At 44.9% G+C, this 60,948-nt stretch overlaps 4 protein-coding genes and 1 long non-coding RNA gene across 5 annotated transcripts in view; 2 read left to right on the forward strand and 3 right to left on the reverse strand.

The window, feature by feature from the left end:
* LOC116221567 (trichohyalin-like) overlaps positions 1-241 on the forward strand; it is a gene marked incomplete at its 3' end in the record, with an annotated part of 6,770 nt that extends 6,529 nt beyond the window's left edge. Inside the window, exon 3 of the mRNA XM_031572743.1 lies at positions 1-241. This exon is cut by the window's left edge and continues 1,030 nt beyond it. Within this exon, the coding sequence (XP_031428603.1) occupies positions 1-241 (241 nt within the window).
* A 13,784-nt stretch (positions 242-14,025) lies between these two features.
* rps6ka4 (ribosomal protein S6 kinase, polypeptide 4) lies at positions 14,026-48,913 on the reverse strand. Its single transcript, XM_031572480.2, has 19 exons — positions 46,739-48,913; positions 46,368-46,439; positions 45,956-46,023; positions 45,476-45,626; positions 45,166-45,281; positions 42,238-42,345; positions 40,848-40,928; positions 40,043-40,146; positions 39,756-39,906; positions 38,873-39,034; positions 38,508-38,633; positions 37,931-38,064; positions 36,922-37,015; positions 36,506-36,676; positions 33,185-33,376; positions 32,696-32,855; positions 31,390-31,553; positions 29,755-31,082; positions 14,026-14,052 (listed from the first exon to the last, which is right to left on the reverse strand). Exons 1-18 carry the CDS (start codon positions 46,845-46,847, stop codon positions 30,858-30,860), a joined length of 2,388 nt encoding a protein of 795 aa, XP_031428340.1. The 5' UTR covers positions 46,848-48,913; the 3' UTR covers positions 14,026-14,052; positions 29,755-30,857.
* Positions 48,914-49,004: 91 nt separating this feature from the next.
* rom1a (retinal outer segment membrane protein 1a) lies at positions 49,005-53,879 on the reverse strand. The gene is made up of 4 exons (XM_012834775.3): positions 53,293-53,879; positions 51,059-51,489; positions 50,480-50,726; positions 49,005-49,855 (listed from the first exon to the last, which is right to left on the reverse strand). Exons 1-4 carry the CDS (start codon positions 53,440-53,442, stop codon positions 49,655-49,657), a joined length of 1,029 nt encoding a protein of 342 aa, XP_012690229.2. The 5' UTR covers positions 53,443-53,879; the 3' UTR covers positions 49,005-49,654.
* Positions 53,880-54,309: 430 nt separating this feature from the next.
* LOC116221528 lies at positions 54,310-57,084 on the forward strand. The gene is made up of 2 exons (XR_004164171.2): positions 54,310-55,529; positions 56,094-57,084. It is a non-coding gene; the product is annotated as an uncharacterized LOC116221528 (long non-coding RNA).
* Positions 57,073-60,534, reverse strand: si:dkey-273o13.3. Its single transcript, XM_031572481.2, has 6 exons — positions 60,017-60,534; positions 59,619-59,647; positions 59,274-59,435; positions 59,055-59,121; positions 58,670-58,777; positions 57,073-57,914 (listed from the first exon to the last, which is right to left on the reverse strand). Exons 1-6 carry the CDS (start codon positions 60,173-60,175, stop codon positions 57,102-57,104), a joined length of 1,338 nt encoding a protein of 445 aa, XP_031428341.1. The 5' UTR covers positions 60,176-60,534; the 3' UTR covers positions 57,073-57,101.
* Between the last annotated feature and the right edge of the window lie 414 nt (positions 60,535-60,948).

Below are 60,948 nucleotides of genomic sequence, written 5' to 3' on the forward strand. Positions count from 1 at the left end.
AGAGGAGAGGAGAGGAGAGGAGAGGAGAAGAGAAGAGAGAGAAGAGAAGAGAAGAGAAGAGAAGAGAGGAGAGGAGAGGAGAGGAGAGGAGAGGAGAGGAGAAGAGAAGAGAAGAGAAGAGAAAAGAGGAGAAGAGAAGAGAAGAGAAGAGAAAAGAGGAGAAGAGAGGAGAAGAGAAGAGAAGAGAAGAGAAAAGAGGAGAGGAGTGGAGAAGAGAAGAGAAGAGAAGAGAAGAGAAGAGAAGAGAAGAGAGGAGAGGAGAGGAGAGGAGAGGGAGATGGTGAAGCATGCGGAGGAAGAGACAGACAGGGAGAGGTAATGGATAGGGGGAATGGGAATGAGAGGGAGTGGCGGACGAAGGCGGGTCCCCCACTTGCAATCACACCGCACGTTCACTGCAACCGTCCCTCGATGTTACCATGGATGGAAACATGTTGCAGCCCTTGGATGGCACAACCCAGGGGAATCACATGAGAAAGCGTGCAGACAGGAAAGAATCTCAATATTGATTGAGCATGAGCAAAATTGTCTATTGACTAAATTCAGTTTTTTGTAGCTCTTGAAACGAGTATAGTGATCTTCAGCAATAAGGGCCTGTTAACTACTTGCCCTTTTGAACCAAACCAGGGCAGAGGAAACACTTTAAACCAGAAGGGTATGACAAGATGTCCTTTTAGTAAGTCAGCATTCAGGAGACAAATTCAAATGTGATATGAAAATAGGAGCACCAGGATATGATATGATATGATACCCAGGATTCAGGACTCTGTCTCTGCAGATAGCTTTGGGAGCACAGTCGCTGTTGGGCCATGTTGTCATCAAATTTAGGTGGCTAACTTTACCGGAGGAGTCGGCCAGAACGTTTCATCATGCCTGGATCCTTTCCCAATTCTGTAAGCTCAGCATGCAGGACTGTCCCAAGGCTAGGATTCTACTAAGGGGCCATTAGGAATAATCCATCTATGTGATGTGTCGTGCCAAACACGGCCAGTGAGAGCTATATTGTAGTCTTCAAAGCATGAGTCCTTATCTGAAAGGGTACATGTGTGTGTGTGTGTGTGTGTGTGTGTGTGTGTGTGTGTGTGTGTGTGTTTGTGTGTGTGTATGTGTGTGCGTGCGTGCGTGTGTGTGTGTGAGTACAATCACAATGTCTGTGGCATTCAAAGTGTGCTGTGTGAAACACTAAATGGTAGGGCTTTAATAAAAACACAGTTGTTGTTGCTCAAAAGGGCAGACAGCACTGCACACTAGAGGCAGGACCAGGACCATAGAGCCAGCACTCCGAGTCAGAGTCAGCCAGAACATCCTAAGCCCAAGGCCTCAGACCTAGTCACTTCTGCAGTACAAACTCTCTTCATTGATTGATGCTGACACCAATGAAAAGTCTATTCCTCAAGCAACCAACATGATGTGACCCGCCATTGTCAGCCCGTGGGCCATGGTTCTGAGTCTGAAGTGGAAGGCAATGCCAGCAGCATTATCAATACGAACACGACCAGGCTATGCCTTCTATCGCTACCAGATTAGTTCTGCCCTTATATATTGCCGACATGCCGCATTAATGAACCGACTTGCACATCTACCGAGCAGTCTACCAAACGAACGACACGTTGTTACGCGCGAGTAACTTGTAGCCTACAAAACTGCAAGTGGATATCTTAACCTGTTCGAATAAGCGTCAGACCTTTTGTTTGAAATGACAGCCAAACCCTTTTCATCTGAGCCAAAACATTTGCATGTTAAGGTCTACGTATTTCATATATTTCTCTTAACCAACGTTTAACATTGACTGCATAACCTGTGTGAGGCAAGTCCTAGCCTAGTCGTGTGTCAAACTGCCTACAGAATCAGTGCCCAACTGGGATTTCAGGCGACACGCATTTTCACATTTGACTTTCAATTAACATAGCCTATGCTTTTATAGGTTTATCGGTCAACAGGGAAATGCCCACTACAGTGAACTGCCACTGAGCTGTCACTAAAACAGAGGGGGAAACGCTGCAGTAGCTTGTAAAATAACGGCATTATATCTAAAATTGCATGATACCAGAATCTCGTATTTCCAGCAGGGTATGCGAGTCTCCCCGTATACCCTCTGCATCATTTCGTGTGCTCTAAAAAGCACCATGCATGCACTTTCGAACAACCATTCATGGCTGTAACACATTACACATTATTTTAAAATATAGATTAAACAAAAACCGTACTGGCCCAATGACTTAAAATGTTCACCTTACCTTCTTTATACGCTGCGAACCATATCTTCCTTGCTTGCCGTAACCGCTTTCTCCCAGCGTTTTTGTACAATTGACAACTTCCCCGCTATCACATAACCTAAATATCAGGGAATCTGAGACTACTACTCGTTGTTTCACATTAAGCATAGCCAATGTTATTTTGGTCCGATGTGTCCGTCAATCAGTCATCATCACTGTAATCATGAGCCAGTTCGTCTCTCTCTTGCGCTGTCTCTCGCTCCTCTCCGTTCCGCCAACTGTCCAATCCACCTTCTCGTTTTTTTTCCTCAGTTTCTCCTCCACCCCACTACGTAACTATAAAATCTACTAAATGTATCACACATCCGTAGTTGGATAATGGGAAAGCGGGTAAAATAACTTGCTCGCTGCGGTTGGTCCCATTCCCCTTATCGTTTAATTTCCCCCGGTTTTTTTTCTCACTTCGAATACATAATTTACACTGGGTCCGGACGTTCTTTATTGTCTGAAAACGTGTCAGCTCAATTCGTCCGTCATCTCTCTGAGCTGTCGCTTGCCGCTCCAGTGTCCCTGAATGTGTCGGGTGAGGATATGAGAGGAGAGACGAATAAAAGATGGGGAGTGGTAAAGGAAAAGAGGGAGAACGATTTGGCCATTGTTGGGGTAGGATAGGGGAGGGGGGCAATGCAGAGGGGTGACTTTTCCCAGTCAGCGCTGGAAGAAGAGCGTCTTTGTTATAATTCAGTGCTTCAATTAAGATGTGACTTGTTAATAGACAATAGACAAAGTCTCTCTCTCGCCCTCTCTCACTCGCCCAGTGTGTGTGTGTGTGTGTATGACAGTGTTTTAAATTAAATAATTATTCATACTCTGACTTGCAAGTCCAGTATTTAAGAGAGAAACCAAGACCGCGAACTTTGTAACAGACTAAACAGAATCTTCATAAAGTAAGGATTATTTACACTGAAATGTAAAACCTACACTATTTTTTTCCCCTCTGAGATTGTATTCAGTACCATGTACGTGAGTATTTCCAGTATATGATGACATAAATGAGAACTGTGATGACAAAAAAAAAACCATACAATTTCTGTTATATTCAGATATACTTTAAAAGAAAGCTTAATCACATTACTACATGGAATTACTACAGAAGGGGCCTGCAACATGCCAGAGTATAAAAGTTTGTGATAATTATGACATATATTAATAGTATTGGATCTGCATAGAGGACAATATGAGTCAGACAGACAGGGCATGAAAACCCTATTAGTCACTATTACTTTAGTGTCATCTGCATACAGAAGAATCATCTTTGAGCCTGCACTCATACTGTCGCACAAACTCACACATACAAATACAATAATTTGTCTCCAAATAGTGGTAGTCACTATTGTCTTTGGTGCGGTGAAAAGTTACACACTATTTTTCAGCTTTTCATGCCAATCTTGTTATTATGTTGACAGACAATGTACATATTATCAGAATGCAGTCTGTGACCTGTCAATTAATTGCATACACTCATGCACAGCCACCTACTCCGCGCTGTTTCAGTGAGAGTCCAACTCTATAATATGAAACATGTTGAGCAGGTAAGAAACCTCCCAAAGAAAATTAATAATTGAGTGCGTGAATGCATTAGAATCTAAAATATGTCGTGTCCTTGTGTAGCATATGTGCTCATCACTCTACGGGGAGATCAGGTTGTTTAAGATGCAGAGAAGTAATAATTAACCAATAGCACTCAAGCCTCTCTATATGTGCTTTGGGATTGTAATTATAATTTAACACACCCCCTCCTCAGTAATCTCACATTAATGTTGCTCTTAATTCCTGTTACCATAGAAAGTCACTCATGCATAGGTCAAGCATCACAGCACAGAAAGACCAGGAACTATATACTGAATACAGTAAATCAGTAAAACACCACTCCCTCTATTACAACTGCCATCACGGTTCATAAGCATCTAGTCCTGAATTTCCATAGGCTGAAATGGAGGAGAGTAATGGAGGCGGAGGGCAAAGTTTACAGTCAAAACGCTTCAGTTCCTTTCCTGTCAGGGCAACCAATAAATGTAATGACTGGTATGAACAATTAGAGAAGTTTTTAATAGCTGGTAGGGACCACAGAAGACCAGTCGGGAGGCATGAGCTGAGAAAAAATGGCGAGAGAGAGAAAGAGAGAGAGAGAGAGAGAGAGAGAGCAGGATATTTCAAATATTACATAAAGCGTTTGGGGGAATATCTCCCTGGGAATACAAGACAGGAGCATGTTGAGAAAGCACTTGAGAGAGAGAAGATGCATCAGAGGGATTTCAGCGCCACTAAAGAAACCTGTTCCCTTTGATCTGCCTCTCCCTTAGTTCTCCCTTCCTGGTGTGGCGTACCATCTCAAACACCTGGAAAGTCAACGCGTGGGCATACATCCTAATATTCCAAAAGGTCTCTTCAAATTAGATGAGGACTAACCCATTTGTCCATTTCTTTTTTTTTTTACGAGACAATTAATGTGGCAATTACCATCACACACACACATTCCCCTGGCATGGTTTTTATTCATTCTGTTGGCCCAACACACCATAAAACCTCAGCACAAGCAACTCAATGTGTATCGCTGGGCAGCCAAACCCCCCCCAGCACCAAGCCCTACTTGCTCCACATTGGGCAGATTGTATTTCTTTGCCTGCGGTCCCAGCATCCTCACTCACCATCCCCAACCACGTCCACCAATCCCACCCTTGTTTCAGATTTGTCAGTCAATTTCTTTCCCCGGCAACTCTATTGTGCTTTTTTTTTTGCTTGTTTTCTTTACACGTGTCTTGGCATTTAAAGCACTTTTCCCACTTTGCCAATACACATAGTCTGTCAGTGCAGAAGGGCTGGTGAGAGGTGTTAGTGGAGACAGATAAAGCTATCATCCTCCCCTCCATAATTAACTCGGTTTCGGTAACTAGCCTTCGGGCTTTTTTTGTTGCCATGGTTACCCCCCTGTCCACAAGTTTTTTTCATCCGTGTCTCTGACAGTGTATGGGCTTGGACGCTCTCCTTCTGACCCTACCACTCCCTTTTGATTTTTGACATTCTCCCCACTTGTCTCTCGCTCTCCCTCCCTCACTCTCTTTCTCCCTCATTCTCTGTCTATCTCTCTCCCACACACATGCGCGCACACACACACACCCACACACACGTCACGCATACACTCACAAGCCATCTGAGCACTGTAATATCAATTCTGGGCACATCAAAACTTAAAAAGCTGGCTCTGGCTTTCTTGCAGTCTGAAATGGTTCCAAAGCTTTAGCAGGTCATTTTCAAACCCGTGGAATCACATGCTTGGGCCTGTTCCTCTCCACATGAGCTCTCTGAACCGTCGGAAAATAACACGGCGACTGCCATAACTCCTCCACGGCTCTGAGGACCATAAAGTCCGGGACACGCGTTTAATATCATGCACACTCCTTGTGTTGTCTGCATTATCCAATCAACCGGCACCTATCCTTTATTAATGTCATCCTCTCCGTGCACAGCAGGGGACAGGGGGTTTGGGGTGGGGGGTGGGGGGGGGGGGGGGGGGGGGTGCGGGGGAATGCCCTCTTACACGGGGCCTTGCCAGACTGAGCAGCTCTCTCGTGGGAGTGTGGTTGATGGGCTCCAGTTTGTAGCCTGACAAGTAGCCTTGTACCCCGTGCAAAGGGGAATCAACTTAACACAGATCAGTGTCTCCCACTGGGCTATTTGTGTCTTTTTGTGGAGAATAGCAGGTCTAATCAGGGGCTCACATCACATCAGTGGCTTAATACGGCCGTTTATGTCACTCTCGCTAAAGGATCCTGCCAGTGTTTTGGCCACTCTGTGTGTCTCGGAGTATTTGAGTTTTCCTTTTCACTGAGTTTTTATTCAATTTCTATTTAATTCTGCGGGTCCCCTGAGAGAAGGAGAGGGCAGCCATCTCCTGCAGGGTCTCCCTTCTACTCCTCTCCGTCTCCTGCAGGGTCTCCCTTCTCCTCCTCTCCATCTCCTGCAGGGTCTCCCTTCACCTCCCCACTTATGATCTGCTACCCCTACAGTACCCATACCTGGTGCCTCGATGAATCACCTTCACCACACCATAACAAATGAAGGCACAGACACACACACACACACACACACACACACACACAGACACACACACACACGCACACGCACACGCACACGCACACGCACACGCACACGCACACGCACACACACACACACACACAAACACACACACACACACACAGACACACATACACACACGCACACGCACACGCACACACACACACACACGCACACACACGCACACGCACACACACACACACACACACACACACATGCATACTGTTTTTCAGTCGTGAGAACATGAGGGAAATGAGGCTAGAGGGATCAAGGACAGACGTGCTTAAAGACAAGAGTGAAGAGTGAAGAGTGAAGCCCAATGATGTGGAAAGGCTACTTCAGTGTGGCGTGGAATTTAAAACGTATGATCCGTTTATTTCACTCCATATTTTTGGGCTGCGGTAAAACTGCGGGTAACTGAACCTGTGTTTACCGAATCAGCGGACACCGGGGGGTGTGTGCCCATGTTTGGCCATGTGTGGCCCGGCGTGCGCATCAGCATTTCACGCCTTTATCCTGGAACTGTGCATCAGCATCTTCTTTTCTGTGCACGCTTGGTTAATTTATGGCCGCCGGGAGAGCTGTGTAAATATTCATTCATTTCTTGCGAGTTGACTCCGCGCCTCGGTAGGGAGTGTTAAGTGCCGGGCCTGTGCATTGATCAATACGAGTGATAAATCTTCACCACTAATCTCGACTCATCACAACCATCACTCACAGACCTCTCTTCTCTCTCCCCCCCCCCCCCCTTCGCAGGTCTTTTCCTCTCACCGTGCCCCGAGAGGCTCTTCTCATATTTTCTTGACCTGTCAAAACAAGAGATTAGTTTTTCCATGGGCCATTTTGTTTTGCAAACAGTGACCAAATGCTGTACACAGGCCAAGCAGAGGACACGCCGGAGTTCTGGTGGTGGCTCAGTTACATCTCAGGATGGCTCCAATATCAAGAAGCCCACCTCGGATACTCCACAGGCCTGCACTGACACCAGAACTCTCTCCTGCACCATGTACAGTGCATACCCATTTAGCTATTTACTCGCCGTTACAGCACTAACACTCATCATCTCATTCTGTCGGCTTAATATGCCGAGCAGCAGACAGTTATTACAGCCTGGCAGATTCACAAGCGTTTGTTTGATTTCGGCTGCTGGGAATTTTGTTCTTATTTGAGCTGGAAGGCTCAGGGGTGGGAATTGTGCTGGATTGGCAGAGCTTCAGTATTAGCTTGCTGAGAGGGGTCTCCAGGGAGGATCGGATGCTACTCTCTGTAGTGAGAGCAGGCAGGAGTTGTGAGCCGGCTGCTTCAGGAAACATCCAGTAATTGAATGCTGTCTTTCACGGGAGTGAAACAGCGGCTATCTGGCCGTTACAGAGAGGCTGCCGTTATTTTCCCCCATCTGTTTTTTCTTTTTGTTATTATTATTTTTTTATTTCACGCGCAGGATGGATTTACAGAGGAAGCTGAGATGAAGAGGTCTCATAGGCTTTGTGCTAGCACTCTCTCCCAGCATGCTGCTCTATGCTCTTTCCATCTCCGCAACGTTTCACAGCTGCTGCAAATAGGACCTGATGTAATTGTGCCTTAAATCATTAGTTTCCGTTATAGTCATTGAATACTGATAACGAAGATGATTGATATGATAATTTCTGTTTTGTTTATTGTGTACTCCTTTTGTTACTTGACACAATGGATTCATGCAAATGTGTTTTTCCCTTGCCGATGAAATCTTAATGAAACCAAACCTTTAGTGGCTCCTGACAGAGCATCTGAAAGAGTAAATTAATGGCTTGATGGAGGATGACTGACTCAAAGTAACAAATAAGTTTGAGAATGACCTTCGACTTAGACCTCAAAGCTAGGGCTGTATGCAGTGCTGTGATCTGGTTCTGCATGTCTCTGCTGGTGGGGCGCAAATTCATTTCGCTGTCTTTGTGGCAAAACTACACGGTCTTCCAGGGGAGGAAATGAAGTGATCGGGATGAGCACTCCACTAATGGTGAGAGGGGGAGGAAGGCTTCCTGAGGTGTACATGCCGCAGTGTGCGGGGTCCCATCGCAAGGTTACGCAAGACGGATGGCAAGCATCTCGTGTCGGGGCTTGCACTTGGTCTGACTGAAGTGTGTTGGAGTATGTTGTCAGATGAAGCACTTAGCGAGTCAGTGCCGCACACACGTCTGCTGTTTTGCCGTACGCTCTTTCACGAGGGTGTAAATGACGGCGAAAGAAATTGACAAATGGTTCGTGGATTTGTTTTGCAGAGCATCCCAGACACACAGCCCGTAGTGATGAAAATTAGTGAATTATGAATGAATAGGAACTTGAATTATACAGGTTGTCTTTCTTTTCACCTCTCATCCTCATCAATGTCTTTGCCGTCTCTCTCTCTCTCTCTCTCTCTCTTTCACTCTCTCTCTCTCTTTCACTCTGCTCTCCTTTCCTTCACTGTAAGTGTGTATCCATCTCTCTTACCATGGCTCTCCTGGGCTTTGCTGAGACTAGACAAGCAGAGAACCTTGGTGTTAATTATTGAGGGGCCCAGAGAGGAAGAAGATATAGACTGTAACTGATGGAGCAAGAGAAGGAAGGAGGGAGAGAGAGAGAGAAAGAGAGAGAGAGAGAAAGAGAGAGAGAGAGAGAGAGAAGTCAGCAAGAAATGAAGGATGGCCGATTCCAGAGCCAAACGACCTTACAAGTTGAACCTCTGAGGATAAAAGTGGCTTAAATTCAAATTGTATTTGTGTATTTGGTATGTGTGTATGTTAGGTGTGTGTGTCTGTGTGTGTGTGTTAGGTGTATGTGTGTGTGTGTGTGAGAGAGAGAGAGAGAGAGAGATGAAAAGAGAGTCCATACTCGGGTCAGCATGTCTATCCATCGCCTTTATAACCTGCAGTGTACGATAAGAGAGCATTTTGCTTTGGGCTTCTCCTTCACTGAATCTGGCTCATGATGGACTGCACAACTGTGTAATTGCCCAAGTACCCACAGCTGTCTATGGTGTATTGTAATGAGATTGATATTAATGAGCCCCTCTCTTCTGTCCAGGGACTGTCTACCTGGGAAACAGATGTGCAATAATTACTTCAGACCAATGGCTCCAAAAACACATCCTGACCACTGGGAAGTTGGATGACCGATCCGAAGCCCAAGCATTAAGGCTGTCAGAAGGTATCATTCACCAGCTTTTCAAAATGGCTGGCTTGTATTAGCAGCGCCCCCATCGGGTATTTTGTTTTGTTAGTCACGTTGTGACTGAGATTTTGATCTGTTTTGAAGCCAAATAAACATATACATAAACATTAGCACACACCATATGCCTGGTGTGTCAAGTCCCCTGAGGACGCGTGTTGCTGCAAAACAAATGTATGAACTCACTGGACTGTACGTCGCTTTGGGAATGCCCAGAGCCATAAAATTAAGAAAGAAAACATCTGCTGTGTGAATGAATAAGAATGCAACTGTGAAAAATATCACAGAGTCTACAGCATGAACCTTTCAGGCACTGTACCCTGAATATTAATGGTTTTGCTTCATTTGCAATCACCAGTGGAAATGAAGAATGGAGTCTACATGATGGAGTCAGCAGGGACTGTCCATGTTTTCTACCCCGCTGTGTGAACCGCCTCGCGACTCGTGGACGCCACCTGCCTTGGGATGGATATTAGCTCTGGGCCTGTTCACACCTGCTAACAAGCCAGTCGCCGCTTAAAGAGGTGTGGGCACGGGCAGGATGATGGTCCCTGAAGCCAAGCCCTATCTTTCTTTTCTTCTCTCTCTCTCTCTCTCTCTCTCTCTCTCTCTCTCTCTCTCTCACTCCTGTCTGTCTCTGACTCACCGTGTTACCCTGTGCACATCCTCTCCATCAAGTGAGCGCTGATGAGACAAGTAGTATGACAACTCTGTTGCTGTGCTCTCATCCTTCTCTCTCTCTCTCTCTCTCCCTCTCTCTCTCTCTCTCTCTCTCTCTCTTATTGACTCTTATTATTGACCACCTATCTCTGGCCCCAAAACCTCCTTCACTCTCCTTCATTATCACTCACAATCTCTCTCTCATCTTCTCCAGCGGCACATTTTCTCCGTCCCTGTTCTCAAACGTAATCTTCCTAGCCCACCTTCTCTCTCTCTCTCTCTCTCTCTCTCTCCCTCTCTCTCTCTCCCTCCCTCTCTCTCCCTCCCTCTGTGGTGGCGGCTGCCGTTGCTATCGCTCCATCCCCATGCAGGGCCATACTCCACGCTGGCCCTCATTAGCATGTGTCAGCCCCAACCCCTCCACATCATGTCTCTTACCCGGGCTGTCGCCATGGCGCCAATCAGGCCCGCCGTATCACTCCGCACCGTCAGTCAAGGCAGCGGAGCCTTTGATTGGCACGGAGAGGACCGTGGGGGTTTCTTTTGTTCCATCCAGCTTGTGGCGATGACTGATTGAGAGCGATGAAGCCTGTTTAGCTTATCCGTGATTTGAGTCGAAGCCATTGAAGTCTGTTTCTCAGGGAAAGGCAAGAAGAAATACAAATCAGGGACAGAACGTTACATTTCTTTCGTGACCTCTTTGAGTTCATGCGAAATTGAGAAATTTCGTCAGAACTGTGGAACAATATTTTAACATCGCAGTCCGCAGTAGCCCATCAGACGTTGTGGCTCATAGAATTTATTTTCAGTTCAGATTCGCAGAGCTAGTTAATGAGACACTTAAAAATAGTGCAGAGTAATTCTTGTTCTAATGCCACATTCTTCATCATAATGTTTAACCAGCAAACTGTCTTTGAGATCTAAACCACTTTCATTTCGCAAACACAAAGAATCTCTCAGTATTGACACAGCCTTGATTAAATGATGTATCTCAGTGTGTTTCTGGTAAAAACTCTTTTCATTGCAAAAGTTATACTCTTAGTAATACATGAGATTTTCAAAGTCAAACTTCAATGCTCTTATTTACATCAGCTTTACAGATAAACTACATTCCAAGGACTCTTACGCTCTGAAAAGATTAATGGCATTGTAATCCAAACAGTAATGGCATTTTAAAGTGCACATTGGCACCGTGCTCCATAATATGGCAGTTACGGGAATGACAAATTATTCTCACGCCTGATGGGCAATCAGAATGAGATAAAACACGCTCACCCTGGTGTCTGTAGACTTAGACACGTCGAGCAAGCCCCATAACGTCACGTCACACTGGTTTACACACTTCACACAGGTGTGAGGAGCTAATAAACCACACAGGGCTGGTCCGCACTGACAAGAAGACACCGCTAACCCATAGGGGGCCCAGTCTGTCCAAACGCATGTCTTTCATAATTTCTCTCTCCGCCAGCAGTCCTCTCTCTCCCTCTCTCCCTCTCTCCCAGTCATTCACACCTCTCTCTCTCTCTCTCTCTCTCTCTCTCTCTCTCTCTCTCTCAGTCTTTACACACACGCCCTCACTCACTCTCTCTATCTCTCTCACTTTCTCTCTTTCTCTCTCTCGGGAAGAACAGAAGGGATGGTATTGTTTTCTTTGGAGACACCAGAATGGAGGCCTTTTGCAGACTTGAATGAGAGGTCTCTGTACATGGTGTGCATGAAGGTCAATGACCAGTCTGTGCTGAGAAGGGTGAATAAATGAAGGTGGCCAGAAGTGTTTGGGCCAGAATACTTGCCAAGAGGTAGTTGGAGGTTGTTTTATGAACCTCCAACAATTTACAATGGAGGCTCGCTTACAAGGCTGTAGCCAGAAGCAGACACATGGGACACCTGAACCGGTAGGGATGGAATGTCCTTTTTAGGGGTGGATGAGACAGTTGACCATTTGTTTGTGTATTGCGAGATGGTTAAGGGGGCTCTTGGGTGGCTTGAGGGAAATAGTGTGGAAGGTTGAGGGAGGGTTTTTCTCTCATGACTTTTTTCATTAGTGGTCCCAGGGAAAAGGTTAGAGAAAAGCGCGAGGCTTGTCTGTTAAATTTCTCGCTGGGTTCAGCTAAGATGGCCATTATAGTGGGTTCAACTGACTCTGTAGAAGTTTTGGTGGCAGGCGGTATTAAAATCGGATATGGTTTTAATATCCAATCAGGTGTGGGGACTGTTGTGTGAAATCGGTGGTGATGGGCAGATGTTTTTTAAAGTGTGACAGGGAGGGGAGGATGTAGGCTTTGGGTGTGGGGAATTGGGATGTTTTATTGGTGAAGGAATGTGAGACAGTAAGGCAGTGGTTTAATAAAGGAGTGTTAAACCTAAAAAAAACTCTCTCTTTATTGCACACCCTCAGTCTCTCGGTCTTTCCTCATCCCTCTCTATCTCACCCCATCCCTCCCTCTCTCTCTCTCTCTCTCTCTCTAACCCTCTCTCACTCCAGCTCTGTCTCTCAGTGGGAGTGTGCAGTAATTATTCAGTCAGACTGTGTTTACAGATGCAAAAGCTCTTTAATTTATTCCAACGGTTAGCAGTAATTCCCCACTTTAATTTATAGCTCCCCCACCCCATAGGGAGAGTGAAAGGAGGGAGAGATGAGGACGAGAGCATGCATTACCTTATCGACCTACACCCAGAGCTTTGCAATCTGCACTTGCACACCAAACACGTTCACCAGACTCTCACTCTCTCTGCTCTATGTAGGCCAAAGGGTCTGTTTTTGTCTACTGAGTGATTTCTGCACGCTGGAAATCCAAAGGGTTAGAGTGAGATTTTTTTCAATTAAAACTTGGCTGTGGGAGCGAGCTCTGTGAAGAGGAACGTGTGAATTTGCTTTGACTGAAAAGCATTTGACCGGGGACGCGAAATCATGGGCTTTGCTGCAGACGGCACCACCGATCCGCAAGCTGCGATTTCGGGTGCATTACCGTCTCCTAATTATCTACTTTTTCAAAAAAGATAACTCTTCAGTCTACCAAATGGAAGCATTTACGTCTTTCCCAACCGCATAGGAATATGTGCTGGAGAGTGCTAGCTGACATGACGTTAGCAGGCCCCTCGTGCTGTCATTCATTTTGTGCTAATGGCTCATCGATAGGAGGCAGCGTAATTTCCAGTGTGACAGTCGACATAGAAGGCAGATGACATGTCAGGTGACATTATGAACCATATTTAGCAAAAATCTATTCATGCACACGGTGAGGGCTTTTTCACCAGTGGGGGGCAGGGGTGGGGGGGGAGCGTGGAGGGCAAAATCCAGGCTACGGTTAACTCTTAACGGCCTCTGAGTGTGCATCGCAAACCAACATTTTCATCGCAGACAGAATTTGCCTGGGGTGGGGGGGGGTCAAAGACATAGCAATAGTGTAGAGAAGAGAAGAGAGATGGCATACTGACATGCCAAACATGATCGATGTGACCTCCAGACAATCAATGACACTCTCTGGCTGCGCGTCAGTCTGGTCTTGAGCCCCGCCAGTTGAAGTTCTGCCCCGTGTGCACTCGGGCCCTCAGAGGTTCAATGTTTACGGCCGCCCGCACACGGCCGTTCAGCGTGAGGCCCCGACCGTGTCCCGTCTGGCCTCTAAGTGGGCCGGCTCCCTGTGAGGCCACCCTTTTAGCTGGCTTATAGAGTCAACAGAGAGGAGCTTCTCCTCAAGAAGCCCTGTGCATGTTGTGAGCATGATGCATGTTTTCACTGGCTCCCTCTGTGAGTGGTTGCATCCATTAAAGTAAGATCAAGGGTTTTCTCTCTCCCTCACTCTCTCTCTCCCTCTCTCTTCTCTCTCTCTCTCTCTCTCTCTCTCTCTCTCTCCTTCTCTCTTTCTCTCTCTCCCTGCCTTTGTGTTCGTGTGTGGCTATATGCATGTATGCATGCTTGCATTTATGGGTGTGTTTTTGTTTGCCTTTGTGTTTGGTTGCATTTGTATGTGTGTTTTGGTTGTGTTTGTGTGTGTGTGGTGTGTGTGGTGTGTGTGTGTGTGTGTGTGTGTGTGTGTGTGTGTGTGTGTGTGGGTGTGTGTTTCTGGCTATGAGTTATTGTGCACAATCTCCCGCCATGATTGCCTTGAAGCAATTCTCTCGGCTCTTCACAATTTTACCGTCACAATGTCTGTCTTTCATATCCTCGCGCTGGAGATGTCATGCTTACGGATTCGGCTTCGCTGCGATCCTTTTGTGTCTTTTTCTCGCGCCGTGAGACTGTGGTGAGACGCTGCCGTGAGCTGAGCGAGGGAGCAGAGGAGCGGTGGAAGGCCATGGGCGGTCTGAGAGTGGGCCTGGAGTCCTGGTGTGTGTGATGTCCCAGAATTGCTTGTAAACTGCAGGTGGTAGCTGGCTATGTGTGTGAGTGTTTGTGTGTGTGTGTTGTGAGTTTGTATTTGTGTGTGTGTGTGTGTGTGTGTGTGTGTGTGTAGGGGTGTGTGTGTGTGTGTGTGTGTGTGTGTGTGTGTGTGTGTGTCTGTGACTGAGAGAGAGAGTTTGTGTTAGTATTTGTGTGTGTGTGTGTGAGAGACTGAGAAAAAGAGCTTCTGTTAGTATATTTCTGTGTGTGTGTGTGTGTGAGAGAGTGAGAAAAAGAGCTTCTGTTAGTATCTTTCTGTGTGTGTGTGTGTGTGTGTGAGACTGAGAAAAAGAGCTTCTGTTAGTATCTTTCTGTGTGTGTGTGTGTGTGTGTGTGTGTTTGTTTGTGCCTCTGTGGCCACAGCAGAGATACGCAGAGCCACCGCGTGCACCGTGTGATGATAAAGATGCCCTGAACTGTGCGCAGGAGCAGCAAGCGGTGATGAGGGTTCACATGCACCATGGTGTGAGCTCACAGAAACCACTGCGCGATGCTGCCGCTGGAGCTGGAGCTGGAGCTGTCACTGCCGCTGCTACCGCGCCCGCCACTGCCACTGCCGCTGCCGCCCCGCGGAGCCACGTGGCAGAGATGAGACAGCAGCAGGAGCAGCAGCAGCAGCAGCGGCACTGGTCCTCAGAAGCCTTGAGGGGAGATAACGGTCTCAGAGGCGACCTGCTTACCAGCAGAAGAGTCCACCCACGGGTGGAGGCGCGGGTGATGATAAACAAACAGCGGGCAGCGTCAGCGGTGAGAGATAAGTCTGCGCTGCGCCCCCCCTCCACCACCAACCCCCTCGCCAATCCCTCCGTGCCAGTGCCTATCACCAGGCCACACTGCCCGCTGCGTTCTAATTAATATGAACTCAACTCCACACTGCCAAGAAGCCTAAAGCTGAATCTCTCTATTTTCTATTTTTTTATTTTCTCTCTTCTCTTGCTCTCTCTCTCTTGACTGTCCTTTCCCATCATCCTTTGCCTTGCCTTGTGTAAATATGCTGCCCAAATGCAGTATGGGAGAAAACATTTCTAGACATTACTGTATATGCAGTATGACAAACAGCACAATAGGTCAACTACAACAAGAATACCTTGTCTACAACAACAACAACAACTTCTATTGGCCTTTTCAATATTATGTGCATTATGACAGACAGGTTGAATACAACAAATAGAGCTCTTGCCAGTGGGATACATATCCTAACCGGTGTTGTTCTCTGCCATCACCAAGTTGTTCGAGGTTCTTGATTAATGTAAGGCCTGTCTGTGTTTTCTTCCCGGCTGTCTGCGAGGAGGATACGGCCTGCGTCAGCGGTCCGCCCCTGAGAATTCCTTCTGATGCATTTCTGTTTTATTCATATTTCCATTCACCGTTTCCATCTGTATGCATGCCATGAAGTGCTGAGGCATATCTGACTGGTAACTTGCAAAATCTTGCATTATATTCAGTTCATTCGTTTAAAAAAAAAAAATAAAAAAAATGCGCATCCTGAAGTGGGCATTGTTGATATTTTTAGTATTCATTTGGCAGCTTTTGACAAAGAGGAGTTGCATTATGATATTGAATTTTTCCTCATGATTTTGCAGTCTTTGTCAACAGTAATGCCTTTAAGCGAGCGCCCACCCTGCAAACACATTAGGAGTCCTCATCCACAAAAGGCCTGGCCCTGAATTGATTCCGACAGTAGAGGAGGAGAGAGAGAGGAAAAAGGGCAAAGCTCCCAGACGGACTACAAAAAGGCCACACAATCACTCCTTTTATTATTGTAATTATTGTCGTCCTTTTCACTTTCTGGTTCGGGGGCGTTTGTTTCCTCTCCCTCTTTTCCTCTCTCTTCTCCATTGGTCACCTGAGCGAGCGGGGGGGGGGGGGGGGGGGGGGGGGGCGGGGGGGGTGGGGTGGAATGGAGCAGCGGTGACAGCTGAGGCCCCTGGGAAGCATGGCCACAGGCGAGGAGGCTGGGGACTCTTTGGCAGAGTGTCTGCGCGCTCCGCTGAGCACAAATGGGGAGGAAGGCTGGTGGGCTCTCCTCGCCTTTCCAAGGCTCCACTGGAGGGTGAATTGTGGAGAGTAGAAGTGTGTGTGTGTGTGTGTGTGTGTGTGTGTGTGTGTGTGTGTGTGTGTGTCTGTGTCTGTGAGTGTGTGTATACATGTCTGTGAGCGTGACCCTGTGTGTGTGTGTGTGTTTGTGTGTGTGAGGGAGTGAGGTGGGGGTAAGTCTATGACTGCGTCAGCTGATGACCACCATAGTACAAACAAGCAAAGCAGCTTGCTGTTTATAACTGCCCTCTAATGGGGCTCAGGGAAGCTGAACGCCAACACGGAGCAATGCACATAATAGCCACATTTTGTTTACTGATCATATCAGAGCCACTTGACAGCCCACCCTGGGGGAGTCTGGATTTGAGGAAATGGCCAGATGGCCAAGGAGTTTACCAAAGAGACAGCAGACGATGTAAGTGCCACAGATATCTCTGGGAAATATCAGTGGCACACTCTTATTTGGTGTTAAAGATGTAAATATGATGAAACATACTTCACTTGAAAATTCCTCTCACGGTTTAAAACCAATGACAGCACAAGAGAAGCTTCTTCAATATATGATATCCCCCCCCCTCTCTATTTTCTTGCTCAAAGAGAATATGCTCTGGGAAGCAGGAGGCAGAAATTGCATAGTGGTCGGTCCAATTGACTTTCAGGGGGCAGTTATGTGCATGTGGTTACTGCATGTTAGCATGCCAGAGACTGTTGCCGGGAGGGAATCTCGCCTGCGGCTGAATCCTCAGGAGATTCCCGCATTGATCAGATAAAAGTGCTTTGATTCCCAGCACGTGTGAAACACCGTCCAGGGGTCCACCGTTGCAAGACGGTGTTGATCAAAAGATATAGCTGGTTAGACTTCAGTGTTCTTCTTCAATTGAATGCTGGGTTCTGTTCTATACTACAAGTCACGGATAGCCATCTGCACGGTGTACGGTCCTTGGAGAGTTTGATGTTTACCTCGTCGTCCGTGGGCGCAGGAGGAAAAAGTATTACCAAGGTTAGCGCAGTTGTTAGCGCCTTCTGCTGAGAGGGCTGACATAATAGCAGGTTTGGTGTGGGCAGACCGGTATTATCCATTATTTTGTCCTCTTTAGACTTGCTGAAGTTATCACTTTCTGAGTAAGACAGGTCCAGACGGCCGGGAAGGACACGGTGAAGTGAGCAGTTAATGAGCAAGCAGTGAATGATTCAATGGTGTTTTTTTGGAATTTGGCCTCGACGGCTGGGTTGAAGAAACCAACTGAATTTGCAGACAAGGCTGATGCTGGGGGAGTGTGGCACACAACACCAGTCCTCAAGATGTGGCTGTTCTAGGGTTTGTCCTATGCCATTGTATCTTACATAATAAACAGTGTCACGTCTGTGTTTAAAAAAAAAAGAAAGAATGACGTGTTGACCACGTCTGGTCTCTGTGACTATGGCACATACCCCTTAAGCCACGATAGCACTGTGATATCAAAACTGTGCAGATACATTGGGCCTCATTCTCGAACGCAGTTAAGAAGAATTTAAGAGGAATTTAAGAGGAATTGGATTTAGGACAACATTCGGCATTCATGAAAGTTCTCTCATCTGGGATTTGCTCTGAACTTCAGAAGACTTTCCGAACTCGAAATAGCAGTCGTAACTCGGCCAGAGTTTTCTCAAATGCGATTCCTTAAAAAACCTTTTGAGGAATTGCATTTAAGAAAACTCTCCGTGTTAATTAATTTGTGAGAAATCGTTGGTGATTGCGTTCACATCAACTCTACAGATCCTCGGATTAAAGTATCATTAACAATTACGTTTCACATGTAGGCCTATAGTCATGATTCTACGAGGCACCGTGATGTCATAAAATAAATAAAAGGACTACACCGGAATGCTGCGCTCGTCTAGTGAGCGTCGTTTGGCACTGCCGTCTGTGCAAGTACGGCAATCCAGAATTTTCAAGTAGTTCCACGTTGGTGGAACGAACTGCCTAGCACTACCAGAGCAGGCGTGTCCCTCTCTACCTTTAAGAAGCTTTTGAAGACCCAACTCTTCAGAGAGCACCTCCCTTCCTAACTGGCACTTCGACTAGTGCTTAACTTGCACTTATAGCAGTTACATTCCTGCACTTCGTTTTTATTTCCTATTTCGTTTTTTCTATTTCTTATGTAAAGTAGTATTTATTGTTACACTAGGTCTCTATTGCTCGTAGCTTGACTGTTCTATCCCTTGTACGTCGCTTTGGACAAAAGTGTCTGCTAAATGACTAAATGTAATGTACACGAAACCGCTTTGACATGACTCGTTTACGAGTTGCTTTCGTGTAGATTCGGTCGATTCCGACTGCACACGTCACTACGGTTGCGTGCCCTTATAAGGAGCTGGCAGGGCGTGTATGTATGCAAATTCAGGAGCACGAGAACGCGCTTTCAATTTAAGAAAACTCTTCCGGGGGAGCACAGCCCAGAAAACTTCTGCTGCGTAGGACCGCATTTTCAAGCGTGCATGAATTTGGCGGATGTCTTTTGCTTACGTTGTTTTTCCGAAGCCCGTAAGAAACATTTCAGAAGAAACTTCAGAAAATGTTCGAGAATGAGGGCCATTGTCTGTCATTGTCTGTCATTAATCAGCAGTACATTTGAATTTAAAAGCTTCCAATCGACAATTAATTATTTAGCCAGTACTAATTAGAGGTGCAGATATGTATTGACCAGGTGAGATATGTGTATATTATAGTGAATCATCGCATTTAATAATCATAGGAAAAGGGATTACCAGTAAATGTCATAGTTATTATACTGGCCCTCAGTGACACTGAAGCTGGCTGGTAGTCTGATGACATTTGATGTAATTTCCTCCTCTGAGAGATCCCCAAGGTTATTATACGAAGATGTTGAACCATAGGGTGTCATTCTCCCCCAGTAAACAAGCATGAAGAGTGAAACCTTTGCCAAATACGTACATACTCACACAAATACTAGGCCACCTTGTTATGGATTATTTGTAGAAAAAAAATACAATGGTTTTAAATCAGATTGGATCACTCTAATTCTCAAAAGGCCTTTAAGCCAACCTGGTGGAAATGCTCAACTCTGGTGGAGCACTGGCCCTTGAGATTCTTTGATTAATATCAGTGCAGGTGAAGGCCTTGGGGGTTGAGATGGTAACTGAATGCAGAATCAAATTAATCAAACCGATGACTAAAGAAGATCTTCCCCCCATCTCCCCCTCCAGCTCTCTCTTTCTCTTCCTCTTCCCCCCATCTCCACCTCCAGCTCTCTCTTTCTCTTCCTCTTCCCCCTCTCCTCTTTTCCCCCTCCAGCTCTCTCTTTCTCTCTTCCCCCTCTCCTCTTTTCCCCCACCAGCTCTCTCTTCCTCTTCCCCCTCTCCTCTTTTCCCTTGACATCTCCGCTGCTCTTCCCTCGTCCCGCCGCATTCTTCCTCCGTCTTCTCAGGCCCGTCTCACTCCCACTCTCTCACTCCCACTCTCACACTCCCACTCTCTCACTCCCACTCTCTCACTCCCACTCTCTCACTCCCACTCTCTCACTCCCACTCTCTCACTTCCACTCTCTCACTCCCACTCTCTCACTTCCACTCTCTCACTCCCACTCTCTCACTCCCACTCTCTCACACCCACTCTCTCACTCCCACTCTCTCACTCCCACTCTCTCACTCCCACTCTCTCACTTCCACTCTCTCACTCCCACTCTCTCACTCCCACTCTCTCACTCCCACTCTCACCTCCCTCTGCTCTTTCTACCCCTTCCACTCCTCCCTACTCCGTTCTTCTCCCTCTCTCCATCTGTTGATATATGGCTTAGGTGACAGGTAAAACAAACACTGGGCCAATCGATGCTGTAAACAGGAGTGCAACGAGGTTGTAAATAAGCCGTGGTGGCAGGAGAACAGGAACGAGAGAAGGGGGAGGTGGAGGAGAAGAGGAGTTCATTTTTTTTCATTTCCCGCCTTAATATCTCATTTACCTGTCAATGCAGCCAATAGCGCAGTGTTGCGCGCGCATTAGCGGGGGCCATGGCTGCCTCCGTGTGAGGCACTGGCGCAGGGAGAGGACGGGCCTGTGGGGACGGACGAGCGGAGGAGGCTGAGCTGCTAGTCCAGCCTCCTCTCCTCCGCTCGTTACGCCAGTGGAAGGCCCCGAACGATCTCATGTGTTTAGAATTATTGATTATCTTTAGAGCACGTTTAGATCAAATATTACAATCCCAATCAATCAATCAAACACACACACACACACACACACACACACACACACACACACATACACACACACACACACACACACACACACACACACACACACACACACACACACACATAACACATTCACATAACACACATCACTGACATCACTGATTAGACTCTGCACCAAAGCAAGGCTGCCCTGTAGTCTTCCTCTCTCTCTCTCTCTCTCTCTCTCTCTCCCTCTCTCTCTCTCTCTCTTTCTCTCTTCCTCTCTCTCCCTCTCTCTCTCGCATACACACACAATCCTGCAGATTGGTCAAGGTTCCTTATCTGGGATGTTGTTGCTGTGTGTGTGTGTGTGTGTGCTGAACTAGGAGCTACACAGGGAGTATGGTTCTAAAGGGAGCGGTGTTGAGTCAGCGCTTATGCCTCATGGGGCTGGAGTTTAGGCTAACGCAAACCTCTGGGAGGAAAGAGCAGCAGGAACCAGGAGGAAACGCACACACAGCATGCCAGGAGAGAGAGAGAGAGAGAGAGAGAGAGAGAGAGAGATGGAGGGAAAGAGAGAGAGAGAGATGCTTGAGTTGCCACACCCTCTTCTCTATGTGTGCTCCTTGGATGTTGCTGGTGTGCATTCTTCTCAGCTCATCCTCCGCAGGCTCCAAAGACGTGTGAAATTACTAATCAAGGATTCCTTCTTAAAGATTCCCAATTAGAGATCTCATTTTCCACTCGGCTGCGTCGTCTCAGCCCGTCTCAGAGCATATAGGGGAGCAGAATATTAGCGGAGGAGACACTCGGAGGAGTTGCCATAGATACATATGGTTCAGGGTGCTGTGCATCCTCTGGGAGTTGCAGTTCTATAAAGAGTGGACTGCTAGAGTGTATGTAAAAGCCAACCAAGGTAATGGAATTCAGCTTCAATGTTGTACCAAAGCCAATCTATGTTAGCTGAAGATGTGCAGCACATCTCTCCATGCCTTATCACAGCAAAGGCACAATTTCATGACTTGTGGCCAGGGCCCAAAAGCTTTGGCATACAAGGCGATGTTAAATTAGTCCAGTGAAAGGATAAGCGTACTTTTACTATTGATTTATGCTGAGAACTATAACAATTTCATCAAGCAGTCTTGGGTATCATAAAGATGTTTTGAATCACAACCAGCCTATCACAATACAGTAACACAATAAACAAAACGGATGCACTGATACAGCTGATCTTAATCATCTTAATCAAGAGTGTAAACAGGGAAATCTAAACATTTAGACTGCTTCACAGCGAGTGACCCAGTGACTGAATGATGGACTTTCATTGACAATCCCAGCTGCTCTAATCGGCCCAGTGCACACTAGCTGACAGCTGCTAATTGAATGCGACGCTCTGGCCTGGTAGCTGTTGTGTACCTAAGCGCTGATAACAGACTCTCCCCAGTCTGTTGTTGTCCTGCTGATACAGGCTACAGCTGCTTGGACAGCCAACGGCATGTCCTCTGACAAATGCATCCTGATAACGTGGAGGACCGGTGTAATGATAATGACAATGACGGCGATGATGGTGAGAGAGTAGCCCGCTGTTGAGCGATGAGCCTACTCTCACCTCCTCATGCCTATGCTCTAACACACTCTTCTGTCTGGTTTCCATGACGCCACCATACAACCATCCCACCACACACACACACACACTTCCCTCCTCTCCCCACTCCACCCTCAATCACAGAGTGAATCATTCTGGTGACGCTCATTATGCTGTGTAAAAGACCGCTGTCTGCTGCATGAGAGCGCAGACGTGTCTTTCTGTGAGCTCGGTTTTGACTGGCCGCCCGGGATAGCATTAGCACACAGAACAAAACGTTCATCAGCAGTTGGCACGGGGGTCTGGCCTCGGTGACAGCGCAGAGCGCGCGATTCGCAGTGCCTTTGTCTACTCCTGCCTGTGCTGCGTCAACGCCTCTGAAATGGCTAAAATAAAATTTATAAAAAAAGCAATCAAAGTATGACTCTGCCTGCCACAATGGGATGTCAAGGTTCCTTAACAGTCCTCCGCTCTCTTTGTCTGCTTAAGCGCAGTGGAAATTCAAACATGAGAGTAGGGCGAAAGGCGTGACCTAAATCAGGGATGGATGTGACAGTTCATGACAGCGTGTCCCCTTCTGATGCGGGGCTGACTGTGAGAGGCTGGGCGCGTCACAGCTGCGTTGTCTGATCCGCACAGGACACGATATGAGGCCCTCGCTGCACCCATCAGGATACCGTGAACTGAAGACGTTTCAACGGGGTCACGGGGTGAAGGTAGCCTGAGGGCAATGACAATGTCACTGGCTGATGTTCCGGGACGAGATTAGGACGCACAGTCCCCTTGACACACTTAACCACATTAGGGATCTCCCTTTGTGTGCGGGACAGATGGATAACAAGAACGCAGTCATTTTATTGAGGCAAAATGGCTAGTGGGAAATGTCAAATTAGTTGCTCTAATGACCCCAATGGATTGACAGCTAAAGTGAACATCGGTAAACACAGACATGTTAAGAATCGGGTTGGTAGTGGATATTTCTTTGTGAAATTATAATGCAATTTAAATACTATAAGAAATATAAACAAACACAAACACGTATGCACATACAATGACAGTTGCTGCCAGTATATGTCTGTTTCATACTGTGGTCCATTAGTCTGTGCAGAAGAGGGGGGGGGCAGGGGTCAGGCATTTTCAGCTCATTTAAAATGACTTTCATTTTTTAATACAGTTCACACTGCCCTGAAGATCATAGTGAGAAGACACACTTAAAAAAGACAGGCAGAGAGAGAGAGAGAGAGAGAGGAGAGAGAGAGAGAGAAGGACAGAGGGAAGGAGAGAGACAGAGACATAGACATAGACAGTCATTATTTCTTCAACTTGAAATCTTTCCCCTTTTTCTTCCTCGCCATCCCATCACAGTTACTCTGAGTTTTTGACACTTTGGACATCTCAGGCGTCTCCTCACTTTTATTTTCAGATCTGAAGGCATAATCCTGGACTCCACGGCTCCTTTGGTTACACCCTTCCAAAAGGAGCCCACTCTCACATGGATGGAGGGCGGCTTACGCTTTTACGTGTTTTTTTTTTTGTTTGTTTACATGCCCGAGATCACCAGATCCATTTGGGTCAGTGTGTCAGTTCCTCTGTGTACAGTGAAGGTTATTTGTGGTAATAAAGCGGACATGTTTTTTTTCGTCGTTGTTGTTGTTGTTGATAGGAGGCATGAGCTCATCTGAGGCGGTGGCTGTAGTCTGAATCAAGAATTCCACTTTCTCCACGACGGCTTGTGTTTGTTTCTCACTCACTTGGAGTGCAATTCAATAATCAGCACGAGCGGAGGATGGCGTGGAGCGAGGCGGAAAAGAGGCAGCGAGAAGAGAGGAGGTATAATTGGAAAAGGGGGGCTTTGGCGTTGCATCAAACCCGCACGAGAGAGTAGGGGTAGAGACAGAGAGGGAGGGAGGGAGGGAGGGAGGGAGGAGAGGAGGGAGGGAGCCGCCGGATGGGGGTCAGTTCTCTCAAATGAACCAGAAATGAAGGGATGAGAGTGATGGGGACGGGGCGCAAGACATGGAGACGGGAGAGGGAGGGGGGGGGGGGGGGGGGGGGGGGAATCGAGCCAAAGGGGAGGGTGAGGTTAATGGAATTGGAGAAGAGTGAGGGGTTAAAATGGCATGCGAACTGAAAATGGCCTTTCTAGTTGGCGAATCGATTCGCCGTTTGTCTGTCTGAAAGCCTGCCGCAGCAGTTTGGGGGAGCATTAGGGGTCCTGGGGGTAGGGGTGGGGGTGTGCTGAAAAAGTGGGCCAAATTCCTCGACAGCCCCTTGTTTTTGTTTAATTTAGGATATATTTAATCGTTGGATGAAACTTCTTAGCCACAGCCAGAGAGGTCTAAGCCCCTTTAAACTCTGGCGCTGGCGGAGTTCACTATTGAAGGGTATGGCTAGCATCGTGCGGCCTGGTTTGGCTGTGGCATCCATTTATTTCTGATTCAGATGTGACATTCTCAGGGGTTAATGATCAGACATTTGCTTGCGGCTCCACTTTGACAGTCATTTGCAGATGGGGTTGACACGGCGTTTCATTTGGTTCACTAATCACAAATGCATTTTGCACTGTATGGAGCGCTGAAGTTTAATTAGTTTCTAATGGCTTTTACCTTAATAATACAACTAATGGGTCTTTATGGGTGTCTGCGAAGAGTATTAAGAGCAAATAACATTGTCTGTGTCTGCCTTTTTAGCCAACGCTTCCCCCTCCCCAGAACAGGGAGACTTGGAATATTTTGATGCAGTCATTACAGTGTAATGGCATATGTAAACAAAAAGTGCTAATCATAAAAGTAAACACATTTAAGCCGTCACAAACTTGATTCCCTCTGCTACGTTACAATTATGTACTTGAGCTAATTAATATTTAAAACATCCATCGGAGCTGAATGATTCAGGGGGCCAGATGGAACAAAGACAAACACTGATCTATTGACACAGTGCGTGTGAACCCAGACCCATTAAATATGCCAAATAAATACAACTCCTCCACTGAACATTTCAAAGGGCACACGTGGCGGGTAATTGCTAATTTCCAAGAATCTGAACATTAATTAAAAGAGCACCAGGCTCACTGAAAAAAGTCCCAGGAGACACATTTACAGGCAACTAAAAAGACATTAATATTAAAAAAAAAATGCAGTCCTTCTGGGCGTAAATTAGTCAAGAGTTATATCATTGCCATTTGGACAATTTAATTAGCTGATGACTGTCTCTGCCACATCACTGCGCGGTCCGGAATGCAGTGTTTGAGTGTGCATGTACACAGACCCAGTCAGATGTCTCAGATCTGGTCCCAGATGTTGACTGTTGCAATATTAAAATGTCTTGTGTAAATGTCACAAACTGAGAGAGTGCACAGCAAGGGAGACAGGACACTCCCCACCAATCACCCTCACTTTTGCCTGGACTGGGTTTGTGCCTGGCATCTGGCTAATGCAGTATTCAGCATAGTCTCTCCCAAAGCATAAGAACACTGACACTGTCTGTCATTCATCGACTGCACATAAACACACACACACACACACACGCACACACGCACGCACGCACGCACGCACGCACGCACGCACACACACACACACACACGCACACGCACACACACACACACACACACAAACAAATATGAACACCATTGGCATTTTAGCAGCATCAGTAGGAATCCCTCACTGTGACATATATTCTTTTGACATTTACTCAAACAACACAAAGCGATAATACTTACCACATTAATAAACACGCTAACAATTACTTGTGTGTGACAAGGTCTCACTCATAGAATGAAATGGGATAAATGACCTGTAATAACTTTTGACCAGATATAAATGCTTTTGAATCTTAGTTCTTTTTTTTGGAATGGGCAATATTTCTCAATTTCAACAGTTTGAGTCAAAGTTCTGATGATATTAGGAAAAAAAACATTATAAACTCCACAAATGACCAAGTGTGGTTAATACTTGGACGCATGACTGTGCCTCTAATACTGAAATGGTATGGTAGTATATGCAATGGTAAAATGCTATATTTTGTCAATATACTTCATCTTTATTACATCTTCTTGCCAACATGTTTATCTCAATTTGAGGTAAGATTAACTATTTTATTTGCTTTCAGACTGTTCATCGTTTTCTTTACCCTGATTTACAAGCATGTATATAGCATGTCAAAACATATCCTACACTAAAGTTTGAGAAGTATTTTAAAGTGTCTCTTAAGCAGGCATCAAGTCAAAGGACATCGGAACCAACATCTCTGCTCTTTCAGAAGATTGCTTTGCAGAAATGGTCATGGCATATTACCAAAATAAAAGTTCAGCGTTCACTCTTTGGACCATGTATAGCTAAGACTTCAGCATTATTTTTTTCATAAGATTGCATTTAACCCCCCCCCCACCCAAAAAAACCCCAAACATTTCTAGAAGGCAATTCAGTGCTACAATCTGCTTCTGTGAATGTGTGCTATACAACTATCATCACGTTTCTAATTTCAGAGCGTGTCTTTACGCGTTCTTTTTCGAGATGAAATCCAGTCCAGCCACCCGCAGGCAGACCAAGAGCGTTTTATATGCTCTCAACTTTTAGGTTCTCTTCATCTAGGTGAGGTGTACCTGAAAGCAAAGACATGTCTTATCCATCCCTCTGGGCCTTAAAATTCAAACGGAGAACTAAGCGTGAACACTGAACTTGCCTGGGTCTCTTCCATGGAATGGGGTCTGTCATGTTTAGCTGCTTAATAATGGAGAGCGTGTTTGGAAAGCGCCGGAATGAAAGTTTCATGAGCGGAGAGTGGAGGATCTGCTATGAAATCAACCTTGACGCACTTACTGACACTGGTAGGGCTGCACTACCCCCGTGCGTGTGAATTATTCAGCGGCCTTGTGGGGAAACATACTGTAGGACAAAGTCAGCATGTGTGACAGGTTAGCAGGCTCTCTCGGCTTCGTCTGCGGAGCAGCTGCAAACGCATGTGGGTAGGGAGCCTGAGAGTTGGGGTCTGGCAGTCTGGAGAGGGGATGTGAGCGACAGCTAGACAGACTGTAGGCCTACAATTGGCCCTGGCTTTTTTTAGGGACAGTACTCCCGAAAGTCCATTTCCAACACATTAAACATTGGCTGTGTGTACAGTGAGCTTAGGCCTATATGAAGTCAAACCTTGGGTCACGTCCAAGAGTGGGGACTGTAATTGATGGAATCGTTTTGATTTAGCTTTCGATCCATATCCATCTGTGTCATGCTCAATCTATCACAATTTCCTATGCAAATGATTCCACTCAGGGCTCATTTTGATTCATGACATGATGGCAAACACATCATGGCCAAGTAATCCAATGGCTTCCTTCTGCCTTCTTGATGTGCCAGGCAACGGCAAGCACCACACTGACCCCTGGTGCCCATGAACCTGAACTGCAGGACTGTCAATATGGAGGAACCAAGCCAAGCCTAAAACCAGTCAGGCTACAGCCATGATTCAGCTGACTGTTCTGTGGTAAATGTTGAAGGCTGTGTGATAAATTAATCGTGCATTCAAGATTGACCTAATTTCCTCACATAATAACGAAATAACTTACGTAATAAACCGCCATATAATATCCGACACTTTATGACATACACAATGAATGGAATAATACAACTTGAAAAGATTTCAGGAAGGGCATTATTTTTTGATAAAATTTCAACAGTGTCCATGATGCAAAACAAAGCACCTACAGTTATCTGAAAACAGAGCACTTTGTACTTATGATTTTATTTTTTATTTATTTTTATACAAAATGCTTTTTGGCAAAAGGAGAGAACTGAATAACTTATTAAAGAAGTTATTTAAATGAAAAAAGTACATGCAAGTCAAAACAATGACACAAAACACAGTTACTAATAGTCATAAAAATAGTAGCGTTCTCATATTTTAGACTGTAGACATAAAAATCATTGACATAAGCTTGTAAAATGATCTTAAATCAGAAATGTACAGTTTTATAATTTCACAATAGATGTTTTTTTTTTCCTAGTGCACAAGGCAGCAAGACACACCATAGAATGACATAGAATTACTCAATTCATTAACACAGACAGGGAGCCATTACCGTCACAGCAAACACAACTCGGAACACAAAGGCATAACTGAAGCAATAAATACTAAAAGGTTAAGCAAGTTAAAGCTGATAACAAAAGCAAAATCATTTCAAAGATTACAATTGTGCGACTTGAAGTTGGAACAATAATGATAAAAAAAAGGAACTACAAGTGACTTTCTTTTAAATGACCAGTGTCATTCAACCATCCTGCACAAACTCCAATCCCCATAATACTAAAATAAAGAACGGTCCATTTGGTGTGTGAGACTAATGAGGAGATCGCAGTAGAGCGAGCATGATTGAAAAGCTCTGACCACACAGGCCTAACAGTGTTGCAATCTCAGAAAGATGGCCATCCAATGGATCTCACGTGTCATCTCATGATATATATATATATTTTTTTTACAGGCACCCCAACAGGATGAGACTTCAACCAGTGCCGAGGCTTTAAACCCCCCCCCCCCCCCCCACCCACCCTCACAAAAGTCATGAACACTCTATAAATATGCATGCAGTTATCTCATTAACCGGGTACTACATTACAATTTCTGAAGAGACATTTAAAGAAAATGCTGATCATACACAACAATATCCTTGTCCTTGGCAAATATAAAGAAAACCTTTTTATAAAGAAAACCTACAGTAAGTACCCCCTCAGTGTATGCAGAGAAGTGACCTCCATATTAGAGTGCCCTGCATCAGCTCGCTCAGTATTCACAGATTCAGTGTTGTTTTTGAATGCAAGTCTTAAATTGAGGAGGAGAAGGAGAGCGAGATATTCACCACAGTGGGTGGGTGGCCGGTGCCGTATGGTTACCTTCAGGGTGATGAGTGGAGTCTCTCTCTCTCTCTCTCTTTCACCCCCTCTCTCTCTCTTAGTCCTCTCCCTCACACCATCTCTCTACCCACGGGTCAAATACGACTGGGAGTGTGTGTGTGTGTGTGTGTGTGTGTGTGTGTGTGTGTGTGTGTGTGTGTGTGGAGCCACAGCCTGCGCCCCGGCCCAGGGATGCGATGGAGCCCTTTTTAATGTTTGAACACGGCCGACACTCCTGAGACCCGTGGCCTGGACTCTGACGCACGGCGCTGCATCACCCTGCCTGCAGCAGCAGAGGAGGACCAGCAGCACCCCACGCTCCTACGCCTGTGAGGTGGACACACAAGCTAACACAGTCTCTCTCTCACACACACTCACACACACACACACACACACACACACACACACACACACACACACACACACACACACACACACACACACACACACACACACACACACACACACACACACACACACACACACACACACACACACACACACACACACACACACACACACACACACACACACACACACACCTCCAAGGACTCCGGGGGCCACAGAGTCAAGCTCGTGGTATCACAGACTGATCCGGTCCGCACCATGAAAGCACAGCAGGGAAGCGTTAGTGAAGGGTTCAGTCATTAAAAACACTGTACATTGAAGACTGCCGTTCAGAGGCTTCACCACGTATACTGAGAGGCATGCACGAAGTAAACCCAACAACGACACGCAGACAAAGATTCACGCCTGACCCTCACAATCAGGCCTAGTCCTTATTTGCTGTTGTGGATAAAAAAAAAAAAAAACTAAAATCAACCATCAAGCCCATTAAACTGTCCGAAAGCCACCTTTGATATAAAGTGTTATATGTATAACAGCTACTCCTCCTCTCCAGTCCCTGGTCACACTGTCTATGGCCAGGGGGCCACACAAACGTCCCCTTTTCTCAGTACCTATGGCTTTGACTCTCAAATGGCTTGTTATCCCACCTATCTTGAAAGTGTCCCTTTTTAAAAACGGCTCTGCCTTCAGCATCTTTTACAACGCGTCTTAAAAGCCATAAAAACAAATCCCACTCATTAAAAGGTACATTCAATCATACGAGCGAACAATAAAAAAAAAATTACACAAGACTAAAAGGTGTCTGGCAGTTCAACACTGGTAAACATGCAAACGTAACAATCGGCGGGGAACATCTTACGACCAGCGGGTTTAAAGAAGCGACAGCGAAATAGCGAAACGATTTGACACCAATTTTGAACGATTACGTTTTTTTTTGCTTGAAATATACAACAGTTGTCCCCCACTCTCTTGCTAAACCATGGATGGCCCAAAAAAACCGACTTGACATATCCATTGGAAAGGAGTGCATAAGCCCTTTGCCGTCAGACCACGTACGGTCCCATACAGCATGTTGTGCCACGATTAGAAGATCTGGCTTTTTGGATGTGGGTGTGATTTAAAGAGTTTTGCCTTCTTCAGTGATTCATTCAGTCACACTGGGACCCTGTAGGCGTCTTCAGTTTGGGTGGTGGACGGTTGGGGTGGGGGTGGGGGTGGGGGTGGGGGGGGCCCTCCGAGGCCTCCTCCCGCAGGCCGGCTCAGGGGTCGGGGTCTGGGGCCACGGTCGGCCGCAGCTGCGCCTGGGGCTGCGTGGACGCCGCCACCACCACCGCGGAGGAGGAGGAGGACGAGGAGGAGGACGAGGAGGAGCTGCGTCGGGTCTCCACCCCGGTGCTGGTCATCTTCAGCTTGCGGCGCTTGGCCAGAGGGGCGTTGTCCACGCTCTTCAGGAAGAAGCCCTCTCTCTTCCCCCTGTTGAACGCCTGTGTGGGAAAGGAAGGACGCAGGGGGATGGGAGAAGAAGAAGAAACATCATGTTGTAACATCATGTCAGTGTAACAATACAAGCATCTCTTTTTCCATTCGAGTACACAAGGGACACAGAGGGACTCTGTAAATAACTTGCATTAATCCCCAAGTCACCATTCCCAAAACAACGCTCCCGCTGCATTCCCAAGCTCTGGAACAAAAACCCAGCCGACGGAAACACCCGACCCGAGAGTGTTGGGATGGAAACTAAAGGAAACGGATTCGAAGTTGAGCCGAGCCGTGGAGTGGAGTGACCCGTACCTTGTAAGTGGCGTTGACGTAAGTGCGCACGGTGGGGCCGCTGGACTCCAGCACGTCGGGGGTGCACAGCGGGGCGGAGGAGACGTGGGCCCCGCCCTGGAGCCAGCCGTTCTCCTTCAGGTGGCTCAGCTTCAGACGGCACTCGGGGTCCACCGTCAACAGACCTGCAGCACCGGCGGGGGAGGGGAGACATGGCAAAGCAGATCACAACAGAGGTAAGGGGATGGGCAGAACAGGAGGAATGGGAGAGAGAGAGAGAGAGAGAGACACTTCCATGTGAAAAGGGCTCTTTGCTGTTTAGAATAACAATGACAGCTCTAACCTAAGGCAATGCCAAATGGCACATCTCAGCTTCCCAGCTCCTGACCATTGCTGAGTGAAAACCCGAGTATGATCAGGTTGCCCGTGCCAGCAGTGAAAAACTGTCAGGCACACTAACTTCAAGACACTAATAAGTGCAACTCACACTGAGTTTGTATACGAAGAAGTGGGAGGACCTGACAAAGTGTCTGAGGAAGTGTATGATTTGAGGATGTGAGAGTTAAAAGGGGCTGGAAGACATTGCACAACTTACTAGTGTCTGTCTGTGTGTGTGTGTGTGTGTTTGTTCAATGTGTGTGTGTGTGTGTGTGTGTGTGTGTGTGTTTGTTCAATGTGTGTGTGTGTGTGTGTGTGTGTTTGTTCAATGTGTGTGTGTATGTGTGCCAATAACTCCGAGCCAGTTCTGCATTCATTTATCAGGAGAGAATGCCAAACTGGGTCAAACACAGCCCCAAAAATCGGGCAAATGAGGAAGTGGCCTCCTCCTCCGTGGCCTCCTCCATGCCAAGAGCCTGGAGACGTGCCGGCAGGACGTCAGAGAAAAAGGTGGAGGCCTTGCGATCACCTCTTATGAGAGCGAGCACAGAGAGGCAATGAGCGTGAAAAAACTGCCCAGGTCACGGGAGTCACTACTTGGTCTGCGGCAGGGACACAGTGCTTATTTATCAGTGTCTGGTCTGGGTGGCTTGGAAGCTTGAGTCATACTATGGGGGGGGGAGAATGGCTTGGCAGTTTTATTCACTACAAAAAAAATCTAGAACATTCTGTGAGTTTGTAATGTTGACCTATGCGCACTGTGTGGCCCATTTATTTTTGACCAAAAGTTAAATACATGTAGTTGCCCTTCTCTCTAAAACATTAAATAATGGTGTAAGAATATTAGGACTATTTTTAAGAGCATGATGGGTTGTGTGAAGATCTAAAGAGTCTTGATCAGTTCCCCTGTGGTGAGTCCTTAACACACGGCGCTTTGATATCCTCGCACCTCTCACAAGCTCTTTGGCCTCTTCTGACACGCCCCTCCACGCCTCTCCTTCCAATGAGAAGTCTCCCTCTTTGATCTTCTGCATGATGTCAGCCGCGTATGATGAGGTCATGCCCTTTTTTTCACTCTGGAAGGGAACCTGTCCCGACAGCATGGTGTACTGAGAAAGAAAGAAAGAAAGAAAGAAAGACACACACACACACACACACACACACACACACACACACACACACACACACACACACAACACAACACACAACACTTCTTTTAGTCCTCCGTGTGAAGAGTTTGCTATCAGACATGGTAGATGAGCATGATAATGGTTTCATTTATTTGAATAACTTAAGCTAAATCACACAAACTTATCACAAATGAATCCAGCAGTTATTGACTATTTTATAATTAGACAGTAATGACTCGCTCGGTCGCTCCCTCTCCCCATCCTCCTATAAGAACAGAGTTGATTGGCCACAGTGTGGAGGTCTGTACCAGGATGACCCCCAGGCTCCAGAGGTCGCAGCCCTTGTCGTAGCCGGTGGAGTGGAAGAGCTCGGGGGCGGCGTACTGCAGGGTGAAGCAGGGCGTCTGCAGCGGGGCGCTGCCCGCCGGGAACAAGCGGGCGAAGCCAAAGTCGATCACCTTCAGCACCGCGTCCTCACCCTCGCCGGCGAACAGAACGTTCTGCAAGATCCAAGAACACAAAAGGGAACAGTGAGACAGCGACTTACAAATACCACGGGGTTCACCATCCTTTCAGAGTCTCCCTTCATGTTGTCTTCTCACTACATGCTGGGTGTCAATTTCGCCCTGGTTTCAAAAGAAAGCTAAAAAAAGAACGAAAAAAAGCACAAAACATCTGTTCCATCCCGAGCCAGTCTCCACAAACTCAACCTCCACACTTGCCCACTTTCCTCACCACACAGCAGATGCCCAGAACTGCCATCCTACTCTCTTATCTAATCTACAGTGCTTCATTTGTGCCAGTGCGACCCACCACTACCACCATCATCATCATCATCATCATCATCATCATCTCAGTGTTTCTGACTAACGACACATTTACGCAGAGCCGGAGCAACACATGCACTAACGACGAGCGACCTAAATTAATAATAGAAGACGTCAGCCGCCGAGGAGCTAACATGACAAACATGCCACCGGCACAGTGTCCCTGGTTACCAACACATTAGAGCCAGCCATGAGACCACAGCCATGAGGCGCAATAGAAAGAGTCCCTGAGACACACACACACACACACACACACACGCACACACACACAGTGGGTGGGATTCTCGGCCTTGGGAACGGACTGGAAAGAGACCGTAAAGAGTTTTCCGGACAGAATGTTTTATTTGCAGGCACGAAGGAAGTGTGTGACATTTGCACACACACACACACACACACACACACACACACACACACACACACACACACACACACACACACACACACACACACACACACACACACACACACACACACAAAATCACACACAAACACACACACAAACACGAGTGGTTGTTAAATCAGTCCAAAAAGTGTTTCATACTAGTCATTTCTCGTGAAACACAAAACACATTTCCGATTGTGTGATTTTTTTTCTTACTAAACTGTTCCCCGTGGTGCCTTGAAGTCGACGGCGTATCCTGTCTTTCTTATTACAATCAAGCGAGGCGGTCTCAAACCAGTTGGCAGCCCTGGACACTGGCAGCCTGCCGCCTTCCCGTTCCTCTCCGCTGCCAGATCCTCGCTCTCTATTTCTGACCACTGCGTCAACCTGCCACTGTGAAAGCACAAACATTTCTGATGCCCACCCCCATCTTGATTCAAGTGTCTTTCTGTCAGGCCTGTGTGTGTGTGTGTGTGTGTGTGTGTGTGTGTGTGTGAGATTCCGCCCCCGTTAGTGTGCCTGTTTTATGTGGAGATCACCCTTACCGGCGGCGGTAGTAGCAGCAGTAGAATTTCGACGGTTTTCTGAGGTTTGACACAGAAATGGCTGACACCTCTAGAATTATGCTGGTGACTTGGGAGTGGAGCGTCAATTCGAGTTGAACTTGACTGGAAGCGAGCTTGGAGCACACCAATGTCAGTTTTTTTATTTCCTAATAACATTTCACGCATTCTGGCCAATCAAATCTGCTTGCAGAGACTCTAAACGGGCTGGAAATGTCCAGCCACACCATTGACAATCACACAATAGTAGGAATATATCGATATACACGGCTCAGGGTTCGATTCAATTCACAATACTATGCTTATTATATTAATATTAGACACAAGTGAAGGGGCTAAGATATGGCCAAGGCTGGTAGTTGGCTACAGACTGACTGCGGGCGTAACAGGATGTTGTATTCTGGCTCTAGTGCCAACAAAACGGACACTACCGCTGACAACTTTTGCATCGCCTCACATCGCCCGTGTCTGGGCCAAACTTGAACCCAACCGCAAAAGACTACAGCCAACGGCACATACCCCACGGCCATATTTATTCACAGCTGTGTTTCAGGTACCTTCTCTCCTTGGATACAGGCGAGTGTGACTGAGCATCTGCATTCACAAACGGGGACGCTCACAACTGACACGTTGAAGATGTTCAGTATCATGTCTAGGAACCAGTCATGTTCTTGTATAGTGTACTTTTTAACATGGATATTCGAAAACCATGTAAATTATCAACCAAATGTTTACAAACACCAAATGTCATCATACTCATTGAACTGCCAATCAGCGTTATCTCTCTTACCGATACATACATTCTTTTTAGACCTATTTATTTACTACTGATAATGTATTGAAATGTAATATTTGTAGAATTTGGTGTGTGTGTGTGTGTGTGTGTGTGTGTGTGTGCTGTATGTATGTGTATATCTAAACATTTGAAATAAAATGTATGTTTCATGATTTTAGTTACACACAGTAAAAGATGTTTAATTCATTGTGCTATTGGTTGGGGACTTCCCACAGCAGCCAATCCTCTCACCGTCACATGCAAGTACTCACACCCAACAACCTAACGTAACCAATAGAACACCTGCCCAACAACAATGCCCAACTGGCTGGTGACGGGCACAACACACGCTGCATGTTGTACCCGGGATCCGTAAAGGCCCTTCTTGACAGTGCAACATGTGCCGTCTGTATCTCACAACTGCTAAACACAACAACATGACTGCCCACCCATAGAACCTAAGCAGCAGGTTACAACAACATCAACAAAGCTGCCTTCATGAGCATTTCACTGGGGTTTTTCAAGCAGGTGCCACCTGATGATGATAATAATAATAATAATAATAATAATACAAAAATACAATTCGAGCTGAACATGACAACTGTCCAACTTCTGCAATATGTTCTGTTTTTTGCTTCTAACTGGTTTGTTACTTCCCTGTGTTGGTGGCTGTGTGATGGCTGTGTGATGGCTGTGTAATGACTGTGTGATGGCTGTGTAGTGGCTGTGTGATGGCTGTGTTGGTGGCTGTCTGATGTCTGTGTTGGTGGCTGTGTGATGGCTGTGTGATGGCTGTGTTGGTGGCTGTGTTGGTGGCTGTGTGGTGGCTGTGTGATGGCTGTGTGATGGCTGTGCGATGGCAGTGCGATGGCTGTGCGATGGCTGTGTTGGTGGCTGTGTGGTGGCTGTGTGGTGGCTGTGTGGTGGCTGTGTTGGTGGCTGTGTTGGTGGCTGTGTGATGGCAGTGTTGGTGGCTGTGTGATGACTGTGTTGGTGGCTGTGTGATGGCTGTGTGATGGCTGTGTTGGTGGCTGTGTGATGGCTGTGTTGGTGGCTGTGTGATGGCCGTGTTGGTGGCCTACCTCTGGCTTGAGGTCCCTGTGCACCACGCCGGCCTCGTGCATGAAGCTGACGGCCGACACCAGGCTGCTCATGAGCTTGCTGGCCTCCCACTCGGCGAACAGCTTCTTCCGCTTGATGCGCTCCAGCAGCTCGCCGCCACGCAGCAGCTCCATCACCAGATACATGTGGTGCTGAGGAGGGGAGAACATGACCCATTAATAACAAGAGATAGGGAGTACATACGGGCACATGAAAAGACTGGTGTCAGTGATCATGAAGATAATGATGATTTCATATGTGTGTGTATGAGCATGTTTGTGTTCGTTCGTGTGTGTGTGTGTGTGTGTGTGTGTGAGCGTGTTTGTGTTCTTCGTGTGTGTGTGTGTGTGTGTGTGTGTGTGTGTGTGTGTGTGTGTGTGTGTGTGTGTGTGTGTACCTGGTCGGTGTAGACTTCATGGAGTTTGACGATATTGGGATGAGACTCACACTGCCTCAGAGCTGCGATCTCCTTCTGGATCATCGCCTCCATTCTATAGAACACACGTTTATGAGACACACTGCAACAACACCAACATTCTATAGAACACACGTTTATGAGACACACTGCGACAACACCAACATTCTATAGAACACACGTTTATGAGACACACTGCGACAACACCAACATTCTATAGAACACACGTTTATGAGACACACTGCAACAACACCAACATTCTATAGAACACACGTTTATGAGACACACTGCAACAACACCAACATTCTATAGAACACACGTTTATGAGACACACTGCAACAACACCAACATTCTATAGAACACACGTTTATGAGACACACTGCAACAACACCAACATTCTATAGAACACACGTTTATGAGACACACTGCAACAACACCAACATTCTATAGAACACACGTTTATGAGACACATTGCAACAACATCAACATTCTATAGAACACACGTTTATGAGACACACTGCGACAACACCAACATTCTATAGAACACACGTTTATGAGACACACTGCAACAACACCAACATTCTATCACTCTCTATGTACAAGCCACTCCAGGTCCACTCAATCAGTGTGGAGTCCACCCACAGTAAACCGTCCATTTTAAAGGCAGTGTCTGGAGTTAGGTGAACTGTGTTGTCTAGAGGGTTTTACTATTCTAGGTGAGAGCTCTCCTTGTCTGCAACTTAAACAAAACAAACAGAAGTGAAAGAAACCTAAAATCCCACACACTATCCCTACGTGATGTGAATACCTGGTAGTGGAACTTACCATGTGTGGATGAGAGTGTGTGTGTGTGTGTGTGTGTGTGTGTGTGAGCTTAGCGGAGCTCCAGAAAGTGGTCAATTACCTGACCGCTTGGTCGCACTGTAAGTCAGTGCTTCCCCTACCATGTGACCCAACCTATCCTTACCCAGGAGGGGGGCGTTGTGCTCACCTGCGGCTGGTGATTTTGACGGCGTACTCCTGTCCGCTCTGCTTGTGTCGGCACTTCCTGCACACAGAGAAGCTGCCTTCTCCCAGAGGAGGGCCCTGCAGGCACAGCTCGTACTGCTGGAAGAACTGAGAGTCCTACAGGCATGGAGACAGGGGTGGTGGAGGGGGGGGGGGGGGTGTTGGTGAAGCAGACTTCAGCAGAGAATGTATTAAGTAGTTTCACTACTGGAGCTGAAGATGCCTGTGTGTGTGTGTGTGTGTGTGTGTGCACAGTACATATGTACATATTAAGACACTAGAATGTGTAAATGTGAATTCATTCTTTTTAAAACAAACCCTATAAAGATGGTTAAATTACTGCACATTTTTTTACCATGACTGTGCTACACAAGACACTAGCTACTTGAGAGATGGGTCTTTTTTTATGTGGCTTATCCTGTTCCTATCAAATACAGTAAGTCAGGAGACCGGATCGGAATGGCGGACGACAATAACTTCCTATAGCTCGCCGTGTAGAAGATAGCTGCACTACACATAGGAGAAATCTCTGCAGTGGAAACGAGTTCTGTGTGAAATACCTTCAGCATGGCGCTGCGCTTCACTGTGGCTGAGCCGGGCCGGTCCACGTTCACCTGGTTCTCCAGGAAGTCCCCCATGACGACGTTTTTGTTGAACAGAATGGACGGCGCGATGAAAGAGTAACCCTAGGGGGAGGAGAAGAAGCCACGAGCAGAAGAGGGCGTGGGGATTTCTCAAAGTAGGTTCTTAAACTTTTTAAGTAGAGAGGACAAATTGGCCTCATGCATCATCCATTTGTCGAGAGAACTATGATAAATCTTTAAGGCTTAATAAGTGCCTCGTGTCCCAGTTCTATTTCCTACCTGCAGGTGTCTTGTTCATAGCACAGAACTTAGAGGGGTAGGAGAGGGGGAACAGAATGTACCTGGAAAAGGCGATCAGTACTGGGAGGGGTGGTGGCTGGAGAGTAGACAGGATCCATCCCAGTGAATTCCTCGGCAAAATTTCCCACATCCAGCTCATTCCGCAGCTCAGGACGGAAGGGGCTGACCACCTTTTTTGCAGCCAGATCTGACCAGCTGAGCCCCTACAACAAATGTAAATATCCCATTAATGAAGTGTACAGTGCAGAGTGAGAGAGTCTGTGTGTTCTTATATGTGAGTGTGTGCGAGCCTTAGTTGGAGTATGAACAAACAGAACATAGAGCAAGTGTTTGAGGAGAAAAAGAAATAAAGAGAGAGAGTAAAATAAAGAGCAAAACCAGAACTTGCTTCAACAGAGCTCACCCTCATTTTGGAGTATGACTGTCCATCTTATTTCATGTTCTTCAGCATAACACCTCTAAGATCCTGACACGGCTCTGTACCAAACCCCTTCCCCCTGCCTCCTGAGGACTCTGCTCTTACCTCACTAGTATGCTGGCTACAACTCTCCACTCGTTACAGACTGAAGCTTTTTTTCTTAAAAAAAAAAAAAACGGTCTTTTCTTTTTTTCTTTCTTAAAAAATAAATAAATAAATAATGTAATAAAAAATAAATCAGAACACTGCAGTTCCTGGCCAGCTCTGCAGTGATCCAGCCAAGATAGATCCCATTAAGAGGATGTCATAAGTAAACCAAATGTGCTCTTTAGATAAAATGGATTATCAATACCCATATTCACATTTGCTCTAATATTATGCGTATGAAATATCTATATATATATATATATATATATAACAGAGAATATACATCATAGATACATTCCATAGATAGATTCCGTAGATTGTTAATGAGTGTTATAGACAAAGGAGTGTGATGTAAAGACCTTAAAGAATGGATGAGTCTTGATGTCGTCCGCCCCCTTGGGGCCCGAGCCGAGGCGTTTGTGGGGGTCTTTGACCAGCAGCTTCCTCAGGAGGTCCTGCGCCAGGGGGGCAATCATAGACGGGAACGGGGGGTCGCAGCGCAGGATCCGCCTGAGACGGAGGGACGAAGAGGGAGGAGGAGGAAGGAAGACAGGATGGCCAGAAGGAAAAGAAAATGAGTACAAACGTGAGTGAACTCTTGACAGAAGGGCTCTGATGGGACAGTGGTGAGGAGAGGGCGACTCACTTGGAAACCTCACTCTGCGTATTCCTCTCGCCCTCCAGGGTGAACGGAGAGGCTCCAGTCAGCAGCTCAAACATGAGGATGCCCAGACTCCACCAGTCCACCGACTGCACAGGGCAGGGAGCAGAGAGAGAGAGAGAGAGAGAGCCATGAACGAGTGCTACTTTAGTGAGGACGAACAGAAACACCAGGAACAGATAGGACAACAACGGTATTGACGGAACACAGAATGAAAGGGAGAAACAAGTTGGAGCAGGTCGTGGAGGCAATACGTGATCAATGTTGCCCTTGATTAGTGGCACGTAGCAGTAAGCACTCAATTTGACTCGCTTTAAAAAGCCTTTGTCGAGGCATGGAGGTCAATCGTCCGACACGTGTTAGCATGGATGACAAATTACGGTAGGCACTCTGAAGTACACAGACAGCAGTCATTGTCAACAAATGATTCTTTTTCCCATGATGTAGCCCAGAGCAACACACTGGTTGATAGCAAAACAAATCACAAAGCTGACTAAATGTCACAAGAACAATAACAAAACTGGGCTGCATGCATTTGTGTTTTGTTCTGGGAGGCATAATGGGGATTTGACAACACTGACAATAAGACGTGTCAAAACTATTGTCCGTGTAATAGAAACGCCTCTCAATGCAGCAGGAGTTGTTTACATTTGAAAACACAAAAAATGGCCCTTTAGAGCATTTAGTGGAGCACAGAGCGTAAAAGGGCACCAGATCAGGTTGGCATAAGCGGAGTGTAAGCTTGTGCATTCAGAGTGGATGAAGGCTGGAAGTACACTGTGCCCCTTACCTTGCCATGGCCTAACTTCCCTCGGATGATCTCTGGTGCCATGTACTCAATGGTGCCACAGAACGAATAGGTCCTCTCTTTCTGTTGACACAAATCGGCCCAATATACCATATAGAATAAGAAAGAGAGGGAGAGAGAGAGAGAGAGAGAATAAGAAAGGGAGAGAGAGAATAAGAAAGGGAGAGAGAGAGAGAGAGAATAAGAAAGGGAGAGAGAGAGAGAGAGAATAAGAAACAGAGAGAGAGGGAGAATAAGAAAGAGAGGGAGAGAGAGAGAGAGGGAGAATAAGAAAGAGAGAGAGAGAATAAGAAAGAGAGAGAGGGAGAATAAGAAAGGAAGAGAGAGAGAGGGAGAGAGAGAGAAAGAGAGAGAGAGAGAGAGAGGGAGAGAGAGAGAGAGAGGGAGAGAGAGAGAGAATAAGAAAGAAAGAGAGAGAGAGAGAGAATAAGAAAGAGAGAGAGACACAATTACACATTTTGAGATGCTAAATTAAAAAAAGTGGCATACCCTGTGTGTCTGGAGTTATTTTTTTTTAACTAACTGGCAATGTTAGGTTGGAGAGTTAAAGCAGCAAACGGAGTTGTGTTCCAAAACTAGTAGGCTAACTACCCTAAAAGGCATGCAAAAACCTTGCAAACACCACCAACAGCCCAGCTGACACTGATAGAAGCTTGCCAACACACTAACTGGTGTCTTTTGGCAGTATAGCTGGCAATGTCCATGCGTGTGAAAGCTTTTCTTCCATTTTTTGCAGGGTGTTCCAGCCCATTACACAGAACTACATAGGGCATATCTTGGATGGTTAGTGGGGAAGACACAGGTGTTTATCTGTCCTTCACATGACCATATGCTATCAAAATGAATTTGAGGATGGTACCAAAACTAGTTGCCTATAAAAACCATACCTCAAAAAGTGTCAAATTGTTGCATAGTGTTACTATAAATGTGGATTAGTGTACAATATCTCACTAGCATTCGTCTGGTAGAGCTGGTGTTCGCAATTTATCCATCAAAATATGTATTGTGAATTAGTTAAAAAAAATTCTGAGTTGTTCAAACAAACCCAAACCAAAAAGGTTGATTATTTTATTTAACCCGAAGTCTTTAAAAGAAGCCAGTTTGGATGCAAACATGCAATGAAATCAGCAGATTGTTCCGGAGAACTGCCATCTGTCATTTTTGCTGGTTATTAATTGGAGTATACTACATCCCTTTCCATGCTAAATGCTCAGATAAATTGCATTTACTTTAAAATAAATACACATACAAACTACCACCCTATAGCCTACTTTACTAGTTCTGTACTCAAGCAGTGGCTACTCACTAGATTTGGTTTTGGTTTAGCTTTACTGAGGTACATACAGTCATTTCACCACAGATGCAATAGTACCTCTTCATCCAGGAACTCCTTGCTCAACCCAAAGTCTGTCAGCACCACGTGGCCCTCGTTGTCCAATAGGATGTTTTCCAGTTTGATGTCCCGGTACACAATGCCAAGCTGAAATGATTGTGCCAAAAGGAATAAAAATCAAGAACACCGTACAAGGCTCTAACAAAGCTGTGATAAAAAAAAGCATTCGACTGGAGAGCTGTGACAGACGAGCAGCGAGGCCTTTCCATTTAAATGGAACTACGTTTCTGTTACTTAATTCCTTTAAAATGGAGCCACTTACAGCTTGACAAGTTACAGTCCCCCCCCCCCCCCCCCAAAAAAGCTCCTAACTCATTCTCAGAACAGTCATTCAAAACCACACGCCATCACCACATTTGGCCAAGGCACTATTTCATTTTTTCAGTGTGCTCTTTCAAGACGGACAAGCTACAGCCCAATTGGCTTAACACTTAGTACAAGTATGACAGGGATGGATGCTTGCTTTCAGACATGCTGATCAGAAAATATATAACTCTGTCAGTCAACTTACACAACACTTTCATGTACACAGCTGTTGCTTTACACAAATCACATGGGAGAGACTGGATGTCTAATGAGGTACTGGGCATGTCTTAGTTCCCATTTCCCATATAACACCATGTATTTCAGACTGTGCTTGACTGGACTTAAACTGCCATCATCAATAGACAATGTATCAGTTCTGTAAACAGGCCTGCACCTATTTCAGTTTATTGGCATGTGGAGTTTTGGGGGTGCACGAACACACAGCGATATGGTGATGTTTTTTGCGTCATATTTGTGCGTGGGCCAACCATTTGTACGGTCAGAAACGGCACAGGCTTGTTGTAAATACTTTCTGTTTGGTGTTCGAATCATCAAACGGTGCTCTCCGTGTGGACACAGCATTGCATACTTTGAATAGCGGGTGTGTTCACAGTCAGTTCATAAAAAAAAACCGGAATAGCATGGCATGACAGGAAGCATCTTTTCTGTCTGGCCAGTCAAGGGGCAAGACTAGTCCAAAGATCATGCTATGACCTAGACGGGTGCACACACACGCAAGACAAGTGTGTTTAGAACAGCCTTCATCAGCTGCTGCAACTGCAGTCTCCAAATGATGTCTATTTCCAAAAAGAAAAAAATCTAGAACTCATCTATTCAATCTGGGGGTTAGTCAACTCTTCACAATAATGACTGTGTGCAATACTCTCTGTAAGAGATAACAAATTACATTACCATTCTGCTCATCTGTTGAACACATTTTCAAAGAACTTCTGTTTGAAGAGAGTTCCACCTCTAAACTGCACTGCAAACAAAGCTAATTATTATACAACAGCCAAAGCTCTATTATGTAAACAATGCAGAGGTGCTTTGAACCTCTGTGTGGTATGTCAACACACTCCAGTGCAAGGCAGTATATTTAAATTATTATATCACATCCAAATGTAGCACAAAGGAAGACAAAAACAGCCTAGTGTAAACAAAATGAAGTTCCAGACTTACAACACATATAAGGACTAGCAGACTTCCATGTTTAAACTCTTGGACAGAATTTTCAGAATATATTAACTTTTCAGCAAGAGAGATCTGAAAATTCTGATAAAAGAATGCCTTCATCAACAATGTAAGATCCTAACTTTTCATGTTATATTCAAGGGACGCAGATTATCTTTTTAATGTTCATTCTACAACATTCTAAACACACCGGTGCGACTGTACCTGCAAGGAGAAGCTGAGTGTCTTCCTAAAAAGTCAGAAAAAAACCACTCGGTCTCTGAGGTCCTAAGAGGCCTTTAGCTGCTCTGACAGAATGAAATGTGATGCTATAACCCATGCGTGCAACCGACAAGATATAGTCAATTCCATTTCCATTAGAATGTCTGCCACATATACACACAGCAGGCTCACTAAATGTCTCATTTCAAGTGCTTTTGACTGACTTTTTTGGTGAATGGCCTTTGCATGAACTTCCGGAAGCATCTGAATACAAACATAGGAATTCCATTGGCTTTTTACCATGGCTTCTATAACCATACACATTCTCAGGAATTTCAGCAATACAAAAATGCTTGTTAGCCAACACCCTTAACATGAAGCTCAGACTGTGCAAATTAAGAACACCTATACATTAGATTTAGGACTTATCCAGTAAAAAATATACAGAACTTTTAAGTGTTTTCAATGCATATCTGTTAGGTAAGTAACAGTGTTTCAGAAAATGGATTAGATTAAAGTGTGGAAAAAAGATGGTGGCTTCATATAGAGTTTACATTTCTTAGCACTGTTTGTTCTTGACATTAGGCGTGGACAGTCCAGGCGGCACAAATTGGAGTTTTTCACTGGGCAGGATAATCTGAACGAGTTATTGGTGAGAAGTTAAAGTGTAGTACGACTGCCGCTCACAATGCAGTCGTGAAGTTTGCAAAGTCAAGAACTAATTCTGACAGAAAGCAGTCTGGACGTCCGTGAGCGATGCCTTTCTTCTACCCATTTTCGTGTGTTTTAAGAAAAGGCAAAACACAGAAAAATGCAACAGGCGTTTACTGCGTGATGGTCAATTGAAAAGTTACTACAACAGGCCAAAGTAAGGATGATGCAGTCTCCTGCAATAAACTTTATTTCTGATGCAATCACTACGTTCAGAAGAAAACAGTCCATTTTCTTAAGAGTGGTCTTAAACTCTTGTCCATGACTGTACAGATCAATTACATCATAGTTGCATCATAGCTGGACACATAAACCGGAGAATGTGTTATTGTCAAACATTTTGTTTAATCCACAAGAGATTTTTGCACTATGTCTTTCCAGGTAGAGAAATTCAAAAGTTTACAGCGTCTTTGAAGACTTATGTTGGAGGTTTTCCCAAGACAGGTTCTCTTATCCCGCAAGTCTGACAGACGTGTAACAGTTGCTGCCGGTCCTTACCTTATGCAGATGCTCCAAGGCAAGAATGATCTCTCCAATGTATATCCGAACTTCCTCCTCAGAGAAGTGGTCTCGCTGGTAAAGATGGGTAAACATCTCCCCACCACTAACATAGTCTAGAAGGGGACAGCAAAGTGTACTTCAGGAAAACAAAGTAAATCAAGCACCTCAAAGGTTCGTCCATTCCAGACACATACAATTTTCTAAAAAAAAGAAATAAAAAAAACAATACAAAGGAAATACAAACTGTAAATGTACAAATATGTTTGCTAATGTATATTTATGATTTCATGTCTGATTAAGTACTTACCAAGTATGAGGTGCAGTTTCGTCTGAGTTTGGAAGGCATAGTGCAGTGTGACTAAGAAGGGAGACTGCCGAATGTGCTCCAAAACTTGTCTCTCAGTTCGGGTGTGTTCGGCTGTTTTTGCCTTTTGTACAATGGCTGCCTTCTTCAGCACCTTTAGACGAGGATACTCTCATTAATAAAGACAGCGCGAACGGGCCGATCCACCTAGTCTGACCTTTCCCTTTGTTACACATTACACTTGTCAACGAACATGGGTGTGCCTACTAATGGGAGAGATCAGAAAGGGAGTGATTCAGGGAGTGCTGAGCCTAAGCCAAAGCCATGCACTTCCTCATGATCAGAATCGAATTACAAAGGGCAGGGACGGCACCCTTTATGACCATTAAGATTTCTCAAATAAAATATCAGCTGTGTGTTTTTAATGAAGATGTGCCACTGATGTACAACACTGGGAAGTCAGGCTGGAGCTGCTGCACTAACCTTCATAGCATAGAGCTTCCCTTCATCGTGACCACTCGTCTTCCTCACGAGGAACACTTTTCCGTATGCTGCACAGGAAAAAAAAGAGCAGACATTAAAGACATTCAGCTATCAGAATTGTGAAAACAACCAGAACGACAGAGAGGCAACCATACAGGACCAACACTCATATTTATATTGACATGCTTAATTTTCACTCTGACCCTATAGCATCAGTCATCCACAGCCAGAGTGCATTTAGGTCTGGTCCTAGACCATGAATTCTCAAAATGAATATAAACCCATTTGAAGGTAACACTGATTAGCCAGGTTAGGGAACGCTTTAGGTCTCAACAGCAACAACAAAAAAAAAAAAAAAACAACAACAACAACAAGAAAAACAGTCATTATGAATCTGAATTGTGCCTCTCACCTCCAGTGCCCAGCACTTTCAGAAGTTCGAAGTTCTCCACACCCACTTTCTCAGTGTACCCTGTAAGGTTTGCTGAGGGGCAAAGTTGAAATATTGTGACACACACACACACACCCAAGGCTCTCCCCCAGATACCAGAGATGCCACTCCGTAGCAAAGAGCATCAGTACAGTAGATCAATAAAAGTCAGAAAAAGCTTTCAACGGTTGTCAGACAAAGTCATGAAGTATAAACAACATTTTGCAACATAGTGCTACGACGATTGCAGCACCCATCCATCGCATTGACAAAATATGAAGAACATTAGTAAGCGAAAAATCTCACATTTATGGCGGTTTAATCAGTGCGGTTGAAACTCATTTGCTACTTACCATTAGTGATTTCATGTTTGACAGTACAGACTTTCTTCCGGGTCTCTTTATCAGAGTCCTCGCCACTACTGCTGCTGCAGCCACTACTACTACTAGTGTCTCCAGACATAGTGCTTATGAAATGTAAAGTAACTTATATTTAAAAAACGAACTGCAAGCTGACTAGATTTCTCCTTCCGGTGTACAAATTATCATCTAAACTATACCGCGTAAACAGTAGAAATGCACACTATAGATCACTCGTTTTTTTGCATAAAGTGCAGGAAAACACCGCGAACTGTCTCGTATTGATAGTAGTCATTGTTTTGTTTTTCACGTATGACCACCGCAAATCCCTTTGACATCCTGCTGTTTTGACTAATCTTCATAAGCTCGTCCTGTTGTTTTCAGGGGTTACACGGCCCACATAAAATATCAGCGAAGTTATCTGTAATGTTCTCTTCTAATGTCTATATAGTCGATATAAAATTATGTTTATCGAACAACCATTGCCGCCTGAAACTTGAATTTCGTTTCTGTTAACTCCAGTCAATGAATTGGTGTCGGCCATACGTGGATGCCATTTCCGTATTTTCTACTTCGACACAAACTGTCGCAAGCAAGCTAGCTTGCTGCTAACAATCTGCAACTGGATACTGATACAATTGTAACAACTCAGTTGCAGTGACCTGTAACGTTAGGTATAACGTTAGCTAGTGTTCTTCAAAAGTAGTGGCGACAGCTAGCAAGGTATCTGGCTCTTTATAAGCTTTTTTGCCCGCACGCACATACCTTGAGATACATCTCCTGGCTGCACTGTTATATCAGCTGCGCGAAGCGAACGTAAGAAAAATGACATAAACCGGACTATTTTTCCAGGCTAGCTAGCTAGGTGGTTTGCCAGCTAGCTCGCTAACTACCAGCCATGACAGACACTTAATTAAAACTCCCTAGCTATGAGCCAATAAAATAATCGAAGTGACGCGCAACAGATGACATAAAATCGCTCTTCTTCCCTTTCTTCCGGATGTACTTATGTGTAACTCACGCTGAAAATATCTTTACTAAAAGGAAACAAATTTCACACCAAAATGACTTTAAAAACTGTTGTAAAGACTGGATTAGTTAAACTACGGAAGCCGGTGTGATCCAATCTGATTGTTGCTTTTTTAAGTTGAAATGAAAAGGGCGTTTACTGCTGATAGGGATATTGTTAACTATTTACCTCTCAAGTTCATCATACTGTGTTACTGCTATCATAATTCCTCTAATTGCATTATTGTACGCCCAACATTGTTACTATAACAAATTGTGATATTGTGATAATAAAAGTCCATTTGATCACATTAAATAACCATCTATGTCCGTTTCAGTGACAGCCTTGGTATATTTGAAAAGCCTTAAAAAACTCACCTTTTTAAACAGCATCTGTCTAATTGGTTCTTGTGTTTGAAGCACACTTTATAAATGTAATTCTTTTTTATATATCTGGAAATATTGTTATTATTTGATAGCTTTGTTGTTTGTAATGTTTTTCTACTGTTTTGTAATTCGCTTTGGACAAAAGCATCTGCCAAAAAAAAACTAACCACAACCATAGCTATATGTAGCTTATCACATAGGCCTATAAATGTGTTATATTGTTGATATAAATGTTAAGGGAATCTTAAAAGTGTCATGTTTACTTTGTGTTACATTTTTACAACAATTTGAGATCTCTGTCAAAACTGAACCCCACCACTAATTTACCCCACTAAACGAATGTGTGCTGCAGCAGCATGTTCAGGTATTAACCGCAAGGATTAGCAGAGTTTTGAAAGGTGTCAGGCAGAGGACACAGACACGCAGGGCTTTCACTGCATTACTGCCATCAATCATCTATCTTCATAATCCTATTTCCGTTACTGACATTCAGGTGTGTGTCTGGGTCTGCACACGTCTGTGTATATGTGTGTTGTCTGTCTGAGTGTGGGTATGGGCATGCACAGAGAGAATCTTTACCATCTACTTGTGATTTGTGTGTGTGTGTGAGAGAGAGAGAGAGAGGGAAAGAGAGAGAGGGAGAGAAAGAGAGAGAGATTAAATGTGTTGCTGCTGTTGAGAAATAGAATGGAAGTAAATCAATAGGATAGTCAGACGACAAAATTAGGGAGGAGTGCAATGCGCAAGTTCAGAACTGTGTGAGGAAATATGATTTCCTTTATAGGCAGACAGAAGAAAACACAATTAGGGACAATTTTACCCATTACATTCAAATAAATGTATAAAAATCAGCTCTACTCAAAAAGCAGTTTAAAAACCTCAACATTTATTATGTTCCATTTGCTTAAAATTTTACAGTACTGTATTTTCTCTTCAGTTACATATTGGAGCAATGAGTCACTACAGCCAGCGTTTAAATGTGGTATTCTGTGGTTACTTAACATGCAAACAGATTTTTGTTGTCAGTGTTGTCAGTGCTAAGGTTGAAAAAATGAACTTTATTAAAGCCAGACAACATTTCCCTTTTTATTTTCCCAATAATAATGATAATAACCACACTAATGATGTATAAAAAGGGAGCAGAAATTGTGTCCAACCAGTAATTCTCTTCACTGTAATTCCAGTTTGATTGGTGCTAAAGGTAAGTCAATAAACTGCATATGAAGGAAGGTCATAAACAGCGTATAAATGGTTTCAACATGAATTTTGTGTTATTTCACCATTAAAATTAAACGACTTTATGGGAAATAGTTAACATTTTACTCAGGCTCAACTGAAGACAGTATATGTTGTGCATACTGTACAGCACCTTGTTTCCAGACTGGAATGTTCACTTAAGTTAAGTGATATCAGCAGGATGTTGCATTTAATTTTTACCAGTACCAATTAAATATTCATTGGGGTGTCACATCATCACTTCCACTATTGAAACACAAATGACTGCCATCTTCAGGCTCAGGCTGGCGCTGCGTCCCCCTCCTCAGAGGCCACCTGGTTCAGCTGAAGAAGTTTGAGCACAGGCTCTAACCACTCCATCACGGTCTCCTTCACGCTCTTCTCCAGGAGGTAGCCCTCGGACTCGGCCTCTGCGTCCGCCTGTCCCTCCAGCGCCTCCAGGGATGTCTGCAGGTACCTGAGGCTGGCCAGGACTGAGCCCTGCAGAGGACAAGGGAGAGGTTGGAGCTTTGTTTGGTGACGAGTCATTTTCAAATAATTAGTTTTAAAAGTTCACAATGCATTCAGGTTATCTCGTATTCTAATTGTATAAACTCATAGTGTTTGAGAGTTCATAGAGTTATGAACTGGGTAACAAAAATGCCTATTTATTTATTTTTCTATTTTTCTTATTCTTCAAAAAGAGTCTACTGTACAATCCAGCCTTTCATGTTTTTTCACTACCCAACAGTCTCATGAAGTGGTAAATGTAAAATGTATATTTTTAAATGACACATCTGGATTGTTTCTTGACTGTTTGAAAACAATGTGGTATATGCCATACCCCTGTAGGGAACAAATACTATGGGAATTTATGCTGGAAAAACAGTAGGCCTATGTATGTGGAAAAATTAATGGCATACAATTGGGTTGACTCCTTTGCTTACTGCGTCATTAAAACAATAAATATATTTTCCTTGTTTAGCATCTCACCCTGTAAAGGTTTTTGGCGGTATGTTTAATCGTGTTGTGGGCACATAACACAAAATCTGCCTTGCAGATTGAACATGAATCAAATTGTCTTCTTATCTCTTGTCACTACCACAGTGAAGACTTCACTCTCACCTGAACCAGGAGCACAGAGAGTACAATCACTCCGATGGTGTTCATCAAGCCACCGTAATAGCTGACCAGGGCCTCCCTGCACCCGCGGAGGTATAGGTTGAGCTCCTCCGTCTGGTGCTCGTAGCTGAAATGGGCGGTGTCGTTGGTCAGCTGGTACTGGATGCAGGGTCGAGGGGAGCTGGGGTTGCAGCAACTAAAGGGGACACCGTCCAACAGGTAGCGTCCATCCACATTGCTTTTGATGCGGCTGCCAGAGAAAAGATTGAATGGGTTGGGAAGATGAATTTACATTTTGTTTATTACCAGGTGTTGGAATTGCATTAATGTTATGCTAGTAGCTAATGTTAAATGATTGATTTCCAATCTTTCAACATCTCCACAGTTCTCATAAAATACTCAAGTATCCATTACATGTATGGTTTATTTGCGGGCAAATGGGTAATCAATTTCAAATCGAACCACTACATTGCTTCCAATATTTTTCTGTGATCAATAGGAAGAGTCTAGAAGAGACTTTTGGTATGTCATTGGTAGATGGGATGAACAGAATGAATTGAATTCAACAAGATTGTCACTTACTCTTTAACGTCCTTGGTGCTGAGGTCAAGGTAGCGATTGCTGATCCACTGCACCTCAAACCAATCCCTGTAGTCATCGTTGCCGCAGCATTGGAAATCCATCTGAAGGCGGTCAATGGACTGCTTCTGGAAACAGCGGCCGGGCGTATCCGTATCCTTGTAGAAGCGGATGCCCTTCCTCAGACCAATCAGCAGGGAGGATTCCAGGGAGCCCTTCATGATGAAGCTCATAAGCATGGCCATGAACATGAGGAAGGTGACGAACATGGAGGCGCCAAAGTAGGGCTTCAGGAAGGTCTTCCACTGCGGGAATCGACTCGGGTCCAGGGCATCCTGACAGATTCGTCCGGCAAAGTAGTTGATCCCCAGACCGCCCAGGCCCACGATCATCAGGGTGTGAGGTACGATGTAAATGTCGGTGTTGCCCATTACCTGCAGATGGGGAGTGCCAACAATTTACAGGGTCACATGTTTAGAGACAAGAAATGATAAGTCCAAAAATGAAGCGTCGACTGAATTATGCGAGAGTGGAGTATGTAGCTCCCTTCATTGTAACAAGAGTGTCCTTGTGACTTTCATGTTTTGACACTTACAGTCTTTTCAGAGGGCATGTGATATAATCTGAAACCTATTACAAGTTAGTCTTTGCATTTTAATAACTGAATTCATGACCTAGCTAACCCTTTCATGCGACAGAACTACAATTGCTCCTTCAGATGCTTTTTCTAGGTGCCTGTTGCAAAAAGACATCTCAAATCATAAAATATATATTTTTTAAAAATCATCTAAATACCATAACATTCACTGTTAGGGGGCAAATAATTACAATGCTGAAAGCACATAGCATATCATTTTTCATCTACTGTATACAATAGTATGTTTACCACATCCTATAAGATATACAGCAGAACATGGAACATGGAACACATGTTTAGCAACCAGGTGCTCCACCTATTGGTCTGAATGAGTACAGTCACGTGGTTCATCAGGCCTGCTGCTGGGCCTCAGTGACAAGCAAACCTCCTTCACTTTTAACATGGAGTTAGTGCTTTGGGTAGTTTAAGTGCAACAGAAAAACCTCATAAAATATGGTGTGTATGGTGTGAGTGTACTTGAAAACATTGCTGTTACAATGTGTTACAACTTCATTACTGCTTATATGTGTGTCATATACAATGTTAAAGTTATAACTTATAATTAATATATGCTTCCATTGCAGTGTCAGATGCAAATGTCCCTATTCCGTCCGTGACATAAATATTTGACAGAATGTCACAGGGGTGTCATTATAAGAGGTGATGCTCTGCTGATTTATTTAGTATGATTTTGAGTAGATAAAGTGTAGGGGAAAACAGTGTCTGCATGGCTCCTTTCCAAAATGCCATTCGGTCAAAGTTCACTGCTTTTCAATTATTAAGTGACATTCATGGTGTGATAGGAGAACTGATAGATATTTAGTGGTCCTCAAATGGACAAAATCTAGAGCAACATTAGCATTTGTTGTTATCATACGAGACCTCATATACCGCAGTTAGTTGTTGTTTAGAGAGCACATTACAGTCCTTGAGAACTTCCTTATTGGTTAGTATTTTAGTGTTTTGTATCATAATGTAATGGCAGGTGACGAATATTAACGAATATTAAATCAACTTTACACTGGGAATCAACATGCAGCTGCTGCTGAACGCTGTTCTTAATGACCAGTCAGCCACTATGGTTAAAAAAACCTAAACGTAACCTCCTTTCTGTGGTCCAATTGTGTCCAGGCCTCTGCACGAGCTTCATATCAAGTCTGATTATGATACACCTGTTCTCAATATGACAGCTCATTATGGAGGACAGCTCATCGATAATCTCATTAACAGCTTAGATAATATTTATATTCACAGAGGGTCATTTCAACAATACACTATACGCTCTTCACCTTTTTACATCATACCAAAAAGGTCTTTGACACTCTTATAACATCTTCAAACCCTAACATTACAGCAATGTAAATTATTTAACCTTACCTAATTAAGCAGGGGATGGGGAGAAAACATTGTTGAAGGACAATTAGGGATGATATAATAAAAACGTTACTTTGCACTCGTATACTTGATAATGACGGTCACAATCACAATCATAACGATAAAATGGTTATATTCAGAAATCAAAATGATCTAAATATAGGAAAAACATCATCCACCATTGACGTTAACGGCCGATAAGTAAACCATAGAAATGATGTGCTACCTCAGCCCTTTTGCGCAACTCAATTTTCAGGAAACAGCCCAGGCAGAAGGTGATGGATCCCGCCACTGTGGCCATCCAGGAGAGCAGCCACAGGCTCTGGGCTAGTTTCACCCTCTTCTGGAAAGAGAACTTCATCTTCATTAACACCATGATGGAGGCCTCCTCGCAAGAGGTTGTCCCGAAGAGGAGAACTCAAAGGAGAAGCGATTAGATGACTCAGTCGAAGACAGGAGAGAAAAACAACCGGATGGGCGGACACAGATTTATCCAATAGCGAAGGTAAAAACCTGGCACAAAAATTTAGATTCTAGAATCTAGAATTTAGAAAACTTTGATTCTTCCAATTGGCCAAAATAAAGAATGAATCTGCTAAACTGCTGTGTGGTGTAAAAGTAGACCCTTCTTTCTTCCTGGAAATGGATTCTATAAATCCTTACTCGGCGCTCGATGATATTCCACAATCCGTTTGGTGAATATTCCCGGAGCACTGGCCAAAAAAAGATTGATACCCCTCGGCCCCGAGTGTGTACCCTTGCACCTCTGTGCCCATGCTTGGGTGAGACACACTGGATTGGGCCAAAGCTGCAGGACTTGGGCATCTTACCTCTAATCCCTTACCTATCCTATTAAACTCCCCCTTTCCAATGGGAATCCAGGCCACTGTCTGCTCAGCAAACTAACCCTGTCCACCTCTGTAGTAAGGGACAAGGCGGTGAGTTTAACAATGATGGAGGAAGTGTTTTAGATGTGTGCATTTTAGAAAAAGATTTATAATTCACAATTCCCTGCCTAAGACCTGAGTACCATTTTGATTTAAAACAAGGTCTTCTGGTTCTGCCTGAATATGCTCAAATACACAGTCTTTCATTGTGGGTTCACTAACAGAATACTAAAAAGTAGAGAGAGAGAGAGAGAGAGAAAGCGAGAGAGAAAGAGTGAGCGAGAGAGAGAGAGAGAGAGAGAGAGAGAGAGGGAGAGAGAGCGAGAGCGAGAGCGGTGTTGACTGTGAACATGAGAGTGAAAGTGAGGATAATCCTATGTAAAGCTATGGTAACGAGCTCATTAGAGTGAGTAAACAGATTGCTTTGTATATGGTTTGTGGTCTCTAGCTTGAGTGGATGATAACTGAATAACATTTTGAACTGTTTTGGCAATCAAAATAACTGATTTCAGACATATTTTCTCTTGTTTATTGATGCTTACACATAATTTACAGCGATGACACATAATAGTAAATATTTTACTAAACAGGCAGGGAAGTTATCTGAGACAATAATTACACAGTTAACATGAATAGAGGGAATGAGTACAGGATCGAACAGTGACAGTGACAGTGGATTCTCTTCAAACCTTTTCAAAGTTTGTAAGACAAAAAATGTATATTTCTCCTTACTTTTCGACACATCTTAATGAGCATATCCACATGAATACTGAAGAAGGATGGGAAAGAAAGAGAGGAAAAGAAAGAGAGGGAAAGGAAAAGGAGAGGAAACAGGAAAGGGTGACATTGTTCAGTGTACAGTGTTGTATTTAACGTATTTTACCTCAGAAAAATCCACTGCAGCAGCGCTCGGTTTTGTTTCTATATAAGTTTCTCACTCTATATAAAACCTGCTGTTTAAAACAGCTCTTTCCAGAATGACTACAATCTCAATGCAAACAATACATAGTGTTTACCTCTGTTGCTAAACTAGCTATAAAGTGAAGCAGACTGGTCTCCTGACAAAGAAATGTCATATTTTCTAATTCTAGTTCTAGTCTTTAAGAAATGAACAACAACATTACACATTCAAGTTACACCTACTAATTCAACTTTTCACATATTACTAAATGACATTGAGAGTTCATTGTTAGGAATACTTTATTTAAGCATTAAGTGGTATTTATAAGTGTATTATATATACTACGTATTCCTATAATGTTTATGAACTGTCTGATTATAGATTTAGGACTATAGTTGTACAAATAATATTACATAAACGTTCAACTCCATATTGTGGAAGCCCCAAGCTGCCATCAATATACATTTGAATTTTGACCCTGTCTTTGCAAAGTATCGTTTTCAGGAGATGTCAAATTAATTATATTGTTATATCTTGGAAAATAAAGTTTCGTTATCTTGAGATAATGACATCAGTCGAGATCTTGAGAAAATGGGAGTGTAAAAGAAATGTAATTTGATGAGATCTCACAGCTTCCATAGCAAACACTCCTCTGTACAGCAAATTGAAGAACAGGTAAAAATCTTTACAGATTACCCCGCCACCATCTGCGCTGCTTGTGGAGCTGACGGTGCCATGGGAGGAGGGGATGGAGGGAGCCCACGAAAGGAAGAGGGCAAAGTACTCTGACCTGGTTGCGGAGTGCAGGGAGAGTGGTTGGAGTACACGACTCTTTCCAGTGGAGGTTGGCACGAGGGGGTTTGTGGGAAGCTCAATGACTCGCCTACTTAAAGAGCTAGGGCTGAGGGGCAAGGAGCTACACAAAGCCACCAGAGAGCTGTCTGAGGAAGCAGAGAAGGCAAGTTTTTGGCTTTGGTTAAGGAGGCGGACAAGGCATGGGGAGCGAGCAACTCCTGAGAAAGGCTAGCTGCGGGGGGTGACTGGGAGACGTCCCTGTTCACTGCCCCGCCACCAGGAGATGTTCCGGGATAAGGGGCGAAACATCTGTGAAAGGTGGTCCCCGGCTGACGACCCCGCAGCTAGCCCAAAGGGCACCGGTGGAGGTGCGGCAGGCCTAGAGCCTAGCAGGTTTTTACCATCTACCTGTTCACACTAATTGTACAGCAAATTGAAGAACAGGTAAAAATCTTTACAAGCACAAACTAACTCTCTGAGACTGTATGATGTCATAGAGTGTATTTCATTACTCAATTCTAAATTCTTATTTAATATAAAATGTATTTTACACACCCTGTATGGGTAGTTGGAGCCAGGGTGATGTTTTTTGTATGAGGAAAAAAGGCTTTACTAAGAATTTAACAATTTTCTCTTCAAAGTCATGAAGGACTTAATCAACACAACCTTCCCACCCACTCCTTTGGACTGTTTTTTTTATATTTTTAAATATGCAGCAAACTCTTTTTCAATTCCACCATTTTTTACACACACAGGTCGTTCTCAGCTCTTACACATTATGCGTAGCTTGATTTGAACACTCTTCAGTATTCACTCAATTCATTCTTTATCGAAACTATGCTATTCTCCTTTACATTTCCCTGTGATTCTGATCTTCAATAACCTAACTGAACTTACTACTAAATACATACAACATGTACATTTGATGACTTTTTTTTTTTTACTTTCATCTCCACTAAGTTTATATCCACTGAGAGAAAGAGAGGTCTTCATTATCTAGGCTTGTAGTTTTCTCTGCAGTGGCAAACTGTGAGAGATTTGCCTGTAAGATCTCCACTCAAATGACATGAGAGGCCGAAGTAGGACAGCATATCCAAGGGCACTCAACCGAATCAAAGTGGTGTGCTCCTGTTTGATGTTGTCTCTGGAGGACATCAAAGCTGCTCCCAGTGCAGAGCAGAGGACGGCTGCAAAGATGTATCTTTGATTATGAATGGAGAAACCCAATCAGATTATGCGCCACATATCTGCAACTGAAGTGACAGTCAGGCCCTCTGTGTTGGCAGACTGAACATGTTGATTTTGGCTGTTAAACTGTTTAAAATGATGAAACTGACTGGATGCTGTGTGACATTTATTCCCCTATGTAGTCAGTGCCATCTCCTGTAAGATGGATCTGATTTTTAGATGTGTTCACAACCCACACGTCCCCCCCCCAAAATGGATCCAGGCTTACAGTTTGGTTCTCTCCCCATTGAGTACTTCCTCTACCACCCGTGGCGGTGACTGGCTGATGTAACGATGGAGCAGCCTCTCAGCCTCCTGAAGGGTTCTCAGGCTGGCTGCATGCTCCACACCACCACCCCCTCCACCAGCCGTGCCATGCCCTTGGGCCTCTCTCCAGCTGTGGACGATCTGGCCCTCTTCCTCGGGGGACTCTGTGACGTCTCCTCGGGGATGGTGGCGATCCATCGCGGCCTCGGTGCAGTTCGTCGAGTGGCCCTGCATCTTCAGCCCCGCGCCGCTGATCTCCTCCATGCTGGCCGAGAGGATGCGGATGGGCGAGCCCAGTTTGCGGGGCGGCGGGAAGTGGTGATCTTCCGCCGGGTCACGGTGATACTTTTGGAAGGAGGTGGAGCTGACGTCGTCCATGAGGATGGGTACGGTCTCCTGGTGCACCGTGAACTGGAGGTGGGGTATCTGCAGCGGGCGAGTAGGGTACTGTCGAATGACCTCCTCACCACCTGATTCGCTCTCCGTGTCACCCTCCACCCAATGACTGCGGTGGCCACTGATCCAGGTCAGGATGGCAGCGCCGTCGTGATGGCCAATTGGCACATACTGACGTGCCTCGTCTCCCATCTCTGACCAATCGGATTCCTCTTCCTCTGGAACAGGTCCCAGTGGTTGGTCAGCACCAGCCTGGTTATAATGGCTGTGGTCCAGGAACTGGACAGGAGGGGGGGTGGCTGGGAGCGTGAGCTGTTTGGCAGCGTCATCTGATTGTAATTGTTTTTCCATGGCTCCCGGCAACATTGATGTTACCTATGGGGGGGTGATGGAGAGGTAGGCTAACTATTTAAATATACAGTGCAATAAGGAATATATCATTAAGTCCATAGGCCACTTTGCATCTGGACAATTACTGGAGGTGGACAACATACAGTTTCTGTTGCATTTTCAGTGTCATATTCACATTGGTCAAGTCATTAGGTGACACGACTAGAACAATCCCAGCAGTAGGCTACCGGTACTGTATGACAGCACCTCTCCAAATCCATCCATGTCACAAACTAGAGCAAATATTCATGGTGGATTCGACCTTGAAATGAAATGAGTGGACAGTGACAGACAGACGCCGACAGACACTGATCACTGTAGACAAATCAGGACGACTTTAGTGTGTGTGTAAAACAGTTTGGTATGTGTTTATCTACATGTGTGACAGAAAATGACTTTGTGTGTCCATTCACAAAAAGCATGATCTTAAACAGTTAAGTGACTGCTGTTTTGTTCTGTATTGTCTCTCTCTGATTGTTACATGACTGGTGTAAAAGTAGAGATACTGTTCCCGGGATGTTTGGGGTAAACAATGGTTTAGCGTGTAAATTCATCCTGTACTCTCTCACTAACACCCACAAGGATGAAGTCAAAGGGAGGAAGACGAAGCTCATTTCATTTCAACAGTAAGCATGAATCTCACCGTACTCTGTTCTGATTATGCGCACATTTTTTTTTTTTTTGTTGTCGATATTTTTTCGTGGCTAGATCTTTTCATCACGACGAGATCGAGTTCTCACGTTAATGGCCTCCAGGCTGTGAATGGTCGTCTTAGCAACTGCCAGCTGCTCTGTCAACTGGTCTATGCGCTGGTTCAAGCGATCACGTTCTCCATCCAAATTTCCAGCCTAATGGCAAGCAGGGAGGGGGCAGAGAGAGAGAGAGAGAGAGAGAGAGAGAGAGAGAGAGAGAGAGAGAAAGGTAAGATAGGCATCGTCAAATCACAAATAGATTTACAGAGCATCAACTTCTAGATAGACACTTTTTCTGTTTCATGGTTCAAGCTAACTCTCTTGCGATACATTTGGGATTTACATTATTTATTTGAATCTTTGATGTCACATAAGGCTACTCTTAACATCTGACATTTTCTTCTGAAGCCTAGTAGAAGCCTAGTAGTCTCACCACACAATGAAGCTTCTTCTCCAGAAGGTTGTTACTCTCTTGAGTACATGAGTAATTGGACTGCAGACTGAAAAGTAAGAAACAAGAGTCCATGAAGGAAAGAATATTTCAACATCCACAAAAATCCCATGCCATTAATAACGAATAAATGTTGGTTTACACAGAAACTGAAAGAATAATCAAAAAAATACACCACTTTAGTATCCTACTTCTCCTTACTTCTTGAACCTGTCCAAGAGGCTGCTGAGCTCCACGCGAGTACTCTGTAGCTCACTCTCCAGAACCTGGTGGCCAGTTTTAAACTCTGCCCCCAAGCAGTCCATGCGGACAGAGGTCTGAAGTAACGTATGCTGGAGATCCTCATTCTGCCCTTGAAGAAATCTGCTTCGAAGAGGACAGCAATGCACCATGATTTACAATGAGAATGTACATTAAATATACAAATGCACGTGTCTGTAACTACAAGTTCTCCAAGGATACCAAATACAATTCCTATCCTATTCAGAGTTTTATTTTCTAAATGTCTGTGCTTTACAGTAGAAATTAGCCAATGGCCTGACTCACCTAATTTTCTCCATCTCTGATCCACTGTCCTGTAAGACACAAATTAAACACATACTGATTTTCACTCTTCTAAGCCAGTATTTACTGAAGTTCCACTGCCTGGTGCTTAGTTGTCAAAAGAGACAAGCGGTTGATTATTTTGGTGTTTGTGTTGCTACTGAAAGACTGCACATGGGGTCTTGTTCCACAGCAGGAGATTATTTGATTGAAGATACGATACGACATGCATGGTCACGGACATGTAATGTAAGATATGAGCACATTAGTGATGTGATGAGTATATATTCAACCAAGTGAGCTCTAAAGACACATCTCCAAGAACACTCCACGGTTGGCTGGAGAGAATAATGAGATAAAGCAGATATTTAGTACAATATTGACCACAATGCATCACTTACTCTATAGGCTGGCGGAGGACCCATATAAGTAGATGTTGACAGATCATCTTGGCCTGTAGGACTGTTTCTAGAGGAACTGGATTTGCTGGAATGTGATTCCAGCTCCCCGCCTGAGTGAACCCCTGGAGATGTTGCCATATGGCCAGCTGAATGGGGCATTGGTGAGTGTGGTCTGTGGTGATGATGGTGATCACCTGAATGGGTGTGATGGTGATCAGATTCTGGATGATCAAGATCACTTGAGGGGGAGAGATAGTGTTCAGATCCATGGTGATGATGATGGTGGTGATCACCTGAATGAGAAAGATGGGTTTCAGATCCATGGTGATGGTCATGGTGGTGATGGTGATCAGATTTTGGATGATCAAGATCCCCTGAGTGGGAGTGATGGTGTTCAGATCCATGGTGATGATGGTGATCACCTGAGGGGGAATGATGGTGGTGTTCAGATCCATGGTGATGGTCATGGTGATGATGGTGATCATCTGAGGGGGTGTGATGGTGTTCAGATCCGTGGTGGTGATGGTGATTACCTGACGGGGAGTGATGTTGTTCAGATCCATGGTGATGGTGATGATGGTGATCATCTGAGGGGGTGTGATGGTGTTCAGATCCGTGGTGGTGATGGTGATCTCCTGAATGGGTTTGATGGTGTTCAGATTCTGGATGATCGAGATCACTTGAATGGGAGTGATGGTGATCAGATCCATGGTGATGGTCATGGTGGTGATGGTGATCTCCTGAATGGGAATGAGGGGTCTCAGATCCATGGTGGTGATGTTCATGGTGGGAGTGATGGTGTTCAGATTTTGGATGATCGAGATCACTTGAGTGGGAGTGATGGTGTTCAGATCCTTGGTGGTGATGATGGTGATCACCTGAATGAGAAAGAGGGGTCTCAGATCTATGGTGGTGATGTTCATGGTGGGAGT

This window comes from Clupea harengus, chromosome 8, assembly GCF_900700415.2.
Source record: "Clupea harengus chromosome 8, Ch_v2.0.2, whole genome shotgun sequence".
Taxonomy (NCBI): domain Eukaryota; kingdom Metazoa; phylum Chordata; class Actinopteri; order Clupeiformes; family Clupeidae; genus Clupea; species Clupea harengus.

Excerpts from the sequence above, each read along its gene's own strand:
- rom1a (XM_012834775.3), bottom strand. The coding sequence starts at position 53,442 with ATGGTGTTAATGAAGATGAAGTTCTCTTTCCAGAAGAGGGTGAAACTA. Across the intron at positions 51,490-53,292 it reads AGTTGCGCAAAAGGGCTGAG|GTAATGGGCAACACCGACAT; the intron begins GTAGCACATCAT and ends CCCCATCTGCAG. Across the intron at positions 49,856-50,479 it reads TCTCTGTGCTCCTGGTTCAG|GGCTCAGTCCTGGCCAGCCT; the intron begins GTGAGAGTGAAG and ends TGTCCTCTGCAG.
- rps6ka4 (XM_031572480.2), bottom strand. The coding sequence starts at position 46,847 with ATGTCTGGAGACACTAGTAGTAGTAGTGGCTGCAGCAGCAGTAGTGGC. Across the intron at positions 38,065-38,507 it reads AGCGCAGCGCCATGCTGAAG|GACTCTCAGTTCTTCCAGCA; the intron begins GTATTTCACACA and ends CCATGCCTGTAG. Across the intron at positions 36,677-36,921 it reads ATGAAGTCTACACCGACCAG|CACCACATGTATCTGGTGAT; the intron begins GTACACACACAC and ends TCCCCTCCTCAG.
- si:dkey-273o13.3 (XM_031572481.2), bottom strand. The coding sequence starts at position 60,175 with ATGCCCCATTCAGCTGGCCATATGGCAACATCTCCAGGGGTTCACTCA. Across the intron at positions 59,436-59,618 it reads TCAGAGATGGAGAAAATTAG|ATTTCTTCAAGGGCAGAATG; the intron begins GTGAGTCAGGCC and ends TCTTCGAAGCAG. Across the intron at positions 58,778-59,054 it reads AGAAGAAGCTTCATTGTGTG|GCTGGAAATTTGGATGGAGA; the intron begins GTGAGACTACTA and ends GCTTGCCATTAG.